This window comes from Triticum aestivum, chromosome 1B (assembly GCF_018294505.1).
Source record: "Triticum aestivum cultivar Chinese Spring chromosome 1B, IWGSC CS RefSeq v2.1, whole genome shotgun sequence".
NCBI classification, from domain to species: domain Eukaryota; kingdom Viridiplantae; phylum Streptophyta; class Magnoliopsida; order Poales; family Poaceae; genus Triticum; species Triticum aestivum.
The window spans coordinates 568,605,576-568,677,664 of NC_057795.1; the positions used below are offsets into that span (position 1 = coordinate 568,605,576).

The 72,089-nt window shown below is 46.9% G+C and overlaps 1 long non-coding RNA gene across 1 annotated transcript; it reads left to right on the plus strand.

The window, feature by feature from the left end:
• Positions 1-19,092: 19,092 nt before the first annotated feature.
• Positions 19,093-19,983, plus strand: LOC123095650 (uncharacterized). The gene is made up of 3 exons (XR_006446280.1): positions 19,093-19,282; positions 19,367-19,442; positions 19,833-19,983. It is a non-coding gene; the product is annotated as an uncharacterized lncRNA (long non-coding RNA).
• The last annotated feature ends 52,106 nt before the right edge of the window (positions 19,984-72,089 follow it).

Sequence of the window (72,089 nt, forward strand, 5' to 3'; positions counted from 1 at the left end):
CGGCTAGGAGGTAGGACGAGGTGGGGAGGGGGGCGCGGTGGCGCGGCTAGGGTTCCCTCGCCACCGCCGGGGGATGCGACGCGGGGGTCGTGGGGGACGCTGGGGAGGAGATCAGTGGGAAGTGTTGTACAGGGCCTTAGCAACGTCTGTCTAAGCTTTGACCATGGAGACGACCTTAATAGTTTATTTGATTCATTTATATGCATAGTTGTTAGTAGCAACATAAACGTCCTACTAGATTTTAGTTTTTTTTGAATTGTTTGGATTGCTTACCACACGAGTCACGTGGTTACTTGATTTTTGTTGGATCATCGCTTCATATGTATACATAGTCAATTTTCCTTTGTGTTATCAGTTTACATTACAAGTGAAGTGGACTTTAATTATCATACATTGTGTCGGAGTTATATTGTCCCTACATGTGAAATTTAATATGCATTATCTTTATACACTAGTAGAAAGGGGGCAATGGTCCAGGCAGGGCCAGCCCATTAGTCCCGGTTCAGTCCAGAACTGGGACCAACGGGAGCATTTGACCCGGTTCGTGAGCCTCGGGGGCCGGCCGGGCCACGTGGGCCATTGGTCCCGGTTCGTCTGGGCCTTTTGGTCCCGGTTGGTGGGACGAACCGGGACTAAAGGGCCTCGCTCCTGGCCCACCACCATTGGTCCCGGTTGGTGGCCTGAACCGGGACCAAAGGCTTCCCTTTAGTCCCGGTTCGCCCCACGAACCGGGACTAAAGGGTTGGTCCTCGTTGCGGTCAGAGTTTGGTCCCACCTCGCCAACCGAAGGGCACTCACACCGGTTTATAAGCCCCTCCCTCTCTGCCTTGTTGAGCTCCTCTCAAAATGAAAATAGATGCCCTTATAGAGGGAATTTGACCTAAATTCATACTGAATTTCTCTGAAGTTTGTAGAAATTTATTATGAATTTATTATGAATTTTCTCTATAAGCGCATCTATGCTCATTTTTTTAGTAAAGTTAATCACAACTATTTTTTCTTCTATTTATTTCTGAGTAGTTTGTTATATAGTTTTTTTCTTTTCTGCTATATTTATTTTTTTCTATTTATTTCTGAGTTGTAATAAGTCATTAAAAATAAGCATCTATGCTCATTTTTTAGTAAAGTTAATCACAACTATTTTTTCTTCTATTTATTTCTGAGTAGTTTTTTATATAGTTTTTTTTCTTTTCTGCTATATTTATTTTTTTCTATTTATTTCCGAGTGGTAATAAGTCATTAAAAGTAAGCATCTATGCTCATTTTTTTAGTAAAGTTAATCACAACTATTTTTTCTTCTATTTATTTCTGAGTAGTTTTTTATATAGTTTTTTTATTTTCTATTATATTTATTTTTTTCTATTTATTTCTGAGTTGTAATAAGTCATTAAAAATAAGCATCTATGCTCCTTTTTCTAGTAAAGTTAATCACAACTATTTTTTCTTCTATTTACTTCTGAGTAGTTTTTTATATAGTTTTTTCTTTTCTGCTATATTTATTTTTTTCTATTTATTTCTGAGTTGTAACAAGTCATTAAAAATAAGCATCTATGCTCCTTTTTTAGTAAAGTTAATCACAACTATTTTTTCTTCTATTTATTTCTGAGTAGTTTTTTATATAGTTTTTTTTCTTTTCTGCTATATATATATTTTTCTATTTATTTCTGAGTTGTAATAAGTCATTAAAAATAAAAAAGAGGCGCAATGCTCGTTAATTCGCTTCAAGCCTTTCGGAATAGTGTAAACTGCACTGCACATAGCTCCGTACAGTCTACCCTATTCCTCAAGGCTTGAAGCTAACCAACATGCAGGTAAGCATTGAGCCTCTTCTTCATCATCTCTGCACTCAGGGCTTATAAACATCTGCGAGTGCCTCTCGCTTGGCGAGGTGGGACTAAAAAAACAGCTGCAGAAAGAATCAACTAAAAAACAGCTGTAGAAAATAAATAAGTAATTAGACGGGTCCATTGGTACTGGTTGGTGGCTCCAACCGGGACCAATGCCCCTCTTTAGTCCCGGTTGGTTGCACCAACCGGGATCAATACCCCTCTTCAGTCCCGGTTGGTGGCACCAACCGGGACCAAAGGTCTTTGTTTCCCGCCCTTTGGGCTGCTGAAAAGAGGCCTTTGGTCCCGGTTGGTGGCTCCAACCGAGACTAAAGAGGGGTATTGGTCCCAGTTTGCGCCATGAACCGGGACTAAAGCCTTTGCTATATAAGTAGCACTTAGCAAAATTTCACAATCGTGCATCCCCACTTCGATCTCCTCTCCCCCAACGGCGGTGAATCCATCCCGATGCCGTCAGGCTGCCCGAGCCGCCCCGACGCCGCTGTCCCCTGCCGCCCCGACACCGTCGCCGCCCCGCCGCGTCCCGACGCCGCCGGCCCCTGCCGCCCCGGCCCGCGCCGTCGCCGCCCCGCCCTGCCCCGACGCCGCCATCCCCTGCTGCCCCGGCCCGCGCCGCCCCGACGCCGTCGCCGCCCTGCCCCGCCCCGCGCTGCACCTCGCCGTCGCCGTCGCCGTCGCCGCCCCGCGCCGTGAGCAACTTTTTATGATTTTTGTTAGATTTTGTTAGATTTTTTTAGATTTTTTTGTAGTTCATAGATTTTTTTGTTAGATGTGTAGTTCATAGATTTTTCTGTTAGATTTTTTTCATATTGTGTAATTAATTTGTTCATATTGTGTTAGATTTTTTTTCCTGTTAATAGATTTTTTTGGTGATATAATTGTTGAATATGCATGTTTGTATGTTCATATATATGCAAAGATCGAATATGTCAAATTTTTATGATTTTTTTTCTGTTCATAGAATTTTTATGATTTTTTCTGTTGTAATTTTGTTTATAGAATTTTAACAATTTTTTTGTTCATAGTATTTAGAAAAAGGATAAAAATAAGAAGAGAAAGTGTTTAATATAATTAGTTAGAAAAATACTAGTTTATTTTTAGTAAGTAATACTTTATTTTATTTATAGTAAGTGCTTCATATATAGTTGAACTAGCTAGTTGATTTAATAAACTACTTTATTTTACTATATATAGAAGTAGTTTGTTTTTAGTAAGTACTACTTTATTTATTTATAGTAAGTGTTTAATATTTGAACTAGCTAGTTGATTTAATTAATAAAACTGCTTTATTTAACTATATATAAAAGTAGTTCCCGCATCGACGTCGGCGATACCTATCCCGCATCCTCGTCGTTGTTGACTCAGCGGTGGAGGCCTGCTTGATCAGGGCCATGTTCGGGACTGGGCTCCGCCGGGCTGGTATTGGGAGGTGCTACCTTCCAGGGGACGTAGGTTGGTGAGGAGGTAGCCCGTTGTTGACCCGATCCTTGTTTGGTGGCGGTCGCGTGGGCCAGTGACGGTGCCGAGGCTTCCGGACACCGCGGAGGTGGTACATCACCGTGTAAGCGAGGAGGACGAGCACGTCCGTCGCTACATGGTTGGATTGGAGGGCAGGTTCGACAATACCTGACAGGTTCTTTAGGGATCTCACTGGAGCTATGATCCTGTGATGGTTCCTTATCTTTGGGTGTCCACCGCCGGCGACGATACCCGTCGGGCGCTACGGTTCTAGTTGTATTAGTGATGCTATATTAGTGATAATATTCGACGATGTACGGACACCAAGAAATGATGTACTTTTGCTTATAATTATTGAATGCATGCTAATTTGAATACTACTTTATTTTATGATTTAGTTTTGCTTATTTTATGATTTGGTTTTGCTTATTGAATGCTCATATTGGAAAAGTTCTCCTTCATTCCCGTGTGCTACACAATTTGGTGTAATAATGCACTCGGGAATGAAAGGAGGAGCTACGTACATCACCGATAGTCAACCCGTGATTAATAATAATGATCTAGTTTAATATTTGAATTATGAACATAGGCCGGAAATATCGTACTCGGACGACGAAAACCGCCCGGCGGAGTGCGACTGGTGCCACGATGACCGAGGTATGTGCGACAGGTTCATTGAGCTGGACGAAGATCGGCGCTTCAGCATTAAGCTCGAGGAGACCTTCGATGTTCATACGGTACGCAAAAACGACAATAGTTTTTTTCGTAATTAAGCACGACTTCAACTATTTTAACGTGTATTTTTCATCTTTTCCAATTCGACTAGCTTACCCCATGCTATGCAAGACGCTATGTCTTGGAGAGGATGAGTTTTGAAGACCATAAAAGTATGGAAACCAAAAAAATTATCCTAAGTACCCATCATGGTGTGGATTTTCAAGTAAAGTTGTACAATGCTGAGAGTGTAACCCATTTTGGTTGCAAAAATTGGGAAGCACTTTGCAAGATGTATGGTTCTGATGAGGGTATGCTTGTCACCATGGATCTTGGTGATCCTACAATCGAGCAAGAGAGACCTTCGATTTGGGTCCTTGTGGATACACCTCCAATTCTTCCCCCATGTGAGCTTAACATAGTTATTAAGTAATTTATATTGTTTATTTCAAAATAGTTGACATCTTATTTCCATTGACAGCTTATTTTCATTCTTCAAAGAATGTGCGGAAGATGGTAGACAAAACCCACTACACCGATGGCTCCGAATTAACTTATAGGGAGAAAAATCATCTGATCGCATTTTGTACTGATCTTGAGAATTACAATGTCTACAATCGAACTCCTCAACATTATGGTTAATACGTGCCACTAGTGCACGTGTTGAACTACGATAACTACCATGGAAATACCCTGGTAAGAGTTTTTACTATTACGACATCCGTGCATCTTTTTGCACACTTCTAAAACTAGTACATCATTGCTAACTACGAAGTTATTACTATTTTTGAAACAGATAATCCCGAATGATTGTGTGCCTCATATGATGTATACGCACGGTACCCTTCATGTTTTGAACATACAACCAGGTCTTCCTACGAATCTGAACTGTCCATACCGGGTTTCTAAAAGAAGTGGAGACATGACAATCAAAGAATGGAAAAAATGTATGGATAGTCGTAAGGAACGTCTTGGAAGCAAAAGGCAGCGAAGCGCAAAAATTGGAGACAGGATGATCTCCATTCTTCATAATGGAGAGTCAGGGTCTATATTATTTTATTCTATTTTACCTTAAGGGTGTTTAGGTCCTACCTGATACTGATGATCATGTGCTAAGAACAATTATATGTTGGGTTGGGTTCGATGACTATGAGGATGATGATCCTATGACTTATTGTTAATAACGAGTAGAAGTTGTATGATGCATATGATGTATGATTAGTAGGACTTGTTATTATATATGATGATGTATGATGCGAGCATGCAGCGGGTGAAATGAACATAGCAGCAGTGGTAAACCAAGGACGAAGATATAAGAGAGGACACTTCTCTCTATTAGCTAGCTAATAACAACCTAAAAATAACCCCCAAAACCCCTAAAGCAGCCACTTTTTTTTTAAAAAAAACATCTCCTTTTGGTCCCGGTTGGTGCCACCAACCGGGACCAAAGGCCCCCCTGCCTGGGCTTGGCGCACCGGCCACGTGGAGGCACACCTGTCCCGGTTCGTGTTTGAACCGGGACTAAAGGGGGGAGGTATTAGTAACGACCCGTTAGTCCCGGTTCATGAACCGGGACTAAAGGCCCTTACGAACCTGACAATTTCCCCCTTTTCTACTAGTGATATATAGTTTCAGAAAAATATTTCAGAAGCCCGTAGCAACGCTCGGGCATTCTACTAGTATTAATAGTATGCAAGTCCGTAGCTACCATGCACGGCAAAACCATTCCATCTATTTTGACTTGGTAATCAGAGCGTGATCCAGTCTCCACGCCATGGCTGGCACCACCGCCGGTGCGCTTGTCACCACCACCGCCGGCGCCATAGTCTCCAGTCCCACCCCCTCCATGTCGTCGCTCGCCGGCCTCATCACCGTCCGGCTCTCCCGCGCCAATTTTCTGGTGTGGAAAGCACAGGTCATACCAAACCTGACCGGCGCCGGCGTCTTCGGCTATCTCGACGGGTCTGTTCCCGCGCCGCCGAAGACGATCGTCGAGGGCATCGGTGACGCAGGACACTCCGTGCCCAACCCCGAGTACGAGCCCTGGCGGAGGACCGACCAGGCCGTGCTCGGCGCGCTCTTGTCCTCCATGACAGAGGAGGTGCTCGCCCAGATGACACGGGCAACATCTTAAGCCGCCGTCTGGACTGCTCTCGGCGCCATGTTCGCCGCCCAAAACCGGGCCAGCGTGTGTCAACTTTGCACGCAGTTGTCGCAGACAAAGAAGAAGGACATGTCGGCGGCAGAATTCTTCCACAAGATGACAGGCTAGGCCGACGCGCTAGCCACTGTCGGCGAGGTGCTCTCTGATGACGAGACCATCGGGCATATCATCAGGGGGCTGGGTCAGGAGTATGACCCCCTCATGACGGCACTCTCCATCTTCAACGGAGAAGTTTGTCTCTCCGAGTTCTACTCCTATCTTCTTTGCTTTGAAGCACGACATGAACAGCATGCCGCCAACAGTGATGACTTCTCTCCATCCGCCAACAACGCCATGCGCCATGGAAACGGCTCCGTGTCTCGCAACAGCAGCCGCAACGGCAACAGCGGCGGCGGCGGCTACAATGGTGGCCACAACGGCAACCGTGGCAACAACGGCTGGCGCTACAACGGCGGCGGCGGTGGCAGCGGCGGCCACTGTCGAAACCGTCGCCCTCCCAAGTGCCAAATATGCCGCCAGGAAGGACATTATGCCATCGACTGTGCTGAGCGCTACAACCATGCCAACCAGTCGGGTGAGCACCGCGGCGCCAACGCCAACATGGTGACATACGGTCATCGCGACAACAATTGGTACCTCGATATCGGTGCCACCGACCACCTCACCAACGACCTCAACTGGGTGACGATGCACGAGCGCTACCGTGGAATGATCAAGTCCAAGTGGCAAATGGTGCAGGTTTGGAAATTTCTAACATTGGTCATACTAAACTTTCTGGCTCAAGTGATCCCATCCACCTTAATAATGTGTTGCACGTTCCTGAAATTCAAAAACATCTCCTTTCTGTTTATCGTCTTGTTTCGGATAATCGAGTGTTTGTAGAATTTCATAAATTTTTCTTTTGTGTGAAGGACACAATAACGAGGAGGGTGTCCTTCTTTACGGTAGAAGCCGCCATGGTCTCTACCCCATTCCGTATGGCCGGCCATCGTCATCGTCATCGCGTCGAGCTTTTTCCGGCATTCGGTCTTCATCGAGTCAGTGGCATCATCGCTTGGGCCACCCTTCGAATAATGTAGTTGAGTCTGTCCTTCGTTCAAATAAACTCCCTTGTTCGTCGAGTCATGATACTTTCATTTGTGACGCATGTCAGCGCGCCAAAAGTCATCACTTACCCTACAATAATTCTTCTCGTGTTTCTTCAAAACCACTTGAGCTTGTTCATACCGATGTGTGGGGGCCTGTCCTCGCCTCCTCCGGAGGTTTTAGATTTTATGTTAGCTTTGTTGATGACTTCAGCCGTTTTACCTGGATTTATCTTCTTAAACATAAATCTGATGTCGAACAAGTTTTCTATAACTTTCAGGCACATGTCGAACGACTTCTCAACACAAAAATTCGTGCAGTTCAATCTGATTGGGGGGGGGGGGGGGGGGTGAATACCACCGCTTGCATGCATTTTTTCGGTGTGTTGGTATTTCTCATCGCATATCATGCCCTCACACTTCCCAACAGAACGGTATCGCTGAACGTAAGCACCGTCATTTGGTTGAAACCGGGCTTGCTCTCCTCGCTCACTCTAATCTCCCTCTACGTTATTGGGATGAAGCTTTTCTCACCGCTTGCTATTCGGTCAATCGCATGCCTAGCCAGACCCTTCAAGATATGCCACCACTCAAACGTCTTCTTGACATCAATCCGGATTACTCTTTCTCCGTATTTTTGAATGCGCGTGTTGGCCTAGCCTTCGCAAATACAACTCCTGTAAACTTGAGTTTCGCTCCAAGATGTGCGTTTTCCTCGGATATAGTTCATTTCATAAAGGATATAAGTGTCTCGACAAGTCCACTGGTCGCATCTATATCTCTCGAGATGTTGTCTTCGACGAATAAGTTTTTACCTTTGCGACTAGTGCATGTCCCGATTTAGCTCACTTAAATCCTCCTGTGTCGTTTCCTTCCACTGAGCCAGTAGTTCAGAATGCTAATGTAAGAAATTACAATCTGTCACGTTTGTTTCCTGAGACTTGTCCTGCAGGTACACAGGCTGGCGAGGTGAGGGCGATTAGAAAAACAGGCGCGAACGACGTGCATGCTACAGCCCCATGCACGACACCGGCCTGTGCCACGCGGCTGGCTACTGGGCCAGCCCCTGCTTCACCGCAACCCACTGCTAGGCCGGATGCATGCCCAGTCCCCCGACGCGGCTGCAGTCCAGTCGCCCGAGCAGGCGTCGCTCGCGCGCGTGGCTCGGCAGGGTGTCTCCTCGTCAGACGAGGCGATCGAGCGAGCCGCGCCTGCGCCCGACGCGGCTGATCGCGTGCATGCATGCAGCGACGTAGCCCCTGGAGCTGCGGCAGATGATCCCTCCGTGACGGCGCCTGTTCTAAAGCGTGCTCGCACGCGTCTCCAGAACAACATCCGGCATCCGAAGGTTCCAACTGATGGCACCGTCCGCTACAGTCCATATCGTCGCGGCGGTTTCAGCGCCGCCGTCTCCGTTCCTACTATGCATCATCAAGCTCTTATTGATCCTGCTTGGACGGCTGCCATGCGAGAGGAGTTCTCTGCCCTTCAGCGCACTGAGACGTGGTCTCTTGTGCCTCGTCCTCCCGGCACCAACATTGTCAGCTGTAAGTGAAGTTTTAAGCTCAAGGAACGGTCTGATGGCTTTCTTGATAAGTACAAAGCACGTTTGGTTGCACGTGGGTTTACTCAGCAATATGGTGTTGATTATGTTGCCACTTTTAGTCCGGTTGTGAAGCCGGCCACTGTTCGTCTTGTGTTGTCACTTGCTGTTTCACAGGGCTGTTGTTTACGTCAGATTGATGTCAGCAATGCATTCCTTCATGGTCTGCTTAAAGAGGATGTGTACATGCAGCAGCCCCCAGGTTTTGAGGATCCTCGGTATCCCCATCATGTTTGCAAGCTTCGGAAGTCTATTTATGGACTCAAACAGTCTCCCCGAGCATGGTACTCTCGCCTTAGTGATCGACTGCATCAGCTTGGGTTTCACTCGTCCAAGGTTGACACCAGTGGCGGAGCTTGATCAGGATTATAGGAGGGGCTAATCCATGTAGGAGGGGCTATTCAATCAAAGATTGGGCAAAACACCATCATTCCTGTCTAATTATGTGCTAATATTATAAGAAATCTACACAAGCAGGGGGGGGGGGGGGGGGCATGGCCCAGGTTGGCCCAAAGGAAGCTCCGCCACTGGTTGACACCTCCCTCTTAATTTTTCGGCAAGGAGTTGTGGTCACTTACATGTTGGTCTATGTTGATGATATTGTCATTGCTGGCTCTTGCTCTAATGCAGTTGATCGTTTGCTTCGCACTTTGGCTGGGTCCTTTCCCATCAAAGACCTGGGGCGTCTTTCTTACTTCCTTGGGATTGAAGCCACTTACAATTCCGGGGGAATGGTGTTGTCTCAACGGAAGTATGCTGATGCTATTCTTCATCGTGCTCATATGGAGAATTGCAAGGAGGTTTCTACTCCCATGTCAGTCGCCGATAAGTTGGCAGCAGATCTTGGTACTCCCCTCACTGATAATGATGCCTTCAGCTATCGTAGCATGGTTGGAGGATTGCAGTACCTTACTCTTACTCGTCCTGATATTTCGTTTGCTGTCAACAAAGTGTGCCAATATTTTGCCAAACCCACTAATGTGCATTGGGAAGCAGTCAAGCGTATACTCAGGTATATCAAGGGTACTCTGACCACTGGACTCTGCATTCGCCGGTCTAGCTCCACACTTCTTAGTGTATTTACTGATGCTGATTGGGTAGGTTGTGTTGATGACCGACGCTCTACAGGTGGTTTTGTGGTTTTTCTTGGCCCTAACCTGATTTCATGGAGTGCTCGAAAACAACCCATAGTTTCACGGTCAAATACCGAAGCAGAGTACAAGGCGCTTGCAAATGGCACGGCTGAAGTTACTTGGGTGCAATCCGTGCTTAAAGAACTAGGAGTATTTCTGCCACGGCCACCAGTTTTATGGTGTGACAATTTGGGTGCTACCTATCTGAGTGCAAATCCAGTTTTTCATGCAAGGACAAAACACATTGAGGTGGATTTTCACTTTGTGAGAGAAAGGGTGGCACAAGGAGCGTTGGATGTCCGGTTTGTGTCCTCCAGTGATCAAGTAGCGGACGCTTTCACTAAGCCGACTACTAAGTTTATGTTGGAGAAATTACGACGCAATCTCAACCTCGTGGCCGGTTGAGATTGAGGGGGAATGTTAACGTATATACATTAGTAGATAATCCTTGTAATTTTATTTGACAGATTGTCTAGGATAGTTTCCTTGTAAATCTGATCTTGTAATCTCTTGTACTTGGCAACCAAGCTTGCCGTATTATTAATACTTGGCAACCAACCAATCTCTTGTACTTGACAGATTGTCTAGGATTGTCTAGGAGTAGTATGCAAGTCCGTCGCTACCATGCACGGCAAAACCATTCCATCTATTTTGACTTAATTACTTGTGAACAACCAAGTAACTTGAGGACAATGACCCAACGGTGAGGATGCCAAACGTAGCATGTAATTCAAGGCAATTGCTAGTCCACATTCAGATCTAACCCACACATCTGAGCTCATGTCATGAATCGTTGATTAGGGAAACTCGCCAGAGTCTCACCAGAAGCTAACATGTTTCCTATTGCAACCACGGACAAGCACAAGATCGAACACAAACCACTAGAATGGCCCAAATCCGAACAGATTTCCTCTGGTTCTTGCAGCTTCTTCTCGAACAGCGATCACGCCAGCACAATCCTCCCCGGTGCTGATTGGGTGGCGTCTGAGCAGCACGGCGAGACTTCGTTTGTTCTTTACTACAGCTTCTCGTTGAAAAACGATCAAGCCGTCTCAACCCTCTTGAGCTCGAGCAGTATTGCGAGATTTTGTATGGTTCTTGCACAAGCGCACGAACTTCCTTGAGAGCTTGCCCATCACCGGGTTCGAGCAAGAGGAGTCGATCTACTCGTCCGGCAAACCCTCCACTACTCTGAAAGCCTCGTTGGCGGCGTCGACTCTGTTGCACGGCAGCGGAGCCGAGTGGGCCTCTCCAATGCCGTTGCCTACAGGGATGGAAAGATCTCACTGCTGGTCATTATTGAAGGATTACGTCACGATTGACCGATGATCGTGTGGAATGTTTAGGTCTATTTTGTCAGTTAACATCTGAATGTTTTGCTGTTTGTGCATTCTCAGGTTTGGATGTTTTGTTCGACGTGTGTGTTGTTTTTTTAGAAAAGGAGGAATACCCCCGCGTCTGCATCTGGACAATGCATACGGCTATTTTATTAATTATTAACACAAGACCTTACAAAGTCATACAACAGTAAGTCCAAAGCCACCATCTATGCAACATCGGTCACTACTCCTATTTAGTTGATGAAGAGGCGCTGATAGTCTAGGCCTAATACCAAACAAAACTGGCAACCAAACCTAACATCTAAGACCTGAGGTCCCAACCAGGACGCCTGCCGGGTATGGGCACCCACCAGTCTGCCGTCCTCCTCAACCAGGACGCCTGCCGGGTATGTGAAGGAAATATGCCCTAGAGGCAATAATAACGTTTATTTATTTTCTCATATCATGATAAATGTTTATTATTCATGCTAGAATTGTATTACCCGGAAACATAATACATGTGTGAATACATAGACAAACATAGTGTTACTAGTATGCCTCTACTTGACTAGCTCGTGAATCAAAGATGGTTAAGTTTCCTAACCATAGACATGAGTTGTCATTTGATTAACGGGATCACATCATTAGGACAATGATGTGATTGACTTGATCCATTCCATTAGCTTAGCACTTGATCGTTTAGTATGTTGCTATTGCTTTCTTGATGACTTATACATGTTCCTATGACTATGAGATTATGTAACTTCCGCTTACCGGAGGAACACTTTGTGTGCTACCAAACGTCACAACCTAACTGGGTGATTATAAAGGTGCTCTACAGGTGTCTCTAAAGGTACTTGTTGAGTTGACGTATTTCGAGATTAGGATTTGTCACTCCGATTGTCAGAGAGGTATCTCTGGGCCCTCTCAGTAATGCACATCACTATAAGCCTTGCAAGCACTGTAGATAATGAGTTAGTTATGAGATGATGCATTACTAACGAGTAAAGAGACTTGCCGGTAACGAGATTGAACTAGGTATTGAGATACCGACGATCGAATCTCGGGCAAGTAACATACCGATGACAAAGGGAACAACATATGTTGTTATGCGGTTTGACCGATAAAGATCTTCGTAGAATATGTAGGAGCCAATATGAGCATCTAGGTTCCGCTATTGGTTATTCACCGGAGACCTCGGTCATGTCTACATAGTTCTCGAACCCGTAGGGTCCGCATGCTTAAAGTTAGATGACAATTATATTATGAGTTTATGTGTCATTACAAGAAATATGTCAACTTATGACCTTCTGTCAGTGACCCTGGAAGAATTGGTCATAGATTTATGACCATTTGAGACCAATTGGTCAAAAGCTGTTCGAGGGGCTCCAAACCCTAAACCATTGCGACCATTTTGGTCAGAAAGGTCATAATTTCCTTACATGAAATGGTCATAAAGCTAACAGCGCTAGTCCGCTGCCTTATTTCTAGTTGTTAACGACCAATATAGATGGTCATAGCCTTGTAAATTGTGGTGGGTTGCTATGACTAGGCGCCACCTCATCAGTTTTGCCTATGTGTCATGTCCATGTGGCAGTTTTTGCCCTAGGTTGTGAAGCAACCTATATTTCTGTCATTCCCAAAATTCTCAAAAAAATCTCATAAATTCTTTGGGTCATATCTTCGTCAAATATGTAAAAACCTTCCTTGCCTAGTTCAAAAATAATTCAAAAATATTCATTTTCCTATTCTGTTCAGAGTAACAGTTTGTGAAGGAAGTACCACTTTGGCATGTCCAAATAGTATCCATTTTCTACAGTACTTTCCTATGCCCAAATAACCATCCTCCACCAAATGCCAGCTCAATCCATTCATTATTTTGAGCCGAGCTTCAACATTCGTATTTATGTCCAGTGTGGTGGTTTGCAAAGCAAGTACCACCTAGGGTCCTCCTTTTGAGCTGAAAATTTGTGAAGACGGTCTTCTTAGTAACTGATCATCCTCAGCCAAAACTCACGCCCATTAGCCATGTACATTTCCCGTACCGCTAATCAAACACTTGGCCGCTAATTCATGTTTGAGCATCGATCGGTCTCCTCGTGAGAATCTTATGTTGTAATTTTGTTCCTAGCACCTACCTGGGGAGTGCTCAACCCACTAGACATGCCTAGGCTGCCCAGAACACATGGCAACGCCACGGTCACGCGGTGACCACGCGACGGGCATGCGAGTTTACGCGCTCTAGAGTTGGGGCCCTCGGCCACCGCCCAAACCTCGACGTATCACCACCAAACAATGTATTTATGATTAAATAGGTACTTATGTAACTAGAAATGATTTTTGGAAAAAATAAATAGCAAACTATGAGGCAGCTGCAGTTCAAATTTGACCCGCTTCCAACTGAATCGGCGGGAATTTGTCTTTTTCACCAGAGGTGGATCAAAACTTTTGACACCCAACCATTTTGTCAATTGTGCATTAAATATGTCCTAATATTTTATAAAAATGATTTGGTACAATTTTGCAACAAATATATGGTAGGTCCTTCACAAAAAAACCTCATTTCGGGCACTCGAAAAATGGAAAATGAATTTTCCGTGCAAAGAAAATGAAAACTCCCTTTGGCAACATTGTTTGGAATTCCAAGATGCACCCTTGTGCACAATATGAGATCATTTGAACAAACTATGCCATGAATGTGACCATGAGATTGAGCGTTTGGGTTGAAATCCATGAATCTTCACACATGATAGCTCATTTATGAGAACACTTTTCTAAAATAATTTCTGTATTACAAGATTATTATTTTTCCTGGAAACTTGGTCACACATAATGACACAATGCGAAGGTTTTCCAATTTTTTGATTTTTTTTGAATTTTTTATGCCCGTTTGAAAATGCGGTCAAAACGGCGGGCTTGACCGTTCCTAGCTAGTGGTTGAATCTTGGAAAACTTTTGATGTTTCTCTGATTAAATAGATACTTATGTACCTAGAAATGATTTTTGGAAAAAATAAATAGCAAACTATGAGGCAGCTGCAGTTCAAATTTGACCCGCTTCCAACTGAATCGGCGGGAATTTGTCTTTTTCACCAGAGGTGGATCAAAACTTTTGACACCCAACCATTTTGTCAATTGTGCATTAAATATGTCCTAATATTTTATCAAAATGATTTGGTACAATTTTGCAACAAATATATGGTAGGTCCTTCACAAAAAAACCTCATTTCGGGCACTCGAAAAATGGAAAATGAATTTTCCATGCAAAGAAAATGAAAACTCCCTTTGGCAACATTGTTTGGAATTCCAATATGCACCCTTGTGCACAATATGAGATTATTTGACCAAACTATGCCATGAATGTGACCATGAGATTGAGCGTTTGGGTTGAAATCCATGAATCTTCACACATGATAGCTCGTTTATGAGAACACTTTTCTAAAATAATTTCTGTATTACAAGATTATTATTTTTCCTAGAAACTTGGTCACACATAATGACACAATGCGAAGGTTTTCCAATTTTTTGATTTTTTTTGAATTTTTTATGCCCGTTCCAAAATGCGGTCAAAACGGCGGGAATGACCGTTCCTAGCTAGTGGTTGAATCTTGGATTTTTTTGGTGTTTCTCTGATTAAATAGATACTTATGTACCTAGAAATGATTTTTGGAAAAAATAAATAGCAAACTATGAGGCAGCTGCCGTTCAAATTTGACCCGCTTCCAACTGAATCGGCGGGAATTTGTCTTTTTCACCAGAGGTGGATCAAAACTTTTGACACCCAACCATTTTGTCAATTGTGCATTAAATATGTCCTAATATTTTATAAAAATGATTTGGTACAATTTTGCAACAAATATATGGTAGGTCCTTCACAAAAAAACCTCATTTCGGGCACTCGAAAAATGGAAAATGAATTTTCCGTGCAAAGAAAATGAAAACTCCCTTTGGCAACATTGTTTGGAATTCCAATATGCACCCTTGTGCATAATATGAGATCATTTGAACAAACTATGCCATGAATGTGACCATGAGATTGAGCGTTTGGGTTGAAATCCATGAATCTTCACACATGATAGCTCGTTTATGAGAACACTTTTCTAAAATAATTTCTGTATTACAAGATTATTATTTTTCCTGGAAACTTGGTCACACATAATGACACAATGGGAAGGTTTTCCAATTTTTTGATTTTTTTGAATTTTTTATGCCCGTTCCAAAATGCGGTCAAAACGGCGGGAATGACCGTTCCTAGCTAGTGGTTGAATCTTGGATTTTTTTGGTGTTTCTCTGATTAAATAGATACTTATGTACCTAGAAATAATTTTTTGAAAAAATAAATAGCAAACTATGAGGCAGCTGCAGTTCAAATTTGACCCGCTTCCAACTGAATCGGCGGAAATTTGTCTTTTTCACGAGAGGTGGATCAAAATTTTTTACACCCAACCATTTTGTCAATTGTGCATTAAATATGGCCTAGTATTTTATAAAAATTATTTGGTCCAATTTTGCAACAATTATTTGGTAGTTCCTTCACAAAAAAACCTCCTTTCGGGCACTCGAAAAATGGAAAATGGTTTTTTCGTCCAACGAAAATGAAAACTTCCTTAGGCAACATTGTTTGCCATTCCAATATGCACCCTTGTGCACAATATGAGATCATTTGAACAAACTATGCCATGAATGTGGCCATAAGATTGATCATTTGGCTTGAAAGCCATTGATCTCCACACATGATAGCTCGTTTCTGAGAACACTTTTTTAAAATAATTGCCGTATTACAAGTTTGTTATTTTTCCTAGGAACTTGGCCACATATGATGACACAATGCGAAGGTTTCCCAATTTTTTGATTTTTTTTGAATTTTTTATGCCCGTTTTAAAATGCGGTCAAAACGGCGGGAATGACCGTTCCTAGCTAGTGGTTGAATCTTGGAATTTTTTTTGTGTTTCTCTGATTAAATAGATACTTATGTACCTAGAAATGATTTTTGGAAAAAATAAAGAGCAAACTATAATGCAGCTACAGTTCAAATTTGACCCGCTCCCAGCTAAATCGGCGGAAAGTTGTCTTTTTCACGAGAGGTGGATAAAAGCTTTTGACACCCAACCATTTGGTCAATTATGCATTAAATATGTCCTAGTATTTTAGGAAATTGATTTGGTCCAATTTTGCAACAAATATATGGCAGGTCCTTCACAAAAAAAAACTCTTTTTGGGCACTCCAAAAATGGAAAATTGATTTTTCGTTATTCAAGGAATAACACTACTAATTATTTGAAAACTTAACTAACATTGTCATAAAAAGAGAAGGAAACTTACCATCGGGAATCGTGGTGCTGCGTTGGAGCTCACGCTCCAATGAAGTTTCGCCGGGCGCTGTGGTGCTGTGTTGGTAGCGCCTATTGTTAATCAATTACGACAATCTTAGATGGTCATAAGCCCGCACTTCGTTCTGATTGGTCTATGGGCATGTCACGAGGATCAAGCATTACAGACCGTCGGATACTGCCAGATCCAACGGCCCACACCGTCATCCTCTCGCCACCCACACCCACCCGAAAGCAGCTCCCCTCACCTACACCACACGTCGTTGAGGACACTGACATGTGGGCCTAATTCCTCGCGGGCCCACCTATCAGTGAACTAATGCCACCACTCACCCACCGCACACCACTCCCCCCCTCTCCCCCGCACACCACTCCCCCCACGATCCGCAGCCCAAACCCTAACCCCTCTCCCCTCTCCCTCCATTGGACCGCCGCTGCCACCTACAGCGGCCGATCCCGCCGCGACCTCCCCTCCCACCTCAAGCCGCTCCTCCTCGCCTTCGTGGACGACCACCTGCTCCCGCCGTTCGCGCCCGCGCTGCTCATCATTGCCTCGCTCCTCGCCCGCGGATCGCAGAGCATCTCATGGCGTCCCCGGCGCGGCCAGCCTCCGTCTCCGGCCCCTTCGGCTCCGCCGCCGACCTCGCCATCTTCTCCACTCTGACCACGACGCGGCGGGCGGATCCAGGCCGTGCGAGCGAGACGGCGGCCAGATCCTCGATGGCGAGGACACGCAGCGGTCCCCGCCGGCCAAATCAGGTCCGTCTCCTCCTGCAGCTGAGTCGTTTTACTGGCGATTTGCCTCGCATGACCACGACCTCTGACCCCTTCTCATTGATTTGCTCGGGCGGCCGCCTCTCCCACCATCGACGGTGCATGCTCAACGCAGAGATCCGCCGCGCCAAGGCCAAGCTCCTCAAGGAGGATCCACCCAAGCTACACGCCGGCCACAGCCCCCCTCCCCATGCAGCAGCTGTCGCCGCCGTGTACCTCGACAGATCTGCCGCCCTCGACAGCGTCAGACGAAGGCGGGGCCTCCGCCGCTGCAGGCACAGTCGCCTCTGCCGCTGCGGTCCTCAACCGACCCTGCCGCCCTCGTCCAAGGCATCCTCGTGTGCAACACTAGCTCGATTAGGTGAGCTCGCATGGCCTTGTTCACTCAGTTTTCTACATGCGCCTGATCCATGCAGGTCAGGGATCAGTGATTGAATTGTTTAGACACCTTTTTTGGATAAAACTTGTTTATCTGTGTCGTCATTAAATAAGAATGAAGATTTGCACCTTTGCATTAGTGAATTATAAAGAGAAGTGAACATATAAATATAGGCCAATTTGCTAGCATTCTGGTGCTTATCAACACTCGAAATCCGCTTGTCTAGCTTCAACCTATCTTGCTTTGCTATGAATATTCCTTTGGGATGACTAAAACTGGAGCTATACTAGCCTATCTCTGCTATGTTCCATCCACTATATCTGTTTAACCAACCTGATCCTCCAAACATAAAAGCTCAAGTGTGTACTGAATCATGTGTTATTTAGTTAGCTAAGCAGTATCTTTAGTTTTCTAATGATTGCTCAACTCTCAATTCTGAATAAATAAGTAGCTGACCCTATTGGTTCTTTCTTTCTTCAGGGCTATGAGTTGATGGCCACGCTGCTGTTTTGCCCTACTTGATAATTCTTTTACTGTCCGGTCTGCTCTGCTCTGCATAGTTTCCAGTTGCTTATAAAATGATAAAACTGTGGTGATGTGAGGTCCGCCAATGGTTTGTAATTTTGGTTTCATCCCCAACCTCTCCAGCTAGCTTCTTCTTCACATCATATCATATTTGCACCTGCTGCTGCATCATGGATTGGATGGTCACCTACTAGCTAAGTAGATTAGCTTGTATTGCCATCGAATTAGTCAATATTGTTTCACTTGGCTTGTTTCTTGTACTAGGTCTGTCAATTACAGCATAAACAAACAAATTGCTTAGCTCTCAACTATGAATACATAGCTAGCTGAACCTGTTCTTTCTTTCTCTCTAAAGAGCTATGACTTACATGGGTCAAGCTGCTGTTTTTCTGTGCTCGATGATACTATTGCTGCCTGTATACTGATACATGTGGTGATATTTACCCGAACTGAAGTTGTGAATGTACCATTATTTTCCTGCTCACAAGCATTTGATCTCTACTGGAATATTAGTGTTTTTTATGGGAGGAATATCACAATAGTAGTGCATTTTCCTGCTGTTTTATGGGAAGCCTCCTCCCATTATCACAATATCACAATACTGTAGCCATTAAAGCTTGTTCATCCAGAAATTTTACATTACATACATTGTGCTATATATAGTGGCCGTTCAAACTTGTTAAACAACCTTCTGTTGTTGTTCCTGTAATCTCTGATTTGTAGCATTGTTGGTTTTGCTCTTTTTTTGTCTTAAAACTTGATGGGCCAAAGATCCTTTGTTTGTATGTTATCATCACTATGATCTTCAGTTTTCCATACACTGTGATCTTCAGTTTTTCATTGCGTGTTTTTTCTGCAGTTTGCTTGGTGTGTGGACAGGGCCAAAGGACAAGATGCTTCAATCCGGCGAGGACAGAGCCAAATGACCAAAGTTTGTTCATCTGTTGCCAAGGTGACCCCTCTCCTCCTCCTCTCTATTTTTTGTTCATTTTCTCATATGATCTGATGCGTGCTCTCTTGCTTGGTGTGTGTGCAGTTTGGTACCATCCCGTGGGGAGGGCCAGGGACAAGCTGCTCCGATCCGGCGAGGATGCCCACCATCTATTGTTAAGGTGATCTCTCTCTCTCTACATATATATATACATATCCTGTTATGATGATTCTCAGCCCCGCCCCGCCTTTAAGCTATGCATTCAGAAGAAACATTCTATAGTAAAGTATGGGGTTGTTGATTAAACTGCTGCTGTGTTCACTTCAATGAGAAAAAGTGTAGTTAATTCAGGTTGTGAACATTTCTTAGGAGTTATATTAAGACACATACTGTATGAGAAAAACTGCTGCTGTTGTGTTCACTTCAATGAGAAAAACTGCTGCTGTGTTCACTTCAATGAGAAAAACTGCTGCTGTGTTCACTTCAACTGAGTTACTCCTTTTTTGAATGGAATGTTCATAATATATTGTCTCCAGTTTTTCTAATTTTTATCAGCTGATTCATGTAACAGGGCGTCCGTGGAAGGCCCAGTCCTGACTCTCCAGTGAGCCGGCATTTGATCGCTATTGAAGGAGCTACATGTAGAAGAAGAAAATACTTGTAGAGCTTGTAACTGATTCCCATAGTTGTAGAGCTTGTATCAGCTAAGCTTGTATTACGTGTAACTTGTAGAACTTGTAAATGCTACAGCTTGTAGGACTTGTCATTTGTAGAGCTTGTAAATAAGCTTGTATATGCTACAGCTTGTAGGACGTGTCATTTGTAGAGCTTGTATTGAATCTGGCTATTGTTATTTGAAGTATCTTGTGTGTTTTTCCTTGCCAATTTAACTACTAGTTATTTTCTTATTGTCAAATTGAAATATGAAGAATTTGGGCCTAATAGCTAGGACCCACTTATCAGAACCTGACAAGTGGGATCTGTTTGACTAGTGGACCCATTTTATAAAAAAAACTAAAACTATTGTACAAAAAGTCCATGACCCATAAAATAAAAAGGCCAAATTGTTGGGCTAGGCCCATGTAGCTAGAGAAAATTAATAGAGAAAATATACAGTAAAAAGGCCGAATTGTTGGGCTCGGCCCATGTAGAAAATCGAATTGGACCGGGCTGAATCTTGTGCCACATCAGCTTGCCATGCTGGATGCCTACGTGGCCTGGGGGAGGTTGCTAGTGACCAAAACGCCACAGTAGGAATATTTTAGTCGTAAACGTCTTTGACCATTCCAGAAGAAAGGTCGCTATAGTCAGTTTATGACGGCCAGCTTTTGACCTTCTGTTTTTGGTCACAAAAAGGTCGTAAATGGAAATTTGTGACCTTTCAGTGACCAATAGTGGTGGTCACAAGTTGACATATTTCTTGTAGTGTGTTTTGATGTACCGAAGGATGTTCGGAGTCCCGGATGTGATCACGGACATGACGAGGAGTCTCGAAATGGTCGAGACATGAAGATCGATATATTGGACGACTATATTTGGACACCGAAAAGGTTCCGGGTGAGATTGGGACAATACCGGAGCTCCGGGAGGTTATCGGAACCCCCCGGGAGGTATATGGGCCTTAATGGGCCTTAGTGGAAAGGAGGGGAAAGGAGCAAGGGAGGGGGCGCGCCCTCCCCCAATCCCAATCCGAATTGGGAGGGGGGCCGGCCCCCTTTCCTTCCTCCCTCTTTCCTCTTCCTTCCCTCTCCCTCTCCAAATAGGAAAGGGAGGAGTCCTACTCCCAGTGGGAGTAGGACTCCGCCCTTGGGCGCGCCTCCTTCCTTTGGCCGGCCCCCTCCTCCACTCCTTTATATACGGGGGAGGGGGGCACCCCATAGACACAACAATTGATCATTGATCTCTTAGCCGTGTGCGGTGCCCCCTCCACCATAGTCCTCCTCGATAATATCGTAGCGGTGCTTAGGCGAAGCCCTGCATCGGTAGAACATCATCATCGTCACCATGCCGTCGTGCTGAAGGAACTCTCCCTCGACACTCGGCTGGATCGGAGTTCGAGGGACGTCATCGAGCTGAACGTGTGCAAGAACTCGTAGGTGCCGTGCTTTCGGTGCTTGATTGGTCGGGCCGTGAAGACGTACGACTGCATCAACCGCGTTGTGCTAATGCTTCCGCTTTCGGTCTACCAGGGTATGTAGACACACTCTCCCCTCTCGTTGCTATGCATCACCATGATCTTGCGTGTGCGTAGGATTTTTTTTGAAATTACTACGTTTCCCAACAGTGGCATCCGAGCCTAGGTTTTATGCATTGATGTTATATGCACGAGTAGAACACAAGTGAGTTGTGGGCAATACAAGTCATACTACTTACCAACATGTCATACTTTGGTTCGGCGGTATTGTTGGATGAAGCGGCCTGGACCGACATTACGCGTACACTTACGCGAGACTGGTTCTACCGACGTGCTTTGCACATAGGTGGCTGGCGGGTGTCAGTTTCTCCAACTTTAGTTGAACCGAGTGTGGCTACGCCCGGTCCTTGAGAAGGTTAAAACATCACTAACTTGACGAACTATCGTTGTGGTTTTGATGCGTAGGTAATAACGGTTCTTAGTCAGCCCGTAGCAGCCACATAAAACTTGCAACAACAAAGTAGAGGACGTCTAACTTGTTTTTGCAGGGCATGTTGTGATGTGATATGGTCAAGACGTGGTGCTATATTTTATTGTATGAGATGATCATGCTTTGCAATCGAGTTATCGGCAACTAGCAGGAGCCATATGGTTGTCGCTTTATTGTATGCAATGCAATCGCCCTGTAATTGCTTTAGATTATCACTAAGCGGTAGCGATAGTCGTAGAAGCAATAGTTGGCGAGACGACAACGACGCTACAATGGAGATCAAGGTGTCGCGCCGGTGATGATGGTGATCATGACGATGCTTCGGAGATGGAGATCACAAGCATAAGTTGATGATGGCCATATCATATCACTTGTATTGATTGCATGTGATGTTTATCTTATGCATCTTATCTTGCTTTGATTGACGGTAGCATTATAAGATGATCTCTCACTAAATTTCAAGATAAAAGTGTTCTCCCCGAGTATGCACCGTTGCCAAAGTTCGTCGTGCCCAGACACCACATGATGATCGGGTGTGATAAGCTCTACGTCCATCTACAACGGGTGCAAGCCAGTTTTGCACACGCAGAATACTCAGGTTAAACTTGACGAGCCTAGCACATGCAGATATGGCCTCGGAACACTGAGACCGAAAGGTCGAGCGTGAATCATATAGTAGATATGATCAACATAGTGATGTTCACCATTGAAAACTACTCCATTTCACGTGATGATCGGTTATGGTTTAGTTGATTTGGATCACGTGATCACTTAGATGATTAGAGGGATGTCTATCTAAGTGGGAGTTCTTAAGTAATGTGATTAATTGAACTTAAATTTATCATGAACTTAGTACCTGATAGTATTTTGCTTGTCTATGTTTGTTGTAGATAGATGGCTTGTGCTGTTGTTCCGTTGAATTTTAATGCGTTCCTTGAGAAAGCAAAGTTGAAAGATGATGGTAGCAATTACACGGACTGGGTCCGTAACTTGAGGATTATCCTTATTGCTGCACAGAAGAATTACGTCCTGGAAGCACCGCTAGGTGCAAAACCTGCTGCAGGAGCAACACCAGATGTTATGAATGTCTGGCAGAGCAAAGCTGATAACTACTCGATAGTTCAGTGTGCCATGCTTTACGGCTTAGAACCAGGACTTCAACGATGTTTTGAACGTCATGGAGCAAATGAGATGTTCCAGGAGTTGAAGTTAATATTTCAAGCAAATGCCCGGATTGAGATATATGAAGTCTCCAATAAGTTCTACAGCTGCAAGATGGAGCAGAATAGTTCTGTGAGTGAGCATATACTCAGAATGTCTGGGTATAACAATCACTTGATTCAACTGGGAGTTAATCTTCCGGATGATAGCATCATTAACATAATTCTTCAATCATTGCCACCAAGCTACAAGAGCTTCGTGATGAACTATAATATGCAAGGGATGGATAAGACAATTCCCGAGCTCTTCGCAATGCTAAAGGCTGCGGAGGTAGAAATCAAGAAGGAGCATCAAGTGTTGATGGTCAATAAGACCACCATTTCAAGAAAAAGGGCAAAGGGAAAAAGAAGGGGAACTTCAAGAAGAACAACAAGCAAGTTGCTGCTCAAGAGAAGAAACCCAAGTCTGGACCTAAGCCTGAGACTGAGTGCTTCTACTACAAGCAGACTGGTCACTAGAAGCGGAACTGCCCCAAGTATTTGGCGGATAAGAAGGATGGCAAGGTGAAAAAAGGTATATGTGATATAATGTTATTGATGTGTACCTTACCAGAACTCGCAGTAGCACCTGGGTATTTGATACTGGTTCTGTTGCTAATATTTGCAACTCGAAACAGGGACTACAGATTAAGCGGACACTGGCTAAGGACGAGGTGACGATGCGCGTGGGAAATGGTTCAAAAGTCGATGTGATCGCCGTCAGCACGCTACCTCTACATCTACCTTCGGGATTAGTTTTAGACATAAATAATTGTTATTTGGTGCCACGTTGAGCATGAACATTATATCTGGATCTTGTTTGATGCGAGACGGTTATTCATTTAAATCTGAGAATAATGGTTGTTCTATTTATGGTCATGCACCCTTAAAGAGTGGTCTATTTTTGATGGATCTCGATAGTAGTGATACACATATTCATAATGTTGAAGCCAAAAGATGCAGAGTTGATAATGATAGTGCAACTTATTTGTGGCACTACCGTTTAGGTCATATTGGTGTAAAGCGCATAACTCCATACCGATGGACTTTTGGAATTACTTGATTATGAATCACTTGGTACTTGCGAACCATACCCCATGGGCAAGATGACTAAAACGTCGTTCCAGAACTATGGAGAGAGCAACTGATTTATTGGAAATCATACATACTAATGTATGTGGTGCAATGAATATTGAGGCTCGCGGCGGTTATCGTTATTTTCTCACCTTCACAGATGATTTGAGAAGATATGGGTATATCTACTTAATGAAACATAAGTCTGAAACATTTGAAAAGTTCAAAGAATTTCAGAGTGAAGTTGAAAATCATTGTAACAAGAAAATAAAGTTTCTACTATCTGATTGTGGAGGAGAGTATTTGAGTTACGAGTTTGGTTTACATTTGAAGCAATGTGGAATAGTTTCGCAACTCACGCCGCCTGGAAGACCACAGTGTAATGGTGTGTCCAAACGTCGTAATCGTACTTTACTAGATATGGTGCCATCTATGATTTACCGCTATCGTTTTGGGGTTATGCTTTAGAGACGGCCGCATTCACATTAAATAGGGCACCATCAAAATCCATTGAGACGACGCCTTATGAACTGTGGTTTGGCAAGAAACCAAAGTTGTCGTTTCTTAAAGTTTGGGGCTGCGATGCTTATGTGAAAAAGCTTCACCCGATAAGCTCGAACCCAAATTGGATAAATGTGTCTTCATAGGATACCCAAAGGAAACTGTTGGGTACACCTTCTATCACAGATCCGAAGGCAAGACATTTGTTGCCAAGAATGGATCCTTTCTAGAGAAGGAGTTTCTCTCGAAAGAAGTGAGTGGGAGGAAAGTAGAACTTGATGAGGTAACTGTACCTACTCCTTTATTGGAAAATAGTTCATCACAGAAACCGGTTCCTGTGACGACTACACCAATAAGTGAGGAAGCTAATGATGTTGATCATGAAACTTCAGATCAAGTTACTACAGAACCTCGTAGGTCAACCAGAGTAAGATCCACACTAGAGTGGTATGGTAATCCTATTCTGGAGGTCATGTTACTTGACCATGGAGAACCTACGAACAATGAGGAAGCGATGATGAGCCCAGATTCTGTAAAATGGCTTGAGGCCATGAAATCTGAGATGGGATCCATGTATGAGAACAAGGTGTGGACTTTGGTTGACTTGCCCGCTGATCGGCAAGCCATCGAGAATAAATGGATCTTCAAGAAAAAGACTGACGTTGATGGTAATGTTACTATATACAAAGCTCGACTTGTTGCGAAAGGTTTTCAACAAGTTCAAGGGGTTGACTATGATGAGACTTTCTCACCCGTAGCGATGCTTAAGTCTGTCCGAATCATGTTAGCAGTTGCCGCATTTTATTATTATGAAATTTGGCAAATGGATGTAAAAACCGCATTCCTGAATGGATTTCTAGAAGAAGAGTTGTATATGATGCAACCAGAAGGTTTTGTCAATCCAAAGGACACTAACAAAGTGTGCAAGCTCCAGCGATCCATTTATGGACTCGTGCAAGCCTCTCGGAGTTGGAAAAACACTTTGATAGTGTGATCAAAGCATATGGTTTTATACAGACTTTTGAAGAAGCCTGCATTTACAAGAAAGTGAGTGGGAGCTATATAGCATTTCTAATATTATATGTGGACGACATATTATTGATTGGAAATTATATAGAATTTCTGGATAGCATAAAAGGATACTTGAATAAAAGTTTTTCACAGAAAGACCTCGGTGAAGCTGCTTACATATTGGGCATCAAGATCTATAGAGTTAGATCAAGATGCTTAATTGGACTTTCACAAAGTACATACCTTGATAAAGTTTTGAAAAAGTTCAAAATGGATCAAGCAAAGAAAGGGTTCTATCTAGGAGTGGATCACTGGACAATGGTCAAGAACATCCTGAAATACCTGAAAAGGACTAAGGATAAGTTTCTCGTTTATGGAGGTGACAAAGAGCTAGTCGTAAACGGTTACGTCGATGCAAGCTTTGACACTGATCCGGACGATTCTAAATCGCAAACCGGATACGTGTTTATATTGAACAGAGGAGCTGTCAGTTCGTGCAGTTCTAAACAAAGCGTCGTGGCGGGATCTACATGTGAAGCGGAGTACATAGCTGCTTCGGAAGCAGCAAATGAAGGAGTCTGGATGAAGGAGTTCATATCCGATCTAGGTGTCATACCTAGTGTATCGGGTCCAATGAAAATCTTTTGTGACAATACTGGTGCAATTGCCTTGGCAAAGGAATCCAAATTTCACAAGAGAACCAAGCACATCATGAGACGCTTCAATTCCATCCGGGACCAAGTCCAGTTGGGAGACATAGAGATTTGCAAGATACATACGGATCTGAATGTTGCAGACCCGTTGACTAAGCCTCTTCCACAAGCAAAACATGATCAGCACCATGGCTCCATCGGTGTTAGAATCATTACTGTGTAATCTAGATTATTGACTCTAGTGCAAGTGGGAGACTGAAGGAAATATGTTGGGGAACATTGCAGAAAATAAACAATTTCTACGCTTCACCAAGATCAATCTATGGAGTCATCTAGCAACGAGAGAGAGGATAGCATCTACATACCCTTGTAGATCGCGAGCGGAAGCGTTCAAGAGAATGGGGTTGAGGGAGTCGTACTCGTCGTGATCCAAATCACCGGAGATCCTAGTGCCGAACGGACGGCACCTCCGCGTTGAACACACGTACGGTTGGGAAGACGTCTCCTCCTTCTTGATCCAGCAAGGGGGAAGGAGAGGTTGATGAAGATCTAGCAGCACGACAGCGTGGTGGTGGATGCAACAGCGATCTCGGCAGGTCTTCGCCAAGCTTCTGCGAGAGGGAGAGATGGTGTGTGGGGAGAGGGAGGCGCCAGAGACTTGGGTGCGGCTGCCCTCCCTCCCTCCCACTATATATAGGGCCCCTAAGGGGGGCGCCGGCCCTAGGAGATGCATTCTCCAAGGAGGGGCGACGGCCAAGGGGGTGGCTTGCTCCCCAAGGCAAGTGGAGGCGCCCCCCACCCCTAGGGTTTCCAACCCTAGGCGCAGGGGGGCCCAAGGGAGGGTGCACCCGCACACCAGGGGCTGGTTCCCCTCCCACTGCAGCCCATGAGGCCCTCCGAGATAGGTGGCCCCACCCGGTGGACCCCCAGGACCCTTCCGGTATTCCCGGTACAATACCGGTGACCCCCGAAACTTTCCCGATGGCCGAAACTGAACTTCCCATATATAAATCTTCACCTCCGGACCATTCCAGAACTCCTCGTGACGTCCGGGATCTCATCCGGGACTCCGAACAACTTTAGGGTTACTGCATACTTATATCTCTACAACCCTAGCATCACTGAACCATAAGTGTGTAGACCCTACGGGTTCGGGAGACATGCAGACATGACCGAGATGCCTCTCCGGTCAATAACCATCAGCGGGATCTAGATACCCATGTTGGCTCCCACATGCTCCTCGATGATCTCATCGGATGAACCACGATGTCGAGGATTCAATCAATCCCGTATACAATTCCCTTTGTCAATCGGTACGTTACTTGGCCGAGATTCGATCGTCGGTACCCCAATACCTCATTTAATCTCGTTACTGGCAAGTCACTTTACTTGTACCATAATGCATGATCCCGTGATCTCATTATGATGATGCATTATCGAGTGGGCCTAGAGATACCTCTCCGTCATACGGAGTGACAAATCATAGTCTCGATTCGTGCCAACCCAACAGACACTTTTGGAGATACCCGTAGTGCACCTTTATAGTCACCCAGTTACGTAGTGATGTTTGGCACACCCAAAGCACTCCTACGGTATCCGAGAGTTGCACAATCTCATGGTCTAAGGAAATGATACTTGACATTTGGAAAAGCTCTAGCGAAACGAACTACACGATCTTTGTGCTATGCTTAGGATTGGGTCTTGTCCATCACCTCATTCTCCTAATGATGTGATCCCGTTATCAATGACATCCAATGTCCATAGTCAGGAAACCATGACTATCTGTTGATCAACGAGCTAGTCAACTAGAGTCTCAGTAGGGACGTGTTGTGGTCTATATATTCACACATGTATTACGATTTCCGGATAACACAATTATAGCATGAATAATAGATAATTATCATGAACAAGGAAATATAATAATAACCTTTTTATTATTGCCTCTATGGCATATTTCCAACAGTCTCCCACTTGCACTAGAGTCAATAATCTAGTTACATTGTGATGGATCGAACACCCATTGCGTTCTGGTGTTGATCATGTTTTGCTCTAGGGAGAGGTTTAGTCAACGGATCTGCTATATTCAGGTCCGTATGTACTTTACAAATATCTATATCTCCATCTTGAACATTTTCACGAATGGAGTTGAAGCGACGCTTGATGTGCCTGGTCTTCTTGTGAAACCTAGGCTCCTTGGCAAGTGCAATAGCTCCAGTGTTGTCACAGAAGAGTGTGATCGGCCCCGACGCATTGGGTATGACTCCTAGGTCGGTGATGAACTCCTTCACCCAGATTGCTTCATGCGCTGCCTCCGAGGCTGCCATGTACTCCGCTTCACATGTAGATCCCACGACGACGCTTTGCTTGCAATTGCACCAGCTTACTGCCCCACCATTCAAGATATACACGTATCTGGTTTGTGACTTCGAGTCATCCAGATCTGTGTTGAAGCTAGTGTCGACGTAACCCTTTACGACGAGCTCTTCGTCACCTCCATATACGAGAAACATATCCTTAGTCCTTTTCAGGTACTTTAGGATGTTCTTGACCGCTGTCCAGTGTTCCATGCCGGGATTACTTTGGTACCTTCCTACCAAACTTACGACAAGGTTCATGTCAGGCCTGGTACACAACATGGCATACATGATAGACCCTATGGCCGAGGCATAGGGGACGACACTCATCTTTTCTCTATCTTCTGCCGTGGTCGGACATTGAGCCGAGCTCAATTTCACATCTTGAAAAACAGGCAAGAACCCCTTCTTGGACTGATCCATATTGAACTTCTTCAATATCTTATCAAGGTATGTGCTTTGTGAAACACCTATGAGGCGTCTTGATCTATCTCTATAGATCTTGATGCCTAATATGTAAGCATCTTCTCCAAGGTCCTTCATTGAAAAACACTTATTCAAGTAGGCCTTAATGTTGTCCAAAAGTTCTATATCATTTCCCATCAAAAGTATGTCATCTACATATAATATGAGAAATGCTACAGAGCTCCCACTCACTTTCTTGTAAACGCAGGCTTCTCCATAAGTCTGCATAAACCCAAACGCTTTGATCATCTCATCAAAGCGAATTGTCACGCCCAATATGTGATACTATCCTAAAGGAACTCGAAGGTCCCACCAAGGATAGAACCGCATATTGATACTCTTTTGCAAGGTGGATATCATTACATCAACATTACATGATAGATGGGGATACATACAAAAGGCATACAATGCCACACGAATACAACATCATCTTACATAATAGCACCATCCGACTATGGATGAAACAAAAACAGAAACTCAAATGACATCCACCCTGCTAGCCCAGGTTGCCGACCTGGAACCTATCCCCTGTTCGAAGAAGAAGCAGAAGAAGAACTCCAAAACAAGCAAACACCGCTCTCGCATCTCGATCATCGCATAACCTATACCTGCAACTGTTGTTGTAGTAATCTGTGAGCCACGAGGACTCAGCAATCCCATTACCATGGGTATCAAGACTAGCAAAGCTTAAAGGGAAAGGAAGGGGTAAAGTGGTGAGGTTGCAGCAGCGACTAAGCATGATATGGTGGCTAACTTACGCAAATAAGAGCGAGAAGAGAAACAACGGAACGGTCATGAAGCTAGCAATGATCGAGAGGTGATCCTAAACTCCTACTTACATCAAACATAACCCAAAACCGTGTTCACTTCCCGGACTCCGCCGAAAAGAGACCATCGCGGCTACACACGCGGTTGATGCGTTTTAATTCGGATCTGGTGTCAAGTTATCTACAACCGGACATTAACAAATTCCCATCTGCCCATAACTGCGGGCACAGCTTTCGAAAGTTTATACCTTGCAGGCGTGTCCCAACTTAGCCCATGATAAGCTCTCGCGATCAACAAAGGACATTTCTTCTCCCAGGAAGACCCGATCAGTCTTGGAATACCGGTTTACAAGACATTTCGACAATGGTAAAACAAGACCAGCAAAGCCGCCCGATGTGCCAACAATCCCGATAGGAGCTGCACATATCTCATTCTCAGGGCAACACCGGATAAGTCAAGCTATGAGTAAAACCAGACCTCGTGTTTCCCCAAGGGGGCCCCGCAGGCTGCTCGGTTCGAACCAGCACTTAGAGAAGCACTGGCCCGGGGGGGGGGGCTAAAATAAAGATGACCCTCAGGCTCCGGAAACCCAAGGGAAAAAGGGCAAGGTGAGGCAAATGGTAAAACCAAGGTTGGGCCTTGCTGGAGGAGTTTTATTCAAAGCGAACTGTCAAGGGGGTCCCATAAATCACCCAACCGCGTTAGGGACACAAAATCCGGGAACATAATACCGATAAGACAGAAACTAGGGTGGCAAGAGTGGAACAAAACACCAGGCATAAGGCCGAGCCTTCCATCCTTTACCAAGTATATAGATGCATTAATAATATAAGAGATATTGTGATATCCCAACAAAATCCTGTCGACCATGGTGCAATCTTCAACTTCACCTGCAACTAACAACGCTATAAGAGGGGCTGAGCAAAAGCGGTAACATAGACAAACAACGGTTTGCTAGGAGGGGTGACAAAGGTTAGAGGCTGACATGGCAAATTGGGAGGCTTGAAGAGCAAATGATAGGTAGCGCAGCATAGCGATAGAACGAAGCAACTAGCATAGCAATGATAGTAGTGAGTGTTGGAAATATGCCCTAGAGGCAATAATAAAAGGATTATTATTATATTTCCTTGTTCATGATAATTGTCTTTATTCATGCTATAATTGTATTATCCGGAAATCGTAATACACATGTGAATACATAGACCATAATATGTCCCTAGTAAGCCTCTAGTTGACTAGCTCGTTGATCAATAGATAGTCATGGTTTCCTGACTATGGACATTGGATGTCGTTGATAACGGGATCACATCATTATGAGAATGATGTGATGGACAAGACCCAATCCTAAGCATAGCACAAGATCGTGTAGTTCGTTTTGCTAGAGCTTTTCCAATGTCAAGTATCTTTTCCTTAGACCATGAGATCGTGTAACTCCCGGATACCATAGGAGTTCTTTGGGTGTACCAAACATCACAACGTAACTTGGTGACTATAAAGGTGCACTACAGGTATCTCCGAAAGTGTCTGTTGGATTGACACGGATCGAGACTGGGATTTGTCACTCCGTATGACGGAGAGGTATCTCTAGGCCCACTTGGTAATGCATCATCATAATTAGCTCAAAGTGACCAAGTGTTTGGTCACGGGATCATGCATTACGGTACGAGTAAAGTGACTTGCTGGTAATGAGACTGAACGAGGTATTGGGATACCGACGATCGAGTCTCGGGCAAGTAACGTACCGTTTGACAAAGAGAATTGTATACGGGTTGATTGAATCCTCGACATCGTGGTTCATCCGATGAGATCATCGAGGAGCATGTGGGAGCCAAGATGGGTATCCAGATCCCGCTGTTGGTTATTGACCGGAGAGCCGTCTCGGTCATGTCTGCGTGTCTCCCGAACCCGTAGGGTCTACACACTTAAGGTTCGGTGACACTAGGGTTATTAGGAAGACTTGTATGTGATTACCGAATGTTGTTCGGAGTCTCAGATGAGATCTCGGACGTCACGAGGAGTTTCGGAATGGTCCGGAGGTGAAGATTTATATATGGGAAGTTGTCATACGGTCACCGGAAAGTTTTGGGGGCATATCGGTATTGTACCGGGGCCACTGGAGGGGTTCCGGGGGTCCACCAGGAGGGGCCACCTCTCTCGGAGGGCCTCATGGGCCGTAGTGGGCAGGGGAACCAGCCCCTGGAGGGCTAGGCGCGCCCCTCCCCCTTGGGCCCTTGCGCCTAGGGTTGGGGGGAAACCCTAGTGGGGGCGCCCCCCTTGCTTGGGGGGCAAGCCCCCTCCCTGGCCGCCGCCCCACCCTCTAGATCTCATCTGGAGGGGCCGGCCCCCTTCCCCCTTCCCCTATAAATAGAGGGGTGAGGGGAGGGCTGCACACCTGATCCAAGGCGCAGCCCCTCCCCTCCCCAACACCTCTCCTCCTCCGTTAAGTGCTACCTCTCCACCACCACCACGCCGTCATGCTGCTGCTGGAGCCTTCTTCCTCAACCTCTCCTTCACCCTTGCTGGATCAAGAAGGAGGAGATGTCATCCGCTCTCTACGTGTGTTGAACGCGGAGGTGCTGTTCGTTCGGCACTTGGTCATCGGTGATTTGGATCACGGCGAGTACGACTCCATCATCCCCGTTCTCTTGAACGCTTCCGCTCGTGATCTACAAAGGTATGTAGATGCACTCCTATCACTCGTTGCTTAGATGAACTCATAGATGGATCTTGGTGAAACCGTAGAATTTTTTTTATTTACTGCAACGTTCCCCAACAGTGAGATCGAGCATAGCGGTCATCTTGCCTGAAATCCCGCTATGAAGAAGAACGAGTCCATGAATAAGACAAACAGACGGAGTCGAAGGAATCCTCACAACTCCGGAACGAAACCGAAGCTAACGAGAGAAGCAAACCGGAAAGAAGCAAACAACATGGTAAACAACCATCACATAATCATGGCATGATGCACAACCAAGTATGATGCATGTCCGGTTTAGATAGGCATGGCATGGCAAAGTGCAACAAACGATACTACAAGTTAAGTGGAGCTCAATATGCAACAAGTTGCATATCGACGAGACACCACATCCATTTATTTAGTTTAATCTCATTTAAGCTACCAAACAATATTAAATGTTGTTAAACATGGCGAGGGGTGAAGCATAATAAACTACCTATCTAGGCAATTTAAGTGAGGCCGGAAACATCAAACAACAATTCCGGAAAATTCTCACATACAAATTATGAATTTGGTATTGTTCTTCCCTAAACCATATTTTATTGTTGTTAAACATGAAAATAAAGTCCACCATGTTAAACTAGGCATTTTTCCACCCCATTTACATATAAAGTTTATTTAAAACCGAGCTACGGTTGTTTAGTTATGAAATAAACCATTTTAACATGAAATTTGTGCAAATTAAATGAAAACATCATTTTAAACATGGATGAAAGTGGCAAATTATTAATCTACACAAAATTCTAAGCATTTTACATGTTTAAAACATTTTAATCCGATGCACGGTTTGTGAGTTATTAAATGTATGAAGCATGGGGGTTTTTCTGCAAATCTTTAAAACCTGGATAATAGCTAAATTCGCGGATCTGAAAAAAACATGTCGGGCCGAAACAGAGGCTAGCCCAACAGTTCACAGGAAGGGCTTGGGGGATTCCCACCAAGGGCCAAGCCCAGATCTGTGGAGAGGGCGCTGGTTGCTGGGCTTGGAGGCGGCTGGCCCACGCGCTGGAGGCCACGCGCGACTGCGGTCAACAGGGTGAGCGGGCGAGCTGCTTGTTCTAGAAGAAGCAGAGGACGCAGGCAGTAGCAGAGCTGGAGCGAGGGGAGGCGACGGAGCTGGGCTGCAATGGGAGCAGAGGAGGAGGCCTCGCACGGGCGACTTGGCGCGGGTCCTCGAGACGAGCTGCAGGTGGTCAACGCGAGTAGGGGCTCGCTGCAAGGCAGGGCGAGGCGGCGCAGGACTTGGGGCTCCGGCGGGAGGGACTTGAAGTGCAGGGGGCGGCGAGGTGGCGAGCGGATCCCGGCGGTGCCTCGCTGAACAGTGGCCGATGGAGGCGGATCCGACGATTGGTTGCGGTTGGTGCGGCCATGGCAGCAGAGGGCGAGCTTCGTCCTTTCCTGACAGAGAAGATGAACAGGAAAGGGAGGGAGATTAGAGGAGGAAGGAGGGAGCAAGGGAAGAAAAGAAAGAGCAAAGGGAAGGGCAACACTCATCTGCTGGCTCCGACGAGCTGCAGCTTGCTCGGGCGGCTGCAGGAGAGGGGCGACGGGCAGAGGAGCTCGGGCTCCTGCAGGATTTGGGCGGCTATGGTGATTGGACAGGAGGGAAAAATGAGGAGAAGGTGGAGGCTGCGAGGGGATTGGGCGCTGGTGGATCCCGAGGGGGATTGTGCGGCGGCGGCAGGAACAAACCGCCTAGGATCTAGGGTTTGGTCTAGAAATGGACTAGGGGTATATATATATATATACGAAAGGGGATGATTTGGATCCTCCGATCGCGATAGGGCAGTCCGGAATAAATGGGTTAGGGAGTCCAAAAGAGAAAACAGAGATGTTTTATAGATGTTAGGGGATGATCCGGACTCATCGGTCATGACTGACCGGTTCTGGTTCGGGGAAGTTTCGGACGTGCACGCAAGGGGGGTTTGGTCGTCACGGTCAAGAGGGAAGCAAAAACCCGATTGGTCTGGAACGGTCAGCACGGGCAAGGCGATCCGAGGGAAGGTGATGAAGGCAAAGGGAGAAACGGCAACGATGAACGAATGCAAGTTTTAGAACATGACGGCAACAGAGTGCCGATGCAATGCGAATGATGCGATGATGAAATGCAAGACATGAACAAAATGCAAAACAAAAAAATAAAAACCCAACCACGGAGGAAAATAACATATCACATCTCTGGAAAAGGCAAGAGTTGGAGTTACGAATATGGAAAGTTGTATCCGGGGCGTTACAACACTCCAGCACTATGAGAGGATCTCGTCCCGAAATCTAGGATGGCACCGGATGGAAAAGGAAGAGGACGATGAGAGGTAAACTAAATTGCTTCTTCGACAAACGAGTGAAACCATGAACCTTGAGAGGTTGAGCAAAATGAAAGAAAAAAACAATGAAGATGAGCAAAGTTGAAAACACTCCGTTAGAAAAGAGGAACAAGGGATACAACGAGAACCAAGAGGTTTAGTGATAAGATAGATATTGAAACCACTCCGGCTAAAACTAGATAGAGAAGGGATAAGATTGATATAATTTGGGCAGCACTCCGACTGAAAGAAGGAAAACTTGATAGGATGAAAAGAACTTGAAGGGATGACACAACATTCCGGTTAAATGGATAAGCATGAAAAGAACACGATCCTCACAGTCCGAGATGATGAGTGAAGAGAGCAACATCACCATGCCTCCGGAAGAAAGAATAGAAGATAGATCATTGGAATAAAAGAATGGAGAAGAAAATGCCAACTTCTGCAAAAAAGAACTTGGAAAACACCCTTCCAAGAAGGTTATAACGGAGTTGTTGGAAAACCAACAACGAAACAAATAAGCTTGTAGTGGGCTTATGGAAAACTTCTCAAAATTGAGGCGAAAATTCTGCCACTACGAAAAAATATATAATTGATAACACCGACGAGATGAAAAATTTATTCCACCAAGATGATAAGAGCCAGCTTGGGTCATGCATAATCATCACAAATAGCAACAACCCTTAAGGAAAGGCTTTAGGTGAAATCTGACACAAGATAACTCCAACAGGAAGTTGATTGGTCGAAAAGATCTCTTGAACGAAGAGAATATGATGGATTTAAATATCTCATTCCTGACAACCTTTGAATCATGAAACACGAGGAGAAATTGTCAAGAGTGACATAACACCATCTCAAGATATAAGGTAGAAAGAATTGCACTTTGGAATGTAAGATCAAGAATGCTTGAACTCCTCAAAACAAAATATGTGTTGAGCACCATGTTTACTTTAGAGTATAGCTTGGTGGATCTTAACTTCAAGAGAAATCTTGAAGAATAAATCGAGAATGAAAGGAATCCTTGACAAACCACCATGTAGAGCCTCCATGAAGAACTCTGGTAAAAAAAGGATGATAGAAAGAAAGAGAAGTTGAAAACACAAGGTGAACCCTTGCAATGATTTAGATGGAGCTTCGCGACGAGATAACTGAGAGAACTTGGAACTCCGAAAAGAAAGATGAAGCCTCTCGAACCGAGAATGTGATATGATGACCAACTCCAGAAAGAAAGATGAATCACTTGTGATCAAGAATTTGTTCATCATGAATAATCTCCGTAAAAAGAATTGAGTCACCTCGAGGAAATAAGAATAAGATTTATTGTATGCTTATCCTTCACAAATTTAATTGATGACAAGCAACGGATTTGGCATACTACTTATTCCCATTGAAAAAGTATTAAGAGAGATATAGCATAAACTTGAGAAGGTCTTCATGAACCACCGGTAGGACTAAAAAGAACGAATGAATTAATATGACAAACAAAGAAAAAGAATCTTCAATGAACCACCGTAAGAATTGAAAATGAAAGTAGCAAAGGCACAATTCACCGGGAAGAATTGGAAAATGAATGAAGATACTTGAGGGGATTTAGATACAAGAGAACGAAGAGGCCATGAACTGATTAGAAGTTATTTGGACGATGCACCGGTAAGATTTGGGGAACGATAGCTACACGCTGAGAATGAAGAATTATGACATGATGGCCTTCAGAGAAAAGAAATGGAAACAACTCATGAAATACTCCGGATGCTAAGAAAAGAATTCTCACAATCGAAACAATTATGAGAGGATGGCATCAAACTTGAACTACGCATCTTTGGAAGAACGGGTAAGGATTTAAGAGGAACTCTTCTTCCATCTTCAAAATCCGAGAATGACAAGGAGAAACACCACCCAATTGTTGAGACACTCCGGAACAAAGAAGAATAGAAATTATGAACCAACGATGAAAATATTTTGAAAACGATCTTGGAGAAGGTATATGACTGATGAAAATTCATTCTTACGTCAAACTTTGAAAAGAATCTGGGAATGGCTTCGGGAAAATTAGAAGAGTCAAGTAAGATCCTGGGAAAAGACATGTGGGTTAGGGCCCACTCGAAAGAAACATCATTGAAGGATTGCTTGAAATAGAGATTGCACCGGTAGAATTAAATAGCTGAATGAGAGAAAAACCTTGAAGTAACTCAAACAGATTAAGAATGGAAACATGATACTCCTGAGATATCTTGAGCACTCCGGATAAGAATTGAGAGAGGTGAACAATTAAGAGGTGCACCGACATGGAAAAACATTTGAAACGAGGAAAGGGATATGATCAACACCGAATGCTTGAATGAAATCCACCGGAGAAGGAAAATAACGAAGAATGATGAACTCGAAGCTCCATTAGTATCTTCCTGAGAATCACCAGATAGGAACATTGACGGGAAAAGAATGGAGAAACTTCACATCCATAAGATGGATACTTGATTAAGATATCTGAGTCCTTGAAGAAAAGGGTGGGAGGGCGGGAAAAACAAAGGCAACTTGGGGCAGATGGAATGGATACCGTTGAGAAAACTTAGAATTGATCTTGCGGATGTTGAAATGATCGGATCCACTTGAAGAGAAGCACGCCGGTTGAAAAAGAATTAACATGGCAACCTCAATGATCAAGAAGGATTATAGCACTCCCATAGAAATATTAGAACGCCATTTAGGAAAGGTATGGATTCAACATTTGAATTTGAAGCAACTCGATTACCACAATTCAAAACAAAACAAAGGATTTGGCTTGCAGAATAAGCCGAAACAAACATATGATAGAGATTTCGTCTGAAGTTTTCGTGGTGGGGCCCACACGGGCTCGATCGTACAGCACCATCATATACAAGGCATTGCACATGACATATGAAGTGTCCCCGAACCAGCATAGCCAAGGGCTCTTTAAGACACAACGAGACCACTGTAAAAATGACCGTGGATAGGCGGACCACTAGACGTCGAACCCCAATCTCATATCATGCATATGTCGGAAAGATATTCTAGGAGCTACTTGAATTCCCACCTATAAAACTCCCGAAACTTTTTGGTTATGCAATCTGGTGTTGGGGATACATGGGAAGCAATATATCTCACCCAAACTAACAATCCCTACATCCATATGTATCCATCCGTCAACACATAACCAAGAAAACTTTGGAAATCATGTACCTCAACCTTCGAAAAGCATCCGTTATACGAGCTATGGCAATACTCCCGAACTCTCCAGTATTGGGTGGCGTCGAGGTTATCTCACCAACAACTGCATAAAAGAGATTTTCGATGTCGGCAAAATTCAGGTATTCCAGAACTGCAACGATAAATTTGTGACGACAACACCTCGGAGCTCAACTCCCCGGGACACTGCCACAACCCCTAAATGTCAGGAGGCACCAAGAACAATATTCTCATCACAAGACTATTGGAACGATCCCAAGATACCCGTGTGATCCTAATTTTTTTTAGTGAAATTTGAGGAGAGAAAAGACAAAACATCTACATGAGGAGGCCTCACCAGAGCGACAAAGGGGCTGAGCAGTAAAAAGAATCCTACTCTCCGATATATATAATCCTAAGACTCAAAATAGTTTTTTTTCTAGACTCAACAGCGGCCAACAATCAAGGGGGATCCTATGGTCGGTCGAGGCTCTGATACCAACTTGTCACACCCAATATGCGATACTATCCTAAAGGAACTCGAAGGTCCCACCAAGGATAGAACCGCATATTGATACGCTTTTTCATGGTGGATATCATTACATCAACATTACATAATAGATGGGGATACACACAAAAGGCATACAATGCCACACGAATACAACATCATCTTACATAATAGCACCATCCGACTATGGATGAAACACAAACAAAAACTCAAATGACATCCACCCTGCTAGCCCAGGCTGCCGACCTGGAACCTATCCCCTGATCGAAGAAGAAGCAGAAGAAGAACTCCAAAACAAGCAAACATCGCTCTCGCGACTCGATCATCACATAACCTGTACCTGCAACTGTTGTTGCAATAATCTGTAAGCCACGAGGACTCAGCAATCCCATTACCATGGGTATCAAGACTAGCAAAGCTTAATGGGAAAGGAAGGGGTAAAGTGGTGAGGTTGCAGCAACGACTAAGCATGATATGGTGTCTAACTTACGCAAATAAGAGCGAGAAGAGAAACAACGGAACGGTCGAGAAGCTAGTAATGATCAAGAGGTGATCCTGAACTCCTACTTACGTCAAACATAACCCAAAACCGTGTTCACTTCCCGGACTCTGCCGAAAAGAGACCATCACGGCTACACACGCGGTTGATGCGTTTTAATTTGGATCTGGTGTCAAGTTATCTACAACCGGACATTAACAAATTCCCATCTGCCCATAACTGCGGGCATGGCTTTCGACAGTTTTTACCCTGTAGGGGTGTCCCAACTTAGCCCATGATAAGCTCTCGCGATCAACGAAGGATATTCCTTCTCCCAGGAAGACCCGGTCAGTCTTGGAATCCCGGTTTACAAGACATTTCGACAATGGTAAAACAAGACCACCAAAGCCGCCCGATGTGCCGACAATCCCGATAGGAGCTGCACATATCTCGTTCTCATGGCAATACCGGATAAATCAAGCTATGAGTAAAACCAGACCTCGAGTTTCCCCGAGGGGGCCCCTCAGGCTGCTCGGTCGGACCAGCACTTAGAGAAGCACTGGCCCGGGGGGGGGGGGGGGGGGCTAAAATAAAGATGACCCTCGGGCTCCGGAAACCCAAGGGAAAAAGGGCAAGGTGAGGCAAATGGTAAAACCAAGGTGGGGCCTTGCTAGAGGAGTTTTATTCAAAGCGAACTGTCAAGGGGGTCCCATAAATCACCCAACCGCGTTAGGGACGCAAAATCCGGGAACATAATACGGATATGACAGAAACTAGGGTGGCAAGAGTGGAACAAAACACCAGGCATAAGGCCGAGCCTTCCACCCCTTACTAAGTATATAGATGCATTAATATTATAAGAGATATTGTGATATCCCAACAAAATCCTGTCCACCATGGTGCAATCTTCAACTTCACCGGCAACTAACAACGCTATAAGAGGGGCTGAGCAAAAGCGGTAACATAGCCAAACAACGGTTTGCTAGGAGGGGTGACAAAGGTTAGAGGCTGACATGGCAAATTGGGAGGCTTGAAGAGCAAATGATTGGTAGCGCAGCATAGCGATAGAACGAAGCAACTAGCATAGCAATGATAGTAGTAAGATCCAGGGTAGCGGTCATCTTGCCTGAAATCCCGGTAGGAAGAAGAACAAGTCCATGAAGAAGACCAACGGACGTAGTCGAACGAATCCTCACAACTCTGGAACGAAACCGAAGATAAAGAGAGAAGCAAACCTGAAAGAAGCAAATAACATGGTAAACAACCATCACATAATCATGGCATGATGCACAACCAAGTATGATGCATGTCTGGTTTAGGTAGGCATGGAATGGCAAAGTGCAACAAACGATACTACAAGTTATGTGGAGCTCAATATGCAACGAGTTGCATATCGACGAAACACCACATCCATTTATTTAGTTTAATCTCGTTTAAGCTACCAAACAATATTAAATGTTGTTAAACATGGCGAGGGGTGAAGCATAATAAAACTACCTATCTAGGAATTTAAGTGAGGCCGGAAACATCAAACAACAATTCCGAAAATCCCCATATGCAAATTATGAATTTGGTAATGTTCTTCCCTAAACCATATTTTATTGTTGTTAAACAGGAAAATAAAGTCCACCATGTTAAACTAGGAATTTTTCCACCCCATTTACATATAAAGTTTATTTAAAACCAGGCTACGGTTATTTAGTTATGAAATAAACCATTTTAACATGACATTTGTGCAAATTAATTGTAAACATCATTTTAAACATGGATGAAAGTGTCAAATTATTAATCTACACAAAATTCTAAGCATTTTACATGTTTAAAACATTTTAATCCGATGCACGGTTTGTGAGTTATTAAATGTATGAAGCATGGGGGTTTTTCTGCAAATCTTTAAAACCTGGATAATAGCTAAATTCGCGGATCTGAAGAAAAAAACATGTCAGGCCGAAACAAAGGCTGGCAACAGTTCACAGGAAGGGCTTGGGGGTTTCTCACCATGGGCCAAGCCCAGATCTGTGGAGAGGCCGCTGGTTGCTGGGCTTGGAGGCTGCTAGCCCAGGCGCTGGAGGCCACGCGCGACTGCGGTCAACGGGGTGAGCGGGCGAGCTGCTTGTTCTGGAGGAAGCAGAGGACGCAGGCAGCAGCTACGTAGCACCGATACGGCGACACGGATACGGCGATACGGGTACGGCGATACGGGATACGGCAATTTCCAGAAACAATAATACAGTGATACGGCAAGTATAGATAAATAATTTGTAAATTGCATGTTATAAAGACAAAGTATAATTAAATGCATGAGATGAGATCAAAATACTGCCCCATAAGTTGCATCCATGCCTCTTCTTTTCATCGAGTCGTCTCCATGACTGAATGATCATCAAATTATTGAATCCTCATGCTGCTTGCAAAATACATCATATGCTAATATTAGAGCTTGCTTACCCAATAATACATGATTGATCCTTCCCAGCCTCTCAACTGAAGATTGGCCTGCAGATATCATTGTCAGTATTTCACTCCCTAGCACTAGCCGCAACTTCAATAGGTCAGCAGCAAATCATATCCGATACAACAGAGGCCAACACCCAGTGCCTAGCAGTAGCTAGCAAGCACGCACACAATTACAGAACAAGTATGCAGACGGACAAACCGAGCACGAACGCACGCACGCCGCAGCAAGCACACACCACGCACGCACTCGGCAGCAAGCACATACAGAATCAACATGCAGCAAGCCAGCAAGAGCGGGAGGACCAGACACCACCAGAACAAAGAAGAGAGCAGAGATTGGGAAGGGGCCGGGGGGATACCTTGCTGGTGAGGGCCAACAGGCGGCAGCGGCGGACACTCCAAGCGGCGGCGAGATGAGTCCACGGAGCAGCGAGGCGAGTCCAGATGGCCGCGACGGAATCCAGGCAGCGGCGGCGGTGGTAGCAACGCGGCGGCGCACTCGTGCGGTCGCACCTGAATCCTTGATCTAATCTGCTGCATAGCAAACTGAGAGAGAAAGTGCTGGCTGTTTAGGGTTACGACTTTGGGAGCGGTGGAGTGGGCTTCTACTGGGCTTCCCGTGACGCCGGCGTGTCGGCGCCGTCCTGGCGGTGTATCGGCAATTTTTTTCCTTTTGTTTTAAATCAAAAATCACGATACCCCAGGGATACCCGTATCGCTGCCGTATCTTGCGTATCGCCGTATCGGTGACATACAGGACGGTGATACACATGTTTTCCACGTATCGGTGCTTCGTAGGGCAGCAGCGGAGCTGGAGCGAGGGGAGGTGATGGAAGTGGGCTGCGACGGGAGCAGAGGAGGAGGCCTCGCGCGGGTGACTTGGCGCGGGTCCTTGAGACGAGCTGCAGGTGGTCAACGCGAGCAGGGGCTTGCTGCAAGGCAGGGCTAGGCGACACTGGACTTGGGGCTCCGGCGAAGGGACTTGAAGCGCAGGGGGCGGCGAGGTGGCGAGCGGATCCCGGCGGTGCCGTGCCGAACAGAGGCCGATGGAGGCGGATCCGGCGATGGCTTGCGGTTGGTGCGGCCATGGTAGCAGAGCGCGAGCTTCGTCCGTTTCCTGACAGAGAAGAAAACGAACAGGAAAGGGAGGGAGATTAGAGGAGGAAGGAGGGAGCAAGGGAATAAAAGAAAGAGCAAAGGGAAGGGCAACACTCATCTGCTGGCTCCGGCGAGCTGCAGCTTGCTCGGGCGGCTGTAGGAGAGGGGCGACGGACAGAGGAGCTCGGGCTCCTGCATGATTTGGGCAGCGATGGTTGTTGGACAGGAGGGAAAACGAGGAGAAGGTGGAGGCTGCGAGGGGATTGGGCGCTGGTGGATCCCGAGGGGGATTGTGCGGCGGCGGCAGGGACAAACTGCCTAGGATCTAGGGTTTGGTCTAGAAATGGACTAGGGGTCTATATATATACGAAAGGGGATGGTTTGGATCCTCCGATCGCGATCGGGCAGTCCGGAATAAATGGGTTAGGGACTCCAAAAGAGAAAACGGAGATGTTTTATAGATGTTAGGGGATGATCCGGACTCAACGGTCACGACTGACCGGTTCGGGTTCGGGGAAGTTTCGGACGTGCACGCAAGGGGGGTTTGGTCGTCACGGTCAAGAGGGAAGCAAAAACCCGATTGGGCTGGAATGATCAGCGCGGGCAAGGTGATCCGAGGGAAGGTGATGAAGGAAAAGGGAGAAACGACAACGACGAACGAATGCAAGTTTTAAAACATGACGGCAATGGAGTGTCGATGCAATGCGAATGATGCGATGATGAAATGCAAGACATCAACAAAATGCAAAAAAAAAACAACCATGGAGGAAAATAACATATCACATCTCCGAAAAAGGCAAGAGTTGGAGTTACGAATATGGAAAGTTGTATCCGGGGCGTTACACGAATGTTCCAACTCCGAGATGCTTGCACCAGCCCATAAATGGATCGCTGGAGTTTGCATACCTTGTTAGCATTCTCAGGGTTGATAAAACCTTCCGGCTGCATCATATACAGTTCTTCCTTAAGATGACCCTTAAGGAATGCCGTTTTGACGTCCATTTGCCATATCTCATAATCATAGTATGCGGCAATTGCTAACATGATTCAGACGGACTTCAGCTTTGCTACGGGAGAGAATGTCTCATGGTAGTCAATCCCTTGAACTTGTCGATAACCCTTAGCGACAAGTCAAGCTTTATGGATGGTAACATTACCATCCGCGTCCATCTTCTTCTTAAAGATCCATTTTGTTTTCTATTGCTCGCCGATCATCGGGCAAGTCTGTCAAAGTCCATACTTTGTTTTCATACATGGATCCTATCTCGGATTGCATGGCTTCAAGCCATTTGTTGGAATCTGGGCCCGCCATTGCTTCTTCATATTTCGAAGGTTCACCGTTGTATAACAACATGATTTCCAGGACAGGGTTGCCATACCACTCTGGTGTGAAACGTGTCCTCGTGGACCTACGAAGTTCAGTAGTGACTTGATCCGAAGTACCTTGATCATCATCATTAATTTCCTCTCTTGTCGGTGCAGGCACCACAGGAACATCTTCCTGAGCTGCGCTACTTACCGGTTCAAGAGGTAGTACTTCATCAAGTTCCACTTTCCTCCCACTTACTTCTTTCAAAACTCTTTCTTTAGAAAGGACCCATTCTTGGCAACAAAGATCTTGCCCTCGGATCTGAGGTAGAAGGTATACCCAATGGTTTCCTTAGGGTATCCTATGAAGACACATTTTTCCGACTTGGGTTCGAGCTTTTCAGGTTGAAGTTTCTTGACATAAGCATCGCATCCCCAAACTTTTAGAAACGACAGCTTAGGTTTCTTCCCAAACCATAATTCATACGGTGTCGTCTCAATGGATTTAGACGGTGCCCTATTTAAAGTGAATGTAGTTGTCTCTAGAGCATATCCCCAAAATGATAGCGGTAAATCGGTAAGTGACATCATAGATCGCACCATATCCAATAGAGTGCGATTACGACGTTCGGCCACACCGTTACGCTGAGGTGTTCCAGGCGGCGTGAGTTGTGAAACGATTCCACATTTCCTTAAGTGCGTACCAAATTCATGACTTAAATATTCTCCCCCACGATCTGATCGTAAGAACTTTATCTTTTGGTCACGTTGATTCTCTACCTCATTCTAAAATTCCTTGAACTTTTCAAAGGTCTCAGACTTGTCTTTCATCAAGTAGACATACCCATATCTACTCAAGTCATCAGTGAGGGTGAGAACATAACGATAGCCTCCGCGAGCCTCAGCGCTCATTGGACCGCACACATCAGTATGTATGATTTCCAATAAGTAAGTTGCTCGCTCCATTGTTCCGGAGAATGGAGTCTTGGTCATTTTGCCCATGAGGCATGGATCGCATGTGTTAAATGATTGATCATCAAGAGACTCTAAAAGTCCATCAGCATGGAACTTCTTCATGCGCTTGACACCAATGTGACCAAGGAAGCAGTGCCACAAGTATGTGTGACTATCGTTATCAACTTTACATCTTTTGGTACTCACACTATGAATATGTGTAACATTACGCTCGAGATTCATTAAGAATAAACCATTCACCAGTGGGGCATGACCATAAAACATATCTCTCATATAAATAGAACAACCATTATTCTCGGATTTAAATGAGTAGCCATCTCGAATTAAACGAGATCCTGATACAATGTTCATGCTCAAAGCTGGCCTAAATAACAATTATTGAGGTTTAAAACTAATCCCGTAGGTAAATGTAGAGGTAGCGTGCCGACGGCGATCACATCGACCTTGGAAACATTCCCGACGCGCATCGTCACCACGTCCTTCGCCAGTCTCCGCTTATTCCACAGCTCTTGCTTTGAGTTACAAATATGAGCAACCGCACCGGTATCAAATACCCAGGAGCTACTACGAGTGATGGTAAGGTACACATCAATAACATGTATATCACATATACCTTTGGTGTTGCCGGCCTTCTTGTCCGCTAAGTACTTGGGCAGTTCCGCTTCCAGTGACCACTTCCCTTCCAATAAAAGCACTCAGTCTCAGGCTTGGGTCCATTATTTGACTTCTTCCCAGCAACTGGCTTACCGGGCACGACAACTCCCTTGCCGTCCTTCTTGAAGTTCTTCTTACCCTTGGCTTTCTTGAACTTAGTGGTTTTATTCACCATCAACACTTGATGTTCCTTTTTGATCTCTACCTCCGCTGATTTCAGCATTGAATATACCTCAGGAATGGTCTTTTCCATCCCCTGCATATTGAAGTTCATCACAAAGCTCTTGTAGCTCGGTGGAAGCGACTGGAGGATTTTGTCAATAACCGCGTCATCCGGGAGATTAACTCCCAGCTGAGTCAAGCGGTTGTGAAACCCAGACATTGTGAGTATGTGCTCACTGACAGAACTATTTTCCTCCATCTTATAACTGAAGAACTTGTCGGAGACTTCATATCTCTCGACCCGGGCATGAGCTTGGAAAACCATTTTCAGCTCTTCGAATATCTCATATGCTCTGTGTTGTTCAAAACGCTTTTGGAGCCCCGGTTCTAAGCTGTAAAGCATGCCGCACTGAACGAGGGAGTAATCATCAGCACAAGACTGCCAAGCGTTCATAACGTCTTGGTTCTCTGGGATGGGTGCTTTACCTAGCGGTGCCTCTAGGACATAATCTTTCTTGGCAGCTATGAGGATGATCCTTAGGTTCCGGACCTAGTCCGTATAGTTGCTGCCATCATCTTTCAGCTTGGTTTTCTCTAGGATCGCGTTGAAGTTGAGGTGGACATGAGCGTTGGCCATTTGATCTACAAGACATTTTGCAAAGGTTTTTAGACTAAGTTCATGATAATTAAGTTCATCTAATCAAATTATTCAATGAACTCCCACTCAGACAGACATCCCTCTAGTCATCTAAGGGAAACATGATCCAAGTCAACTAGGCCGTGTCTGATCATCACGTGAGATGGACTAGTCATCATCAGTGAACAGCTTCATGTTGATCGTATCTTCTATATGACTCATGCTCGACCTTTCGGTCTTCCGTGTTCCGTGGCCATGTCTGTACATGCTAGGCTCGTCAAGTCAACCTAAGTGTATTGTGTGTGTAAATATGGCTTACACTCATTGTATTCGAACGTTAGGATCTATCACACCCGATCATCACATGGTGCTTCGAAACAACAAACCTTCGCAACAGTGCACAGTTAGGGGGGAACACTTTCTTGAAATTATTACGAGGGATCATCTTATTTAAGCTACCGACGCTCTAAGAAAATAAGATGAAAAACATGATAAACATCACATGCAATCAAATAGTGACATGATATGGACAATATCATATTGCTCCTTTGATCTCCATCTTTGGGGCGCCATGATCATCTTCGTCGCCGGCATGACACCATGATCTCCATCATCGTGTCTTCATGAAGTTGTCACACCAACGACTACTTCTACTTCTATGGCTAACACATTTAGCAATAAAGTAAAGTAATTTACATGGCGTTATTCAATGACATGCAGGTCATACAAAAAATAAAGACAACTCCTATGGCTCCTGCCGGTTGTCATACTCATCGACAAGCAAGTCGTGATTCCTATTACAAGAACATGATCAATCTCATACATCACATATATCATTCATCACATCTTTTGGCCATATCACATCACAAGGCATATGCTGCAAAAACAAGTTAGACGTCCTCTAATTGTTGTTGCAAGTTTTTACGTGGCTTCTATAGGTTTCTAGCAAGAACTTTTCTTACCTACGTAAAACCACAACGTGATATGCCAATTTCTATTTACCCTTCATAAGGACCCTTTTCATCGAATCTGCTCCAACTAAAGTGGGAGAGACAGACACCCGCTAGCCACCTTATGCAACTAGTGCATGTCAGTCAGTGGAACCTGTCTCACGTAAGCGTACGTGTAAGGTCGGTCCGGGCCGCTTCATCCCACGATGCCGCCGAAGCAAGATAAGAATAGTAGTGGCAAGAAAATTTACAACATCTACGCCCACAACAAGTTTGTGTTCTACTCGTGCATAGTAACTACGCATAAACCTGGCTCTGATACCACTATTGGGGAACGTTGCAGAAAATAAAAAATTTCTACTCTTCACCAAGATCAATCTATGGAGTCATCTAGCAACGAGAGAGAGGATAGCATCTACATACCCTTGTAGATCGCGAGCGGAAGCGTTCAAGAGGACGAGGTTGAGGGAGTCATACTCGTCGTGATCCAAATTACCGAAAATCCTAGTGCCGAACGGACGGCACCTCCGTGTTCAACACACGTACGGTTGGGAAGACGTCTCCTCCTTCTTGATCCAGCAAGGGGGAAGGAGAGGTTGATGAAGATCCAGCATCACGATGGCGTGGTGGTGGATGCAGCAGCGATCTCGGCAGGGCTTCGCCAAGCTTCTGCGAGAGGGAGAGGTGGTGCGTGGGGAGAGGGAGGCGCCAAAGACTTGGGTGTGGCTCCCCTCCCTCCCCCCACTATATATAGGGCCCCTAGGGGGGCGCTAGCCCTAGGAGATGCAATCTCCAAGGGGGGGCGGTGCCCAAGGGGGTGGCTTGCCACCAAGGCAAGTGGATGCGCCCCCCACCCCTAGGGTTTCCAACCCTAGGCGCAGGAGGGCACAAGGGGAGGCGCACCAGCCCACCAAGGGATGGTTCCCCTCCCACTTCAGCCCATGGGGCCCACCGGGATAGGTGGCCCCACCCGGTGGACCCCCGGGACCCTTCCGGTGGTCCCAGTACAATACCGGTGACCCCCAAAACATTCCCGATGGCCGAAACTGAACTTCCCATATATAAATCTTCACCTCTGGACCATTCTGGAACTCCTCGTAATGTCTGAGATCTCATTCGGGACTCTGAACAACTTTTGGGTTACTGCATACTTATATCTCTCCAACCCTAGCGTCACCGAACCTTAAGTGTGTAGACCCTACGGGTTCGGGAGACATGCAGACATGACCGAGACGCCTCTCCGGTCAATAACCAACAGTGGGATCTGGATACCCCTGTTGGCTCCCACATGCTCCTCAATGATCTCATCGGATGAACCACGATGTCGAGGATTCAATCAATCCCGCATACAATTCCCTTTGTCAATCGGTACGTTACTTGACCGAGATTCGATCATCGGTATCCCAATACCTCGTTTAATCTCCTTACCGGAAAGTCACTTTACTCGTACCGTAATGCATGATCCCGTGAGCAGTCACTTGGTCACATTGAGCTCATTATGATGATGCATTACCGAGTGGGACCAGAGATACCTCTCCGTCATACGGAGTGACAAATCCCATTCTCGATTCGTGCCAACCCAACAGACACTTTCAGAGATACCCGTAGTGCACCTTTATAGTCACCCAGTTACGTTGTGACATTTGGCACACCCAAAGCACTCCTATGGTATCCGGGAGTTGCACAATCTCATGGTCTAAGTAAAGGATACTTGACATTTGGAAAAGCTCTAGCGAAACGAACTACACGATCTTTGTGCCATGCTTAGGATTGGGTCTTTTCCATCACATCATTCTCCTAATGATGTGATCCCGTTGTCAATGACATCCAATGTAGATAGTCAGGAAACCATGACTATCTATTGATCAACGAGCTAGTCAACTAGAGGCTCACTAGGGACGTGTTGTGGTCTATATATTCACACATGTATTATGATTTCCGGATAACACAACTATAGCATGAATAATAGACAATTATCATGAATAAGGAAATATAATAATAACCTTTTTATTATTGCCTCTAGGGAATATTTCCAACAAAATATGCCCTAGAGGCAATAATAAAGTTATTATTTATTTCCTCATATCATGATAAATGTTTATTATTCATGCTAGAATTGTATTACCTGGAAACATAATACATGTGTGAATACATAGACAAACATAGTGTCACTAGTATGCCTCTACTTGACTAGCTCGTGAATCAAAGATGGTTAAGTTTCCTAACCATAGACATGAGTTGTCATTTGATTAACGGGATCACATCATTAGGAGAATGATGTGATTGACTTGACCCATTCCGTTAGCTTAGCACTTGATCGTTTAGTATGTTGCTATTGCTTTCTTCATGACTTATACATGTTCCTATGACTATGAGATTATGTAACTCCCGCTTACTGGAGGAACACTTTGTGTGCTACCAAACGTCACAACGTAACTGGGTGAGTATAAAGGTGCTCTACAGGTGTCTCCAAAGGTACTTGTTGAGTTGACGTATTTCAAGATTAGGATTTGTCACTCCGATTGTGAGAGAGGTATCTCTGGGCCCTCTCGGTAATGCACATCACTATAAGCCTTGCAAGCAATGTAGGTAATGAGTTAGTTACGGGATGATGCATTACGTAACGAGTAAAGAAACTTGCCGGTAACGAGATTGAACTAGGTATTGAGATACCGACGATAGAATCTCAGGCAAGTAACATACCGATGACAAAGGGAACAACATATGTTGTTATGCGGTTTGACCGATAAAGATCTTCGTAGAATATGTAGGAGCCAATATGAGCATCTAGATTCCACTATTGGTTATTGACCGGAGACGTGTCTCGGTCATGTGTACATAGTTCTCGAACCCATAGGGTCCGCACGCTTAAAGTTAGATGACATTTATATTATGAGTTTATGTGTTTTGATGTACCGAAGGATGTTTGGAGTCCCGGATGTGATCACGGACATGACGAGGAGTCTCGAAATGGTCAAGACATGACGATCGATATATTCGACGACTATATTTGGACACCGGAAAGGTTCCGGGTGAGATTGGGAGAATACCGGAGCTCTGGGAGGTTATCGGAACCCCCCGGGAGGTATATGGGCCTTAATGGGCCTTAGTGGAAAGGAGGGGAAAGGAGCACGGGAGGGGGCACGCCCCCAATCCCAATCCGAATTGGGAGGGGGGCCGGCCCCCCTTTCCTTCCTCCCTCTTTCCTCTTCCTTCCCTCTCCCTCTCCAAATAAGAAAGGGAGGAGTCCTACTCCCGGTGGGAGTAGGACTCCCCCCCTTGGGCGCGCCTCCTCCCCTTGGCCGGCCCCCTCCTTTATATACGGGGGAGGGGGCACCCCATAGACAGAACAATTGATCATTGATCTCTTAGCCGTGTGCGGTGCCCCCCTCCACCATAGTCCTCCTCGATAATATCGTAGCGGTGCTTAGGCGAAGCCCTGCGTCGGTAGAACATCATCATCATCACCACGCCGTCGTGCTGAAGGAACTCTCCCTCGACACTCGGCTGGATCGGAGTTCGAGGGACGTCATCGAGCTGAACGTGTGCAAGAACTCGGAGGTGCCGTGCTTTCGGTGCTTGATCGGTCGGGCCGTGAAGACGTACGACTACATCAACCACGTTGTGCTAACGCTTCCGCTTTCGGTCTAAGAGGGTATGTAGACACACTCTCCCCTCTCGTTGCTATGCATCACCATGATCTTGCGTGTGCGTAGGATTTTTTTTTGAAATTACTACGTTCCCCAACAGTATGAGGCCGCCGCAGCCACCTGCCACCAATCCATCTTGAGAGCTGTATTGCTACATCGACCTTGCCCGGTCTAGCTGCCGCCGACGCCACCCCGACGCCAGACAAGGTCGGCTTCCTACGCGTGTCCTTCACCACACATCTGATGCCAAGCCTCCACTACTCCATGCCGCCAAGAGCCACCGCCAAGAGCCGCTGCCATTAATATGTAGAAAGAAACACCGCTCCACCGAAGAAGCCATCTGTTGGTCCCTCGAGCCCAAGTGCATCTCCAAGAATGCCGCCCCCAAGGGGGTAACGACACATGAATGCCGCCATCATCCGATCAACTGATTTAGGGTTTCCCCTGGAGGAATTGGGTGAGTTTGGGATTTGTACCTCGATGATGCCTTCATGAAGGAAACGATGATAAGGGCATTGTCATCACCAGCTCCAGCCAATGACCGAAGACCAAGTTTTCACTTGGATCCGTCCCAAGAAATCCACCCGACAACCTGTGCACTATCTCGACCGCCTTCAAAGCCCCATATCTAGCCGCCTAGATCCGGCGACCAACCGCAATAGCAGTGCCACCGTAGGAGCTCTGGCACACCGGCCACTGCCTGAATGCGCCACCACTAGAGCCTGGGAGGAGGACTCCCACCCCACCTCGCCAAACAGCGAGAGCCACCAAGATCGATCCCGCACGCTCATCACCGCCTCTGATCGGAACCAATCCGTAGCAAAACCATGAGATCGCCGATGCAGATCCGCCTTGGTTATGGACTGCACCACGCCATGCCACCACGGGAAGCCCGAGCTTCACTCGCCTCTGCCGTCTAGGGCCGCCACCTCGGGATCCTAATCTGGCCAGCCCGGACCGCCATGACGCCCTCTTCACGCCGCCGCCGCCGTCTTGCTACCAGGCAACCACGTTGCCGCCCAAGTCCTCCGCCCGGAGCACGCTGTCGCGCCACCATGGATCAGATCACCACTGCACCATCACACGCGTGGAGGTCCCACCCCACCCCCTCCGACGCGATATACGGAGGAGAGCTTCCACCACCGCCGTCAGTCCTTGGGCTTAGCCCAGCGGCGTCCTCCGGTGGCGGCGGAGGGAAGGGAGGAAGGTGGTGGTGACCCTGGTGGCTAGGTTTTGAAGAGCCGCCCGAGTCGCCCGAGACGGGGGCGGCGTGGGGGGAGTCCAAACAGCACGATGTGTGTGTTGTGGTTTGCTGTGATGTAATATTCCGAATTTGTTGTCTTTAAGCACATAGCTGGCTCAAGAACTTGCAATCATTTTGCTTCATATACTCTATATGCCCTGTTCCTAATTTGTAGCACTTCATTTTGTGGTTCCCAAATTTCCTATGATTATGGTGATGGCTGCACATCAGTGACCATTTATGGCATTGCACGGTGGCTCCCTTCTAGTGGGAGCGCCGGCCACTCGGGTGGCATCCTTTTAGGCGTGAAGGATGCCACCTTTGAGGTGGGAAGCATGGACCGGGGGGAATTCTTTGTGAGCATGGAGCTATTCGAGAGGTCTCTCAACTTCAAGTGGGAGGTCATCATCGTCTACGGGCCTGCAGCTCATAGTCGCTCTGCCGCCTTCCTCGAGGAGCTCCACCGGAAGATCTTCGCGGCCTCCCTTCCGATGGTGGTGGGTGGCAATTTTAACCTCCTTCGTGTTGCGGAAGACAAGAGCAATGCTAATGTCTGCTTTGCATGGATGCAAATGTTCAATGACTTCATTGCCGACGTTGGTCTCCGTGCAATTGATAGGATTGGTGCCAGGTTCACCTGGACCAACCGGCAGGCCGCCCCGACCCAGTCCGTCCTGGACCAGGTCCTAGTGTCCCCAGAGTGGGACGTCTGCTGCTCCTTTGCCTCCCTTCGCGCCATCACCCGGATTGGCTCGGACCATGTCCCCCTGCTCCTCTCCTCTGCTGACGAGCGTCCGCCAATCACCCCTCGATTCCGGTTTGAGACCTTCTGACTCTCCCAAACCGGGTTAATCGATGCGGTTGGCGCTCGATGGATCGAGGATCGCGCCCACCCCCACCCCCGCCCCCTCGGCCATTGACTCATGGCACTTTTGCGTGAAGCGCGTATAGCAGGTCATGAAGGGGTGGGGTGCTAACTTGGGTCATGACCTTCGGGAGCGCAAGAAGGCGTTGTTTCAGGCCCTTGACTTGCGCGCTGATTCGGTAGGGCTCTCTCCAGACGAGTGGCTTTCCTACGACCTGGAAGACCAGCTCTCCGTGATTTACACCGATGAGGAAGCCTATTGGAGCCTCCGTGGTGCTCAGAAATGGGTCTTGAGTGGCGACGCGAATATGACATACTTCCAGGCCATTGCCAACGACCACCGTAGACGCAACACCATCCCTCTCTTGTGGGATGGTATGATGCCCCTTCATGACCCTCGCGACATCCGATCCCACGTCGACGGATTCTATAGATCCTTATTCTCTGCCGCTCCTTGGAGCGACCTCTCTCTTGCCCCCAATTGTTGGTCTAGTCCCCAGTTGGTGTCTGAGACGGAGAACACGGCCCTTGTGGCCCCCTTTTCCGAGCAGGAGGTCTGGAAAGCCATCAAGGGCATGAACCCCTCTTCTGTGCCTGGACCGGATGGCCTCCCGGTTAAATTCTTCTAGACCTTCTGGAACATGATTAAACCGGAGGTCATGGCTATCTTCAACGTGTTCTACGTAGGCGCCATTGATCTCGGACGCCTAAACTACGGGATCATCTCTCTCATCACAAAGGTCCCTGGGGCGTCCGACATCCGTCAATTTCGCCCGATCACAGTCATTAACGTGATCTTCCGGATCCTGGCCAAAGGGTACGCCAATAGGGTGACCCTGCTGGCTGACCGTGTGATGCATCCCAACCAGTCGGCCTTCATTAAGGGCCGTTACATCCTGGATGGGATCCTAGTCCTCAATGAAGTCCTCCATGAGGTTCGCATCAAAAACCTCAAGGCGGTTTTTGTGAAGATTGACATCCATAAGGCGTATGACACGGTTAGCTGGCCCTTCCTTCGGGAAGTCCTTCTTCGGAAGGGTTTCAACGACCGGTGGATCACAAGAGTAATGCAAATGGTGACTTGCAGTCGCACGGCCGTGAACATAAACGGCGAGATCGACCCTTTCTTCCCCACCCTTTGTGGGGTCCGATAAGGCGACCCCTTCTCCTTGTTCTTGTTCAATATGGTCGTGGACGCGCTGGCGTCCATCCTTGATAAGGCGAAAGCCGCTGGCCATATTCATGGGGTTACTCCCGACTTCGCCGGTGGCTCTAGGATCTCCATCCTCCAGTACGCTGACGACACTATCATCATGGTTGAACGCCCGGAGACGGATATCTCCAACCTCAAGTTCCTCCTTCTCTGCTTCCAACAGATGTCGGGCCTCAAGATAAACTTCGCCAAGAGTGAAGTGATGGTGATGGGATACTCCCCCGCGGAGGCTTTGGCCATCGCCAATAGGCTTAATTGCCGCATGGGCTCCTTCCCCAGAACCTACCTGGGGATGCCCATTAGTGACTCCCGGCTCACCGTTGCGGACTTGCGCCCCTCCATGGCCAAGCTCCAAACACGCATCGAGCCATGGCAGGGGAGGTGGCTGTCCAAAGCGGCCCGGACTATCCTCATCAACTCTTCCCTCTCGAGCTTCATCTTATTTCTCATGAGCTTCTACAGCCTCCACGAGACCCTTCACAAGGAGATCACCAAGGTCTAGTCCCGCTTTTACTAGGCGGGCGACAATGACAAGCAGAAGTATCATATGGTCAGTTGGCCCGTCATTTGCAAACCCCGGGAGCAAGGTGGCTGTCGGTGTCAAAACCGGCAGATCTTGGGTGTTGGAAATATGCCCTAGAGGCAATAATAAAAGGATTATTATTATATTTCCTTGTTCATGATAATTGTCTTTATTCATGCTATAATTGTATTATCCGGAAATCGTAATACACGTGTGAGTACATAGACCATAATATGTCCCTAGTAAGCCTCTAGTTAACTAGCTCGTTGATCAACAGATAGTCATGGTTTCCTGACTATGGACATTGGATGTCGTTGATAACGGGATCACATCATTAGGAGAATGATGTGATGGACAAGACCCAATCCTAAGCATAGCACAAGATCGTGTAGTTCGTTTTGCTAGAGCTTTTCCAATGTCAAGTCTCTTTTCCTTATACCATGAGATCGTTTAACTCCCGGATACCGTAGGAGTGCTTTGGGTGTACCAAATGTCACAATGTAACTGGGTGACTATAAAGGTGCACTACAGGTATCTCCGAAAGTGTCTGTTGGGTTGACACGGATCGAGACTGGGATTTGTCACTCCGTATGATGGAGAGGTATCTCTGGGCCCACTCGGTAATGCATCATCATAATGATTTCAAAGTGACCAAGTGTTTGGTCATGGGATCATGCATTACGGTACGAGTAAAGTGACTTGCCGGTAACGAGACTGAACGAGGTATTGGGATATCGACGATCGAGTCTCGGGCAAGTAACGTACTGTTTGACAAAGGGAATTGTATACGGGGTTGATTGAATCCTCGACATCGTGGTTCATTCGATGAGATCATCGAGGAGCATGTGAAAGCCAACATGGGTATCCAGATACCGCTGTTGGTTATTGACCGGAGAGCCGTCTTGGTCATGTCTGCGTGTCTCCCAAACCCGTAGGGTCTACACACTTAAGGTTCGTTGATGCTAGGGTTATTAGGAAGACTTGTATGTGACTACCGAATGTTGTTCGGAGTCCCGGATGAGATCCCGGATGTCACGAGGAGTTCCGGAATAGTTCGGAGGTGAAGATTTATATCTGGGAAGTTGTCATACGGTCACCGGAAAGTTTCGGGGGCATATCGGTATTGTACCGGGGCCACCGGAGGGGTTCCGGGGGTCCACCGGGAGGGGCCACCTCTCTCGGAGGGCCTCATGGGCCGTAGTGGGTAGGGGAACCAGCCCCTGGAGGGCTGGGCGCCCCCCCTTGGTCCCTTGCGCCTAGGGTTGGGGGGAAACCCTAGTGGGGGCGTCCCCCTTGCTTGGGGGGCAAGCCCGCTCCCTGGCCGCCGCCCCCCTCTAGATCTCCTCTGGAGGGGGCCGGCCCCCTTCCCCCTTCCCCTATAAATAGAGGGGCGAGGGGAGGGCTGCACACCAGATCCAAGGCGCAGCCCCTCCCCTCCCCAACACCTCTCCTCCTCCGTTAAGTGCTTGGCGAAGCCCTGTCGGAGTACTACCTCTCCACCACCACCACGCCATCGTGCTGCTGCTGGAGCCTTCTTCCTCAACCTCTCCTTCCCCCTTGCTGGATCAAGAAGGAGGAGTCGTCATCCGCCCCGTACGTGTGTTGAACGCGGAGGTGTTGTCCGTTCGGCACTTGGTCATCGGTGATTTGGATCACGGCGAGTACGACAACATCATCCCCGTTCAATTGAATGCTTCCGCTCGCGATCTACTAAGTTATGTAGATGCACTCCTATCACTCGTTGCTTAGATGAACTCATAGATGGATCTTGGTTAAACCGTAGAATTTTTTTTATTTTCTGCAACGTTCCCCAACAGTGGCATCATGAGCTAGGTCTATGCGTAGTTCTCTATTGCACGAGTAGAACACAAAACTGTTGTGGGCGTAGATCTTGTCAACTTGCTTGCCGCTACTAGTTTTATTTTTCTTCAGCGGTATCGTGGGATGAAGCGGCCCGGACTGACCTTACACGTACGCTTACGTGAGACAGGTTCCACCGACTGACATGCACTACATGCATAAGGTGGCTAGCGGGTCTGTCTCTCCTACTTTAGTTGGAGCGGATTCGACGAAAAGGGTCCTTATGAAGGGTAAATAGAAGTTGACAAAAGCACGTTGTGGTTATTCGTAGGTAAGAAAACGTTCTTGCTAGAACCCAATTGCAGCCACATAAAAGATGCAACAACAATTAGAGGACTTCTAACTTGTTTTTGCAGCAATTGTCATGTGATGTGATATGGCCAGAAGTTGTGATGAATGATGAATGATATATTGTGATGTATGAGATCATGTTCTTGTAATAGGAATCACGACTTGCATGTCAATGAGTATGACAACCGGCAGGAGCCATAGGAGTTGTCTTTATTTTTGTATGACCTGCGTGTCATTGAAGAACGCCATGTAAATTACTTTACTTTATTGCTAAACGCGTTAGCCATAGAAGTAGAAGTAGTCGTTGGCGTGACAACTTCATGAAGGCACGATGATGGAGATCATGGTGTCATGCCGGTGACGAAGATGATCATGGAGCCCCGGAGATGGAGATCGAAGGAGCTATATGATATTGGCCATATCATGTCACTACTTTATATAATTGCATGTGATGTTTATTATGTTTTATGCATCTTGTTTACTTAGAACGGCGGCAGTAAATAAGATGATCCCTTATAATAATTTCAAGAAAGTGTTCCCCCTAACTGTGCACCGTTGCTAAAGTTCGTCGTTTTGAAGCACCACGTGATGATCGGGTGTGATAGATCCTTACGTTCACATACAACGGGTGTAAGACAGTTTTACACATGCAGAACACTTAGGGTTAACTTGACGAGCCTAGCATGTACAGACATGGCCTCGGAACACAGAGATCGAAAGGTCGAACATGAGTCGTATGGAAGATACGATCAACATGGAGATGTTCACCGATGATGACTAGTCCGTCTCACATGATGATCGGACACGTCCTAGTCGACTCGGATCGTGTAACACTTAGATGACTAGAGGGATGTCTAATCTGCATGGGAGTTCATTAAATAATTTGATTAGATGAACTAAATTATCATGAACTTACTCTAAAATCTTTGCAAAATATGTCTTGTAGATCAAATGGCCAACGCTCATGTCAACATGAACTTCAACGCGTTCCTAGAGAAAACCAAGCTGAAAGATGATGGCAGCAACTATTCGGACTGGGTCCGGAACCTGAGGATCATCCTCATAGCAGCCAAGAAAGCATATGTCCTAGAAGAACCGCTAGGTGAAGCACCCATCCCAGAGAACCTAGATGTTATGAACGCTTGGCAGTCATGTGCTGATGATTACTCCCTCGTTCAGTGCGGCATGCTTTACAGCTTAGAACCGGGGCTCCAAAAGCGTTTTGAGAAACACGGAGCATATGAGATGTTCGAGGAGCTGAAAATGGTTTTTCAAGATCATACCCAGGTCGAGAGATATGAAGTCTCCGACAAGTTCTATAGTTGTAAGATGGAGGAAAACAGTTCTGTCAGTGAGCACATACTCAAAATGTCTGGGTTGCACAACCGCCTGTCCCAGCTGGAGATCAACCTCCCGGACAAGGCGGTCATTGACAGAATCCTTCAGTCGCTCCCACCAAGCTACAAGAGCTTTGTGTTGAACTACAATATGCAGGGGATGGTGAAGACCATTCCTAAAGTATTTTCAATGCTGAAGTCAGCAGAGGTTGAAATCAAGAAAGAACATCAAGTGTTGATGGTCAATAAGACCACTAAGTTCAAGAAGGGCAAGGGTAAGAAGAACTTCAAGAAGGACGGCAAAGATGTTGCTGCGCCCGGTAAGCCAGTTGTTGGGAAGAAGTCAAAGAATGGACCCAAGCCTGAGACTGAGTGCTTTTATTAAAAAGGGAAGGGTCACTGGAAGCGGAACTGCCCCAAATACTTAGTGGACAAGAAGGCCGGCAACACTAAAGGTATATTTGATATACATGTAATTGATGTGTACCTTACCAGTACTCGTAGTAACTCCTGGGTATTTGATACCGGTGCCATTGCTCATATTTGTAACTCACAGCAGGAGCTGCGGAATAAGCAGAGACTGGCGAAGGATGAGGTGACGATGCACGTCGGGAATGGTTCCAAGGTCGATGTGATCGCCGTCGGCACGCTACCTCTACATTTACCCACGGGATTAGTTATGAACCTCAATAATTGTTATTTAGTGCCAAGTTTGAGCATGAACATTGTATCTGGATCTCGTTTAATACGAGATGGCTACTCATTTAAATCCGAGAATAATGGTTGTTCTATTTATACGAGAGATATGTTTTATGGTCATGCCCTGATGGTCAATGGTTTATTCTTAATGAATCTCGAATGTAATATTACACATATTCATAGTGTGAATACCAAAAGTCGTAAAGTTGATAACGATAGTCCCACATACTTGTGGCACTGCCGCCTTGGTCACATTGGTGTCAAGCGCATGAAGAAGCTCCATGCCGATGGACTTTTAGAGTCTCTCGATTATGAATCATTTGACACGTGCGAACCATGCCTCATGGGCAAAATGACGAAGACTCCGTTCTCCGGAACAATGGAGCGAGCAACCAGCCTATTGGGAATCATACATACCGATGTGTGCGGTCCAATGAGCGTTGAGGCTCGCGGAGGATATCGTTATGTTCTCACTCTCACTGATGACTTGAGTAGATATGGGTATGTCCACTTGATGAAACACAAGTCTGAAACCTTTGAAAAGTTCAAGGAATTTCAGAATGACGTAGAGAATCAACGTGACCGAAAGATAAAGTTCCTACGATCAGATCGTGGAGGAGAATATTTAAGTCATGAATTTGGTACACACTTAAGGAAATGTGGAATCATTTCACAACTCACGCCGCCTGGAACACCTCAGCGTAACAGTGTGTCCGAACGTCGTAATCGCACTCTATTTGATATGGTGCGATCTATGATGTCTCTTACCGATTTACCGCCATCATTTTGGGGATACGCTCTAGAGATAGCTACATTCACTTTAAATAGGGCACCGTCTAAATCCGTTGAGACGACACCGTATGAATTATGGTTTGGAAAGAAACCTAAGCTGTCGTTTCTATAAGTTTGGGGATGCGATGCTTATGTCAAGAAACTACAACCTGAAAAGCTCGAACCCAAGTCGGAAAAATGCGTCTTCATAGGATACCGTAAGGAAACCATTGGGTATACCTTCTACTTAAGATCCGAGGGCAAGATCTTTGTTGCCAAGAACGGATCCTTTCTGGAAAAAGAGTTTCTCTCTAAAGAAGTAAGTGGGAGGAAAGTAGAACTCGATGAAGTACTACCTCTTGAACCGGAAAATAGTGCAGCTCAGGAAAATGTTCATGTGGTGCCTACACCAACTGGAGAGGAAATTAATGATTATGATCAAGGTACTTCGGATCAAGTTGCTACTGAACCTCGTAGGTCCACAAGGATACGTTCCACACTAGAGTGGTATGGCAACCCTGTCCTGGAAATCATGTTGTTAGACAATGGTGAAACTTCGAACTATGAAGAAGCAATGGCGGGCCCAGATTCAAACAAATGGCTTGAAGCCATGCAATCCGAGATAGAATCCATGTATGAAAACAAAGTATGGACTTTGACAGACTTGCCCGATGATCGGCGAGCGATAGAAAACAAATGGATCTTTAAGAAGAAGACGGACGCGGATGGTAATATTACCATCTATAAAGCTCGACTTGTCGCTAAGGGTTATCGACAAGTTCAATGGGTTGACTACGATGAGACATTCTCTCCCGTAGCGAAGCTGAAGTCCGTCCGAATCATGTTAGCAATTGCCGCATACTATGATTATGAGATATGGCAGATGGACGTCAAAACAGCATTCCTTAATGGGCATCTTAAGGAAGAACTGTATATGATGAAGCCAGAGGGTTTTGTCGATCCTAAGAATGCTAACAAAGTATGCAAGCTCCAGCGATCCATTTATGGGTTGGTGCAAGCATCTCGGAGTTGGAACATTCGCTTTGATGAAATGATCAAAGCGTTTGGGTTTATGCAGACTTATGGAGAAGCCTGTGTTTACAAGAAAGTGAGTGGGAGCTCTGTAGCATTTCTCATATTATATGTAGACGACATACTTTTGATGGGAAATGATATAGAACTTTTGGACAACATTAAGGCCTACTTGTATATGTGTTTTTCAATGAAGGACCTTGGAGAAGTTGCTTACATATTAGGCATCAAGATCTATAGGGATAGATCGAGACGCCTCATAGGTCTTTCACAAAGCACATACCTTGATAAGATTTTGAAGAAGTTCAAAATGGATCAGTCCAAGAAAGGGTTCTTGCCTGTATTGCAAGGTGTGAGATTGAGCTCGGCTTAATGCCCGACCACGGCAAAAGATAAAGAAGAGATGAGTGTCATCCCCTATGCTTCAGCCATAGGATCTATTATGTATGCCATGCTGTGTACCAGACCTGATGTAAACCTTGCCGTAAGTTTGGTAGGAAGGTACCAAAGTAATCCCGGCAAGGAACACTGGACAGCGGTCAAGAATATCCTGAAGGACCTGAAAAGTACAAAGGACATGTTTCTCGTTTATGGAGGTGACGAAGAGCTCTCCGTAAAGGGTTACGTCGACGCTAGCTTCGACACAGATCTGGATGACTCTAAGTCACAAACCGGATACGTGAATATGTTGAATGGTGGAGCAGTAAGCTAGTGCAGCTACAAGCAAAGCGTCGTGGTGGGATCTACATGTGAAGCGGAGTACATGGCAGCCTCAGAGGCAGCGCATGAAGCAATTTGGGTGAAGGAGTTTATTTCCGACCTAGGAGTCATACCCAATGCGTCGGTGCCGATCAAACTCTTCTGTGACAACACTGGAGCTATTGCCCTTGCCAAGGAGCCCAGGTTTCACAAGAAGACCAGGCACATCAAGCGTCGTTTCAACTCCATCCGTGAAAATGTTCAAGATGGAGACATAGATATTTGCAAAGTACATACGGATCTGAATGTCGCTGATCCGTTGACTAAACCTCTTTCACGAGAAAAACATGATCAACACCAGAACTCTATGGGTGTTCGATTCATCACAATGTAACTAGATTATTGACTCTAGTGCAAGTGGGAGACTGTTGGAAATATGCCCTGGAGGCAATAATAAAAGGATTATTATTATATTTCCTTGTTCATGATAATTGTCTTTATTCATGCTATAATTGTATTATCCGGAAATCGTAATACACGTGTGAATACATAGACCATAATATGTCCCTAGTAAGCCTCTAGTTGACTAGCTCGTTGATCAACAGATACTCATGGTTTCCTTACTATGGACATTGGATGTCGTTGATAATGGGATCACATCATTAGGAGAATGATGTGATGGACAAGACCCAATCCTAAGCATAGCACAAGATCGTGTAGTTCGTTTTGCTAGAGCTTTTCCAATGTCAAGTATCTTTTCCTTAGACCATGAGATCGTGTAACTCCCGGGTACCGGAAGAGTGCTTTGGGTGTACCAAACATCACAACGGAACTGGGTGACTATAAAGGTGCACTACAAGTATCTTCAAAAGTGTCTGTTGGGTTGACACGGATCGAGACTGGGATTTGTCACTCCGTATGATGGAGAGGTATCTCTGGGCCCACTCGGTTATGCATCATCATAATGAGCTCAAAGTGACCAAGTGTTTGGTCACGGGATCATGCATTACGGTACGAGTAAAGTGACTTGCCGGTAACGAGACTGAACAGGTATTGGGATACCGACGATCGAGTCTCGGGCAAGTAACGTACCGTTTGACAAAGGGAATTGTATACGGGGTTGATTGAATCCTCGACATCGTGGTTCATTCAATGAGATCATCGAGGAGCATGTGGAAGCCAACATGGGTATCGAGATCCCGCTATTGGTTATTGACCGGAGGGCCGTCTCGGTCATGTCTGCGTGTCTCCCGAACCCGTAGGGTCTACACACTTAAGGTTCGGTGACGCTAGGGTTATTAGGAAGACTTGTATGTGATTACCGAATGTTGTTTGGAGTCCCGGATGAGATCTCGGACGTCACGAGGAGTTCCGGAATGGTCCGGAGGTGAAGATTTATATATGGGAAGTTGTCATACGGTCACCGGAAAGTTTCGGGGGCATATCGGTATTGTACCGGGGCCACCGGAGGGGTTCCGGGGGTCCACCGGGAGGGGCCACCTCTCTCGGAGGGCCTCATGGGCCGTAGTGGGCAGGGGAACTAGCCCCTAGAGGGCTGGGCGCCCCCCCCTTGGGCCCTTGTGCCTAGGGTTGGGTGGAAACCCTAGTGGGGGCGCCCCCTCCCTGGCCGCCCCCCCCCTCTAGATCTCATCTGGAGGGGGCCGGCCCCCTTCCCCGTTCCCCTATAAATAGAGGGGTGCCCCTCCCCTCCCCAACAGCTCTCCTCCTTCGTTAAGTGCTTGGCGAAGCCCTGTCGGAGTACTACCTCTCCACCACCACCACGCCATCATGCTGCTGCTGGAGCCTTCTTCCTCAACCTCTCCTTCCCACTTGCTGGATCAAGAAGGAGGAGACGTCATCCGCTCCGTACGTGTGTTGAACGTGGAGGTGCTATCCGTTCGTCACTTGGTCATCGGTGATTTGGATCACGACGAGTACGACTCCATCATCCCCGTTCTCTTCAACGATTCCGCTCCCGATCTACAAAGGTATGTAGATGCACTCCTATCACTCGTTGCTTAGATGAACTCATAGATGGATCTTGGTGAAACCGTAGAATTTTTATTATTTTCTGCATCGTTCCCCAACATCGGGTAGGGGGTCCTGATCTGTGCGTCTAGGCTGATGGTAACAGGAATGAATGGACACAGATGTTTACCCAGGTTCGGGCCCTCTCGATGGAGGTAGAACCCTACTTCCTGCTTTATTAATATTGAAGATATGGGTAGTACAAGAGTAGATCTACCATGAGATCGTAGAGGCCAAATCCTAAGAGCTAGCCTATGATGGTATGATTGTAATTGTGATCGGCCTTCTAAGGACCAACCTCTCCGGTTTACATAGACACCGGAGAGGGCTAGGATTTACATGGAGTCGGTTACAAGGAAGGAAACACAATATCCGGCTCGCCAAGTTTGCCTTCCACGCCAAGGAGAGTCCCATCCGGACACGGGCCGAAGTCTTAGTCTTGTATCTTCACGCTTCAATAGTCCGGACGATGTATACAGTCCGGCTGTCCGGATACCCCCTTATCCAGGACTCCCTTAGTAGCCCCTGAACCAGGCTTCAATGACGATGAGTCCGGCGTGCAGTCTTGTCTTTGGCATTGCAGGGCGGGTTCCATCTCCGAATACCCCAAAGGAATTATAGAACACTTGAATCGTGTCCGGATCCACAAAATGATCTTTACACACCGCTGTAGAGGGAATGATATTTCACAAATGCAATCTGCTGACAACTTTTTTAGACAACATGACATGTCATTACGGTCAGATCATTGTTCGAACCGTTTTCCCACAACCAGCCACAGCGCATATTGCGAGGCGGTTTCTTTGACACGTCTTGTCAAAGCAGAGACGTGTCCCCTTATCACGGGATTCTCATCAATACGGGTATGAGTAATCCCACCACGCCATCAATCGTGGCGCTTGGGAAGCAAGCGATTCCCAACGGGCAAGTGGGGAGGCGCACTGCTTTCGTCGCCTCTATAAAGGGATAAGATTTCCTCATTTTTACCCACGCTTTCTTTCTCCCTCGCCCACTCTTGCCCCCTCGAGCTCCAACGCCCAAGCCCAAGTCTTCTTCGCGCAGCTAAACATGTCTGAAGCAGGAGGCAAGTGGGTGGCTTCCACCGTCAAGGACAAGCATATCGCAAATCTTTGGGCGGCCGGATACGTGGCCGCAGACATAGCGCACCGGCTACCGGACACCGAACAGGTCATTCCGACCCCAGGACCCCACGAGAGGGTCGTATTTGTCGCCCACTTCGTCCGTGGACTGGGATTTCCACTTCATCCCTTCGTCCGCGGGCTCATGTTCTACTACGGGCTAGATTTCCATGATCTAGCCCCGAATTTCGTCCTCAACATCTCGGCGTTCATCGTCGTATGCGAGGCCTTCCTCCGCATCAGGCCTCATTTCGGCCTGTGGCTGCAAATCTTCTGCGTGAAGCCGAAGATTGTAAGCGGCCAGCAAGCGGAGTGCGGAGGGGCCATGGTGGGCAAGATGCCCAACGTCACCTGGCTGGACGGTTCCTTTGCGGAGACCGTAAAAGGGTGGCAACCGGGGTGGTTCTACATCACCGAGCCGCGCGGCGCCAACTAGGCGGCGGCCCCCGAGTTCCGATCCGGAGCCCCCATGTAGCTCACCTCCTGGGAAAGGAAGGGCCTGGCTTGGGGCGAACCTACAGAGCTGACCGGACTCCAGACCTGCCTCAAGAGCATGAAGGACAAGAACATCGAGCTTGTCAACGTGATCCAAGTCATGCTTGTTCGCCGGATTCTCCCGTGCCAAAGGCGGGCATTTAATCTGTGGGAGTTCGTCCCGGCTGAACACCAGACGCTTCAGAGGCTCTACAGCATGAAGCACAAGGACGCGTGGAAGGCGTTGTTCAAGACCTCCGAAGTACCTCCTCCCACATCTGAGGACCGTGGGCTCCACGCCGCGTGGCCTCCCAGTAAGGTGAGTTTTCAGGATATCACCGGATTCAGTCCTTCCCAATATATTCATGGGGGAGCCTTAAGTAGTTATGCATATTTGTTTAGGATTATGTGGAGACAGCGGAGTAGGTTGACTGTCCGGCTCCGCTGCTAGAAGGCCCAGCTGATGATCTCCTGACGGAGATGCTGGTCCCGGCACTGTACAAGGTGCCGGAGAAAAAGGCCGATAAGAAGGCCCTGGGGATCCGAAAGGGTCTCCGGTGTAAGGTTGTGCCGGAAGCCTCATCCGAAGATGAAGAGGCACACTCCTCCCATGAAGGGGAGGAGGAAGAAGAAGAAGACGCCCCGTCCAGAAAGGATGAGGGGACCGGGGAGGCGAACCAGGGGGCCGGAAAAGGCCCTCGGCGCAAGGCCATCATACCCACGTCGTTTGACGACAATGAGACAGATTCCTCCCGCGGAGGCAGGGGGCAAGAAGAAATTCTACCTCCCTGCACTGGGAAGGAGAAAAAGAGAAAAGCCGCCCTGGAAGGGGAGGCTGGGACATCCAAGAAGGGAAAGGTGTCCCTTCCGGACCACTCCGCCACGGCCGCTCTTAGCGAGGAGGGGTGGCTGCCCAGGGGGAAGCCCCTAGTGCGATCGTAAGTGTCTGCACTCTATCATGACTTTACTTCATAGTTTTTGTATTTATAATGCCGAACATATATGCAGTCCGGCCAGGGTTCATCCCGAGGTATCTTCCTCCGAATCCCTGAGCGATTCGGAGATGAATTCGCTTCCGATGGCCACTACTCCTCAACCCGCGGATGACACGGAGGTGTTGTCCCGAAGGCTCCCAGAGCGGGGGGAGGTGACTCTGGAGACGCCCCAAGAAGGGATTCCAGATGTCGGACAAGCGGGGTTTAAGATCCCCGCGGATCGTGTCGATGAGAGCCATGGTAAGCCGGGCTCTCAGCCGAACACTGTTCCGGAATCTTTAATGGTTCCGGACTCAGGTGGGCGGCCCCTCGTTAGGGAGGGTGAGCCGTCTGTGTCGAGGAATTCCGTTGCGCCCGAGGCACCGGATTGTCTGCGGGAAGCGCTTCGCGGCGCTTCCATGGATGAAGAGCATCGTACTCTTATGAGTGCGGTGATTCAGAAGGTTTTGTCCGCCAAGAGCGGACTAACCGAAGCCTGCACCAGCCTACTGACAGGCTTTGACGTAAGTAATAAAAATGTATGAGATTACCACCCGATAGGTAGTAGCCCCTAATACTCTATTTGGTGTTCGGAAGGCAAATCCAAACAGAGGGTCAATTATGATCCGCAGGAGTCTAATAATAAATATTCGTGTGAATAAGAAGGCTGTGCTGCTTGCCGTTGCTGCCCGCACCGCCGAGGTTGCCGAACTAAAGCGGGACCTAGAGCAGGCGCACGGAGAGCTCGACCTCACTAAGAGGCAGCTCGAAGAGAACAAGGGTAAGTGATTCCCCGCTCTTATGTATTTAAGGATAGACAAAATTGGTTGGTCTAACACCAAAGCGTCACAACTGTGTAACAGGGGCCATCGCCGAAGTGGCGTCCCTGAAGAAAGCACTGTTCGAGGCTGAAGACAAGGTGGCCTTGGAATGCAAGGAGCGCGAAAAGCAAAGTGCTAGAGTGGGCGGGGTACAGCAAGAGCTCCGGGACCTCGGCAAGAAGTACGAGTCCGTGGAGCATGATCTGAAGATGAAATAGGCCGAGCTTGTGAAGGCCTTGGTGAGTATGAAAGACGCCAAGGCCAAAGCCGAGAAGGCATAGCAGGAAATCCAGGAGGCCAAAAAGCTAGCAGCGGGTAAGAAATTCTTTATGCAAAGCAAACATGTGGAGGAGGCGTTTCTTTTACTTACTCGAATTCAGAGCTCTCTAGGGGCATTCGCAGATCTTCCACGCAGCATATCAGACGCTGAGGAGTTCTACCGTGCTCAGGAGGGAGCTCAACGGAGAAGTTGTTCTAGTCCCAATATGCTGGGGCCGAACACCGAATGCCTCTAAGTGACCAACTGAAGCAGTTGGTCGAACTCCACAGGGTGGCCGAACTGGCTATGAAAGATTTCATAGTCCAGATGTGGCCTGGTGAGCTCCTGCCCAATAGCTACTTTGGCCTGATCAAGCGGATGGTGGATGCCTGTCCGCGGCTTGAAGTGATCAAGCGATCCGTTTGCATTGAGGGTGCCCGCCGAGCCTTTTCCCGCACGAAGGTGCATTGCGGAAAGCTGGATGCGGAGAAGCTTGTGAAGGACGAGCCGTCGGAGGGCAAGGCGCATCGCCATCCCGAGATGTACTATGATGGCGTTATGAAGGCTGCTCGTCTCGTGGCCGATGAATGTACCAAGGACACCATTTTAGAATGAATTCACTTCTGTCATGTTTGTAATGTAAAGACAGAGTTACTTGTGCTACGTAGCACTTTTGTTATTTAAAATATATCCCTTTGTGCGGCTGTTTATAAAATTCTGAAAGTAGGCCAGTCGTCGGCTTCCGCCCCCATGTAACTAGTACTGGGGTGTTCGTGAAAAACCCGGACACTCTTTATCCAAATGTTTGGTCCCTTAAGGAGGTGTCCGGCGCAGCGAACAAGGCAATCGGACTATGTGGCTTTATAACTTTCACTTAGCCATAGAAGTCTACAGTTTTAAATTTCGGTGAAGCCCCAAGAATCCGGAAGGCCGAATTGGGGCACTATACATGCCTAGATCGGATGAAGCCGATTTATCGCCAAAAGTGGAAAAATCTTTAAGGATTTTAAGACCTCTCGAACAGCGACCAGCTCTCGCCACATCATGGCGGTCAGTTTTTGGCTTTCTCTACTGAGGTGCTCGTCCGGAAGAACCGGGACACAATCGCAGTAGTTCTCCCTGCGCTACCTTAGCCGATATAACGGAACGTAAGGTACCAAAACAAGGGAGCCAGGCTAACCCAACTATAGACCCAAGAGATGATTCGGAGCTGATGCATATAGTGCTATAAGTTCGGGGTGCCGCACTATTGAAAGTGTTCGGACTTTACTTGCCGTATTACGGGGCGTCATGAGAAGCCCCTGGCAAACTGACCATACCAAGGTGTACGGATGCAATATCAAATAAAAATTTATAAGAAAAAATGCTCAAGTAAGAATAATAAGCTGACGTTATTTATGATCTCCCATTGATGAATAATACGTTCAAGCATATGTTTACAATGGATGCATTAAGCGGAGATAAATAGGACTATTTGACATGTCCTATCCAGGGGCAGGCCGCGTATAGATAGATAAAACAGGTATAATGATCTTAAATAGATTCCACCTGGGTATTTCCTTCTGTGCGCAACGCCAGTTGCCTCCTTGGTTTTCTCTCCTATGTGAGTCCGGCAATCCGGCTCTTCCGAAGAGGCTGCGCTAAAGCAATGTCCTGAAAGGTAAAAGGGAAAGATTAAGAAGGTATGTGTAGCGGTGACCCGCACTATTGACTGAGTCATTGTTGCGCCTCTGCCTACGCCCATGGTTTCTTGAGTGCGTAATTGTGTACACGTGGCACGAATGCTGCTTTGATGGGGCTTGAGCGGAGGCCGGACTGCTAGTCGCGCTCTTGGCGTGCTTGATGATCCTGTTGCAGGGTGCTCCGGACTCTCTTGACGGTGCCCGAAGTTGTTGTTGCCGGATTGGTTTGTCGGAGTAGGCCGCATTGTACTTCCGCCGCGATGGCTGCAGTATGCTCTTCTATTCGAAGAGAGCGGTCCATGTTTCCATTGATAGTTATGACCCCGCGCGGTCCTGGCATCTTGAGCTTGAGGTATGCATAGTGTGGTACCGCATTGATCTAGCAAATGCGGTTCGTCCGAGCAGTGCGTGGTAACCACTTCGGAAAGGGACGATGTCGAAGATTAACTCTTCGCTTCGGAAGTTGTCCGGAGATCCGAAGACCACTTCCAATGTTATGGAGCCCGTACAGAGGGCCTCTACTCCAGGGATTACACCTTTAAAGGTGGTTTTGGTGGGCTTGTTCCTTGAAGGGTCAATGCCCATTTTGCACACTGTGTCCTGATAAAGCAGGTTCAGGCTGCTGCCGCCGTCCATAAGGACTCGCGTGAGGTGAAATCCGTCGATGATTCGGTCTAAGACCAATGCGGCCGAGCCTCCATGACGGATGCTAGTAGGATGATCCCTACGATCAAAGGTGATCGGACAAGCTGACCATGGGTTGAACTTGGGGGCGACTGGCTCCATCGCGTAGACTTCCTGTAGTGCCCGCTTCCGTTCCCGCTTAGGGATGTGAGTGGCCTAGATCATGTTGACCGTTTTCACTTGGGGGGAAATTTCTTATGTCCCCCTGTGTTCGGACGCTGGGGCTCCTCGTCATCATTGCTGTGCAGCCCCTTGACCTTGTTTTCGGCGTTTATTTTGCCGTCCTATTTGAATACCCAGCAGTCTCTATTGGTGTGGTTGGCTGGCTTGTCCGGGGTGCCATGAATTTGGCATGAGCGCTCCAGTATATGGTCCAGACTGGACGGTCCCTGATTGTTTCTTTTGAACGGCTTCTTCCGCTGACCGGACTTGAATCCACTGAATCCGGCGTTTACTGCCGTGTCTTCAGTGTTGTCGCTGTTGTTCCGTTGCTTATGTTTGTTGCGCCGTGGCTTGCCGTTGTTGTCGCGAACATCCGAAGTGCCGGACTGTGGCGTGGTACCGCTGCGAGCCTTCAGTGTTGTCGCTGTTGTTCCGTTGCTTATGTTTGTTGCGCCGTGGCTTGCCGTTGTTGTCGCGAACATCCGAAGTGCCGGACTGTGGCGTGGTACCGCTGCGAGCCAACCAGTTGTCCTCGCCTGCGCAAAAGCGGGTCATTAGTGTTGTGAGAGCTTCCATGGACTTGGGTTTTTCCTGGCCGAGGTGTCGAGCAAGCCACTCGTCACGGATATTATGCTTAAAAGCCACCAGGGCTTTGGCGTCTGGACAGTCGACTATTTGGTTCTTTTTAGTTAAGAACCGAGTCCAGAATTTCCTGGCTGACTCTCGAGGTTGTTGAATAATGTGGCTCAGGTCATTAGCGTTCGGTGGTCGCACATATGTGCCCTGGAAGTTGTCGAGGAATGCGTCTTCCAGGTTATCCCAACTGCCAATGGAATTTGCTGGCAATATGTTTAGCCAGGGCCGGACTGGTCCTTTGAGCTTAAGGGGAAGGTACTTGATGGCGTGTAGATCGTCTCCGCGGGCCATGTGAATGTGGAGAAGGAAATCTTTGATACATACAACGGGGTCTGTTGTGCCATCATATGATTCAATGTTTACGGGTTTGCACCCTTCTGGGAATTCATGATCCATCACTTCGTCAATGAAGCAGAGGGGGTGTGCGGCGCCTCTGTGCCGGGCTATGTGGCTACGCAGTTCGAATTGGTCTGGGTTGTTGTGTTCGGCCCGACCGGACTTGTTGATAATCTATCCAGCGTGACGGTCGTCGTCGCGCGCTGGGGCACGCCCCCGCGATCCGTAGATCAAACTTGGTTGTCCTCCTTTGTTTTCCAGAATATCTTGCAGGTCTTGCCTGTTGCCCCGGGCCATAGTGTATTGGTGTGGGGGTGCGAGCTGGTCTTCGGGCTGATATCCCATTTTATCCCGGCCACGGGGTGGCCGGTCAGCCGTTTGGCGCTCGAGTCCGTATTCCTCGGCTGCCAGGACTTCAGTCCATCTATCTGTGAGCAGGTCTTGATCAGCCTGGAGTTGCTGCTGCTTCTTCTTTAGGCTCCTTGCAGTGGCAATAAGCCGGCACTTGAAGCGCTCCTATTCCATGGGATCCTCAGGCACGCCGAACTCGTCGTCGCCGAGGCTAATCTCATCTTCAGAGGGGGGCATATAATTGTCCTCCTCCGCATATCCGTCGGTCGCCTGTTCGTCTGGGCTGACCTGCTCATCTTCCTGTTCGGCCTGCTCGAAGGCGGGCTGGTCAGGGTTGTATTCCTCTTCGGTGTCATCCGGACTGCCTTCATCTCCGGGGCCGGTATTGCTGTGGCGGGGCTTGGAGCGGCGTCGACGATGCCCATGCTTTGCTTTTTCCCCTGAGGGGTTATCCTCCATTGCCTCGTCGCCATTGGTTTCCTTCGGAGTGTCCACCATGTATATATCATATGAGGAGGTGGCCGTCCACCGCCCTGTGAGCGGTGGCTCCTGTAATTCTCCTGTGTCGTCCTCCATACCGTCGATGTCTTTGGAGTCATAGTCAAGCACGTTGGTTAAATCATCGACCGTGGCAATGAAGTGGGTGGTGGGTGGGCTGCGAATTCCTTCGTCGCCTGCTTCCCACTCAAGCCGGACATAGTTTGGCCCAGAGCCTCCTGACAAAGAGAGAGACTTAAATGAGTTCAGCATGTCGCTCAAGGGCGAGTGCTGGAAGATGTACGCAGCGGTAAACTCCATTACTAGAGCCCAACCTGGCTTGGCTGGCTCGAGGGTGTGCGGACCGGACCAACAACCGGATAAGAGTCTAGGGGCCCAGGGTTACATGCTTCCATAGAGGTGAGACCTGTGTTCGGCTCCACCGCCGATGAGTGTGCGGCCTGCAGGGCGGGGTCCACCCCTCCATCCTTAGGCAACACAACTTGCTCCGGATTTAGATCCG